We start from the raw sequence: 72089 nt of genomic DNA, 5'->3' as shown, positions 1-72089 counted from the left end.
CGCTTAAGCGGATAGCTGGCTGGTTCGCTTAAGTAGCCCGTGCTCCGCAGATGCAATAGCTTAGACTTATTTTTTTCTGCCAGGGTTTGCTCTTTTTCAGCTCTTATTCCACTTTTGATCAAAATTTTCTTTCCAACATTAGAACTCCTGAAACAACACAATTCAAAGCATAATTAGTCTCTTTCTCTACTTTGAGTGCCACAAAATCACATGAAAAGAGCTTTAAATGAGTCCAAATTCACCACTTGTCAACTCGTCAAAGGATCCCAATTACTCAAGTAATTTGTGTCCCGAAAATGAGCACAAATTGAGCTTGGATATGCCCTAAAAAAGTTCATGAAGCAAAAGTTTGACATGCAGGTATTAAGGATCATCAACACACGTTTCGTTGAGGTCGTGTGATATTTCAATCTATTTTGGTGAACCTTTTTATATTTCAAAGGACTTCACCTTTACCTTACAGCTAGTAGTGTTGAGATGTCGTAGGTCTTGTCCCAATCCTTCTATTATTTGATAAACAAAATAAAATAAATGTTTTTCAAAAAAAAATACTTTACACTCCCCCTCCCCTCTCTCAGTGTCATCTTCTCCACCATACCTGAAAATCTCTTTTGCAGAAATAACCCCATACCCCTCGACCCTCACCACATAGTCCTATTTCTAAACTCTCTCTATCTCTTATAGAAAAATTAATTTGGATTTAACGTAAAAAAATACACAAATTATTAAAATCAAAGAATTGGTGTTTTCATCTAATAATAATAAAAAATAAATTGAGTTTAAAAAAATTATTAACCGTATCTAAGTGTGAATTCACATTTTTTTTCTATTTACATTTTCTTTTAAAATTTGTATTTTATATTTCTTACTGTTGTTTTGTGGGGGAGTGGGGGAGGAAGAGAGAATATTAAATATGGGTGTTGATAGCTATTTCTTCCGGTTAAAAAGATGGAGAGCAGTGATGCAAAGTAGCTATAGAAAAACAACACAACAAAGAAGAAAATCAATTTTTTAAAAAAAATAAAATAAAATTGGCTTGAGAACAATTATGGTCTGAAATTTTAGACCTTCGTCGAAGCAGTTTAAGCTTTTGAAAAAATGATAGCTTTAGTGACTTGAGAAACGAAGAAGAAAAAAAAAATGAGTAAATAAAAGTTTTCACACACCTTTAGTGAATGGATCACACGCACTGTCAACATGACACAAGAGTCCTACTACAAATATTTCAAACGAAACGAAGCCTACTTGAAGTGTCCAAATAAAACTGCTAATTTTAAGAGATCACCATAAATTCTGCTTATTAATAGAATCTTATTTAGATAAAAACTTTTTAATAGAATCTTATTTAGATAAAAACTAAAAAGTTCTTAAACCATAGTTTGTCAACGGTGGTCACCTGCCCCATGTGAAAGATTTGTGTAGAATGTAGAGATAGACGATCTTGCCAACTAAAATGAATATGAAATGTTACCAGAAACTCAATCACTCTCTAACTAAACCCTTTGATTAAACAATCATAGTTTGGCTGCTACTTAAATATTTGTTTTCCCAAATTTCTTAAATTCACCAATACGAAGTGTAGAAAATGATTTCACATCTTTTGCAAAACCCCTCTACCCTTAACTTAGAAGCTAAGGGAAAATCATTGTTGTTTGGAAATTCTATCATCCATCAAATTCCCACGTTACTTTACCTCAAACCATTAGGCTGTAAAGTATAAAAATAGACAATTTAAATATCACTCCAAGTTATACAAATCTCATAAGTTTTGATGGTAACGCGCCATCAATAATTAAATAAGGCATAATACATAAATATTCCTCTAACTTATTAACTTCAGTTCATATTTATATTCTTCAATTTTAGATGTGCATAAATAGACATTTATAACTGAATAAGCAAATACATATTTACGAAAAAATGTTTATTCAAAATTAAAGAACAAACGTCAGTTATTGTGGCTAAGTTAAAAATGTATTTATGTATTAAATTAGTGACCATCACTTTGATGGTCACTTTAGAAATAGCTATGTAAAAGGAAATGTGACACCAAGAAATTACGAAAACAATAATAATGTAGTGATGGTAGGAAATTAAAAAAGACAAAAATCAATGCATGGTTTAATATGAATGTTATTTTATTGAAAAAATATAGTTGCCCTTGTCCGTGTTTGGTTCAATCATATTATTATTACCTAAACTGAATATATAAAATGCACTCAACTACTAACTACGTTGCTTAAATAGTGTATAACCCATATATTATTCCTCATGCCCTTTACTTTTATCAATTTTCCTTCAAACCTAATATAACAATGATGATACCACAATCATCATCATAATAATAATAATAATAAGGATGGTAACAAGCAACCAATTTAATAAATTAAGAGATTTAAAATAGTTATAATATATTTTCGGTGTACCAATTTATATGACTTATTTTTTTTAATTAATATAAATTTCAAAACACTTCTTTTTTTTCCTTATATTATCTGACGAAGAAGAAGAAAAACAGAGTCACTCTGCTGCCAAAGGCTTCAAAGCAATGAAGCCGCCTCCCTCTTCTTCTTCGATTGTTCGAAAGAATCGTCTTTCTCCTTTCCTATTCACTCTATTAGCCTTCATTGTTTTTGTCACCATTCTTTATAGTGAGGATTTTAGCTGCATTTTTAGCCAGCTTGAGTATTCTAGTCTATCTGCTCCTCCCAATTCAATCTCAAGAATCAGTAAGTAACTAACTATTAACGCAATTGTACTTCTTTAAAATTGGATGTTGAAATTGAATGTGTTTCTTGTAGACAAGAACAAGAAGTTACCATTTGCCATTGGAGAGACAGAGGATGGCTGTGACGTGTTCAGTGGTAGGTGGGTTCATGATGATAGCCGGCCACTGTACGAGGAAGAGGAGTGTCCTTACATACAGCCACAATTGACTTGCCAAAAACAAGGCAGGCCAGACAAAGATTATCGACAATGGAGATGGCAACCTCATGGTTGTTCTCTTCCAAGGCACGTTTAGATTTTAACTCTATTTTTCTCATATTCGCTATCTAGTTATCATTAGCCCACCAACATATTATTGGACATTAGTTATAGTTATAATTAAGTGACACTTGCAATATAATTCTTTAACTTGATCAAGTTGATGGATCAGGATCACTGGAAGAGCAAAAATTTTCATAGAGTTCAAAATATGAAGGAATAAACACACCAACTAGTCGATGGGCGTTCAACATATAATGTGTATACACAAGCAATAATTTTAATCATTTATAAATAACGTAATTTTCCGTTGAAGAGAGATTCAGACGAAACCCCTAGCTCTTGGTCAGGATGATGTAAGATCTAAGCATTCTGTAGTTACTATTACAATACATGAGAGTAAAAAATAAGTACTTGCGTATATTGTTAGCATATTTTAGAATCCAAACTCAATAACCTTTAAGCTCTGGATCCATCACATACATGTGACATAAAGAGCGAGGCCATGAAGAAAACCCTGAGTTGATTGCTAGTTACTCGCCGCTACCTATTTTTGGTTTTGAGAAATGATTATTGATAGTTAATCTGGTTAATTTCTACATTATACTCTTCGTCTTTGAAAATGTTGGTTTATTGTGTACTTCAAGTTCTCTGTTTCATATTCGGATTTAGAAGGCAAAGATTATGGTATTTCAATGATATGATCAATGATTTAGCTACACTTCCATAATATTGCAGTTTCAACGCGACACTAATGTTGGAAACACTTCGTGGGAAGAGGATGTTATATGTGGGAGATTCGTTAAACAGAGGACAATATGTTTCGATGGTTTGTCTTCTCCATAGACTCATACCTGAGAATGCCAAGTCCATGGAAACTTTTGGTTCCCTCACTGTTTTCACTGCTAAGGTGCTGTCATTTTAAAGTTACATATAAAATTTTATGTCTAGCTAAGTTGATTTTATCAAATGTTTCGTTGCTTGAACCAAATCAATACTGCAGGACTACAACGCGACTATTGAATTCTACTGGGCACCATTTCTTCTAGAATCAAATTCAGACGATGCAGTTGTACATAGAATATCCGATAGAGTAGTACGAAAAGGCTCCATCAATAAGCACGGAAAGAATTGGAAAGGCGCTGATATAGTCGTTTTTAATACTTACCTTTGGTGGATGACTGGCCTAGAATTCAAGATTTTGTAATCATCTATCGCCTTTCATTTCATTCGATTGTGTTTCTTTCCTCTATTTTTACTAATGATATAAACATGAAATTGACACAGGCAAGGGTCTTTTGACGATGAAGTGAAGGATATAGCAATGGTATCGACAGAGGATGCATATCGAATGGGAATGAAGAGTATGCTGAGATGGGTGAAAAAGAACATGGATCCAAAGAAAACCAGAGTTTTTTTCACTAGCATGTCACCTTCCCATCAAAAGTAACAATTCAATTTTCTTCGAAAAGTAATAAAATTTGAGGGTAAAATATAAAATGTATGAATATCATTATTTTTTTTACAGGAGCATAGATTGGGGTGGAGAACCAAATAAGAACTGTTACAATGAAACAAGAATGATCGAGGATGAGAGTTACTGGGGATCAGATAGTAGAAAAAGCATAATGGAAGTGATTGGACAAGTGTTTCGTAGATCAAAGGTGCCGATTACATTTCTCAACATAACACAACTCTCGAGTTACAGAAAAGATGCACATACATCAATTTACAAGAAGCAATGGAGTCCATTAACAGCGGAACAATTAGCGAATCCAGTTAGCTATGCTGATTGTGTACATTGGTGCTTACCTGGTCTTCAAGATACATGGAATGAGCTTTTGTTTGCTAAACTTTTCTATCCTTGATATCATCCACCACAACACAATTTTTATCTACTACTAGTACAGCTAATTTTTCATTCTTCTCCCACATAAAATTGGTCAAAACAAAAAAGAAGAAAAAACTGTGTATAAATGTAATGATTCTGCAAAGATAAAATCTTGCAAAATGTGAAAAAGAATTATTGCAAAGAGAATTGCTTGGCAATATTATCTTTTCCAAGAATTGGAGCATCATTACTTGTCCTATTTGATTTTTGGTTTCATTTTTCCACAAGGAATATAATTCTATTATATTTTCCACCCCAAATTGTAAATAACTATGATATTTGATTGTACGTTTAAGATGAAGTTGTTTTGATGATTGATAAATTGATGTATTAGAGACAATATATATTAAGGTTGAAGCATACATAAAGACAAATATGTGTTAGAGTGAGCAGTGTTCGAGTTTTTGAAGATGAAAAATGCTTCTACTATGAAATAACGCATTCATACCAAATTTATACATACGGTTCTCGAAGTTTTTAATATTTCGTTTCTTGTGTTGGTTCAAAAGTAATATTTTTTCCGTTCTATTTTATATGTCATTTTTTTGTTTTGCACTTGAATTAAGAAATGATGTGATTTTACCCTTCTACCTTTATTTAATGTTTTTTAAAGTCAACTTTATAATAAATGAATATATTTTCAGGATTAATTATGCTTAGAGCTATCAATATTGGCTATTCCACTCATCCGGGCTAATTTATACAGGTTTTGACATTTTATGGGTCAGGCCGGACTAGCTCATTTTTTGTGTGGACCAAAAAATAGTCGAACCAACCCAAAAGCCCGTAGGCTACAGGCTTGTTAGGCTAGTCCATTTTTTAAAAAAATATATATTTTTAAAAATATTAGATTTAATTATAAATTATATTAAAACATTATCATAAATATCGAAAAATAATATTACATGATTTTAATGTTACTATTTGTTCATCAAATCGACAAATAAAATTATCTTTATGATATTTATTAAGTTTTTTTCAAGTAAAAGAATAAATATCTAAATAGAAATATTAATCTAATTGTTTTGAGTTTGGACTCTCTTTAATTTTAAATATTAATATGATACTATATTTTTTAATTAATTGTTATTGGCTTAGGGGGCGGCCCTACCGATATTTATAAAGTCCCATAAATGAGTAGACTTGTTCAGGCCGAGATTAAAAAGTTCTTTTCTTAAATAGGCTCCAAAAATCTTAGTCATTCTTATCAAATCCCTGGTTGGGTCAGGCCGGCCCAACCCCATATTTACGGCTCTAATTATATTACTCTATCAAGTGTATTATTGGCAAAATATGGTAATATATGTATAAATTTTATAAAATGATAAATGTTTTGGTGCAACTATTTATAAAAAAAATGACAAATAAAATAAAATGGAGGAAGTAATATATTGATTACTTTCTTAACTAATTATAGTAGGTATTGTTATGTACTATATGTAAGGAACTTTATTGAGTCACTGAATAAGAAGAGTAGAAATGATATATAGAGGTATGGAATTTTTGGGAACAATTATTAAGGTGAACCTAGAAGTTTAGCGTATGTTAATTTACCGCAATTAATCTTCTTAATTATATATAGTTGCTCAAAAATCTGATTCATTGAGTGCCTGAATAGCGATAGAAGCAAAAATATAGGCCCACTAATGGCATATTTCTTTGATCAGGATTTGTATTTTCTTTTTTTCCTCCTTTTTTTTTGGATATTTTATTTAGCATCCACTTCTTATATAAGGTTTGTTTGGTTTCCTGGAAAATGATTTCATCGAGAAAGTACATTTTTGACTTATTTTTTCATTTTTAATTGGTGCATGAAAAACAGTTCTTGAAAAACTATTTTCAGTGTTTAATTTATTAATAAAAAATATTTTTACTTTTACTAAAGACTAGAAAATAATTTTGAATTGAAATTTAAAATATTTTATATAAATAAATTTATTTTTTTTTGGGGGGGGGGGGGGGAGGGGGTGAGATGGGGTAAAAAAAAACTTTAAATCAAAAATATTTTTTAAAAATAAATTTAATTTTTTTAGGGGGTGGGATTCGCTGGTAGGAGTGGGTGGGATGGATGTAGTCAAAAAGTAATAAAAAATAAATTTTATTATTATTTTTTGATGGGGAGAGAGGGGGGGGGGGGGGGTCGTTGGAAGGGTGAGATGAAATAGTAAAAAATTGAAATTGGAAATGTTTTCTAAAAAAAATTAAATTTTTTTTGGGGGCGGGGGGGGGGGGGGGGGGTGAGGAGGGGGATGGTAGTTGCCGGGGGATTAGGAGTGGGTTGGGATGGAATGGGGGGGAAAATAAAAGTTTGAAATTAAAATTAATTTTTAAAAAGAAATTTAATTTTTTTTTTTTGGAGGGGGTCAGGGTAGGGGTGGGATGGGGTGAAAAACAAAAAAATGAAATTGAAAGTATTTTTAAAAACAAACTCTAAACTATTTTTTTTGGGACGGGGGTGGTAAGGAGCTGGGATGGGTGAAAACAAAAATTTTAAATTGGAAATACTTTTTAAAAACAAAGTTTAATTTTTTTTTTAAACAAAAAATTGTAATTTGAAGTTGGAAGAAAGTTTTGAAAAATATTTTCCTTAACATTTATCCAATCAAACTTGAGAAAAATTTGAAAAACATTTTCATATTTTCCTTCATACCAAACACACCCATAATATTAAACACAAAATGAATTAATAAAAAGCTCACTTGCGTTGAACTTATAATTTAGCCGTTGTCTAATCAGATTGATTCTCAACCCACGAATTGAGAAAAACTGACTCTTTTTTTATAAATGACATTAAATCAATCAAAGCTTCTTTTATTTGAAAAAGAATTGTTCTTCCTTCTCCTTTTAACTTCTTTTTAAGGCATAATACATGTATTGGACCCTAAATTTGACTTCAAATTTTAACTTTGATCTTAAACTTTTACAGTGCACAAATAGACGCTTTAACTATCCAATCTTTTAATAAATAAACATGCGATTCCTACCTGGCAAAATAGGTGAAATGCGCACGAATTCTGCGCGAGTGAGGGATAATTTTCGAGGCCCATAAAGGTAAAAAAATGTTGAAATGACAATTCTACCCTTAATGAATCTCTTTTATATTAATTAAAATTAAATTAATTTTTTTTTTATTTCAAAATGACAAGTAAGATATTTTTTTTAAAAAAAAGACATGTAAAATTTTTAGTTAGTTGGCAACCACTGATTGACTCACTAATACACGTGGCAGTGTTTGCATTTCACGCACTTTGACTCCAAAAATCGCGTGTTTATTTATTGAAAGATAGGATAGTTAAAGTGTCTATTTGTGCACTTTAATTATCATCATTTTCAAGGATTGGAGCAAATTCAATATGATGAATTTCAAAACTTTTCATTAAAAATATATTATTTTGCCTCAGTCATCATTTTTATCATCAATATGGTGCATTGACACTCAAGCTCAATGTCTTATCCATACAAGGCAAGTTAGGTCATAATCTGTGAGACTCGAACTCAATACTGTATCATTATGGTGCATTAAAACTCAGATTGATGTATTACCCTCTTGGTGCGATAGAACATGAATCTACCGTCTTACCCTTAAACGTTTTTTCATTATGGTGCATCCAGACTTTAACCTGATGTCTTACCCTTTTGGTGCCATGAAACTTGAATCCACCGTCTTACCCTTAACTAATGGTATGATAGACCAAAATACAACATGACTTAGCCTTTGAATTTTTCAAAACAATCAAAATAATATTCAAACTCATGCTATTAAAACTTTATACCTTCTTCCATTTAAGATATTTTGTATAGCATGTCATATTCAACCAATAGTAGTATATGCTTTTGGTTCCTAATCAATGTTAGTGACCGAACACTATTGTATTCTAAATTATAAAAAGATTTTAGAAAATACATACCTGATTTTGTGAATCTAATACCTTGATTCTCATAATGAGATCAACCAAAATATGAGCTAAAGAAAAACAAATACTCAATCTCAACTGGCTAGAGTCTCGTGCTGATAACGTGTTATAAAATCAAGCTCATAATAATATAATCATAAAGAGGAAAAGACAAGAGAAGTAGATGAAGGAGAAGACTTTTCTTCTTTTCAAGTGTGTTTCAAATGGTGAGTGATATTTCTATTTGTAGTGTTGAGATGTCGCTCTCAAAAATCATCTAATTAATAGATACATAATTATCTCTTATCGTAGTAGAAGCAACAATTCATGAATCCAATTTGTTTGGATAAATCCAATGGATAATCCACATGTATAATACAATGGATTTATAAGAAAGATCGAATTGCAAACTGATCTACCCAAAAAAATAAAACGTAATTATGAAAGTTGATTTTTAAGTATTTAAAACTTTAAAATTCAAACCAATCCGTACGTAAGAGAATTCAAGGAGGCTACAAATATTTGTTCCTCTATAGGAATGATATAATCAACCGTTTAATTTAAGTTCAAACGATAAATGAAAGATTTGATTTATATATGTAGGTGATACCTAGGGACGTGTTGGCTTAATTAGAAAATTTGAAATTAGACCTCATAATTTCCTTTACTTTCCGAGTAACTAAAGTTTAGGATATATATATATATATATATATATATATATATATATATATATATATATATATATGTATGTATGTATATATGTCTGATCCAAATTATGAAAAAGCAGAGTTGAACAATGAATTTGAGAAAGAAAAATAGAGACAACTTCAACAATTGAAGTTGAGTTAAATAGTTAAATAAGAATAAGTAAAAGGAAAATAAGAAAGTGAGACATGGAAAAAGAAGTAAAGAAATACGCCAGCATATAATTTCCCCACCTCACACAATAGAAGCCCCGAATCCTTATTATTCTAGTGTGTTTATTACAAAATATTACAAGCTAAATAATAAGAAGCATGCTTGAACAAAGCTTGAAAACTCTTATAAATTAAATAGCCTCCAACCACTCCAAAGTCCCTGGCAATTATTTAAGACGATCCACATCCAAACTAAATTTCTGTTAATGCAATACATATTTCAGATTCATATATTACTATAAACACGAATTTAAACCCATGTATTATAAGGCATATTTAGAGATACAACCAACAACACAAAGGAGACAGATTCAATTGCAACATTAAATACCAGAATTCACTATTCAAAACTCATGAATTACTATCATAAAAGATAAGAAATTCAACAATCCCATTTATAGCAACAAGATTAAAGCAACGTACTGTATAAAAGTAAAATTATAAAAGATGTCACATAATTAAACCAAGTCAAAAAGATGGAAAGGAAACAATCGTTTAAGGAAAAAAAAATTATATATATACAAAGGTGCTTCAGTCAATTAAGTACTATATATTAGCAAGTACTATGACTGCCTCAGTTAATTAAGAAAATGAATCACAAATTAGGCATAAAATCAATTACTTTCTTCCATAAACCACAAAGTGTTGTTACTTAAATGAGGTAAGACTACAACATTTTCCATATTGAAGTTGTCGTGAATCTGACATAAATAATCGATTTTTAATTTATTAGCAAAAAAAGATTTTATTTTATTTATTTGACATTCAATAGTTGAGTTTTTGGTCAAAAACATCCTTCGACTATACCGCAAACTTAAACTATATCTTTTAAGTATCATTTTAGAAAACATCATTTAACTAATCCTCAAACTTAAAAACATTCTTAAAGTATCATTTTTAGCAGAAAACATCCTTCAAGTATTTGTAAGTGAACAACTTTCATCCTTTTGCTAGATATTATCAAAAAACTAAGGGATCTTATAAAAAAAAAGAGCAATTAACATGATTATCAACAAAAGTTATTCTGCATAATTTTATTACTTTCTACAAGAAATTCGTGAAAAATATAAAAAATATTAGACACTGTTTCTTATGGAAACTAAAAATGATTAGAAGGTGTGAGCGTACATTATTTGCCTTTTGATAAATTTGTTGGGTTTTATTTGTCCTAAATTTCTTACCATAAATAGGTTTTCCTTTTAAGAATAGGTTTTGGATTGACTAGTCTTTCACTTGTAGGAAAATGTTTAGGACTCTATAAATAGAGACACGTTCCTTATAACTTAATCAGCATTCACAATGTAGTCTTAATGGCTTTGAGAGTTTTGGTTAGGGGGAGAAATTGTGGGTCACAAGCTTGATACGTTATCACTTGTGTGAACCTCCCATGTATTCTGAGTGAATTTGGTTGAGGTTGTTTCCCTCTGTATTTGTACTCTCATATTTATAGTGGATTGATCATCTCCTTTGTGGACATAGGTCGATTGACCGAACCACGTTAAATTTTTGTGTCTTTTGGTATATTTCTCGTTGTCTTCTTACTCGTGGTCTTTCGAGGTTTGCATTGGTAGCTTCCGTGTTACACCTGCTTATTTGTGGTCCTAACAAAATTCACCGTTGGAGAGTCAATATGAGTTCTTCTAGGTCAATACTAGAGCTAGCACAGAGAGAGTAAATAATTGTTTGTTATATTGACTTAAAAAGGATGTATTCAGAATGATGTTTACATGTTGAGTACTAGCTACTATTTATAGTCTAACTACATTTAACTAATCAGTTAACATTCTAATTAACTAGTAGACATTCTGTTATTAAAGAATATCAACTATACATTTTCAGCTTATACTCTAATTAGCCTTTCTCTATGATCATCTCAACATCTCCCTTCAAGCTAGGTGGCATAAACACATTCAAGACTCCTAGCTTGGACAATAAATGATAGTGTTGATAGCCTCCAATCCCTTTTGTCAACAAATCTGCTTCCTGCTCAGTTCTTGAAACATGCTCTGGGTGTATCAGCCCTTGTTGTATCTTCTCAAATGAAGTGACAATCTACATCTATGTGATTTGTCCTCTCATGAAACACATGATTGTTTGCTATCTGTATGGCTGACTTACTATCTGTAAACAACTGAATAGGTGTGGAAATTTCAATTCCCAGACATTTAAACAACCCAACCAGCCAGATTAGTTCAGATATTGTCAAGGCCATGCTCCTATACTCTGTGTTGTACTTCTAGCTACTGTATTTTGTTTTCTAGACTCCTATGATATCAGGGTTTGTCCAAACTTCACTATGTAGCCAGTTATAGACCTTCTTGAGTTTGGGCAACTTGCCCAATCATCATAAAAAAATATTGCCAATACACCCTTGCCTTCTGCATGCATTAAAATTCCAAGTCCTGCTCATTTTTTATGTATCTGACTACATCGTATATGCTGCCTCTAAATGAGACTTCTTAGGTGCCTTCATGAATTGTCTTAGAGTTTTAAGGCTATAGGCAATGTCAGGCCTAGTTAGTGTCAAATAATGCATCCTTCCTATCAACTTTTGATAACCCCTCACATCTTGTAGTCGTGGATCTTCTTTGAGACCACACTGTTGATCATACCCCAAGCTTGTAAGTTTTATATTTTGTTCAAGAGGTGTAATTTCTGGTTTGCAGCCACCTAAACGAACCTCATCTATAAGTCCTAAGGCATATTTCCATTGGCACAACAAAATTCCTTTCTGGTGTCTGCATATCTCCATTCCTAGGAAATACTTCAATGGTCCAAGATCATTAATCTTGAAGGTTGCATGTAACAAATATTTTGCCTCTTGTATGAATGCTTTGTCGTCTCCAGTAATTAACAAATCATCAACATAGACAAGAATGATCACTTGATTAGAATGTCTCTTCAAAATAAACAAAGAGTAGTCATATTGACTCTGAACAAAACCAGATAATAATAAGGCATTTGTGAGCTTTAGGTTCCATTGTCTAGATGTTTGTTTAAGACCATATAGGGATTTGAGGAGTCTGCATGCCTGATGCCCCTCTTAGCTACCAAATTCCAAAGGAAACTGCATATACACCTCCTTTTTATAATCATCATATAGGAAAACATTATATACATCAATTTGAAATAGAGGCCATAGGTTCATAGCAAGTAAAGCAATAACAACTCCCGTAGTTACCATCTTAACTACAGGAGAAAAATTTTCTTGATAATCCAAGCCATCTTGTTGGTTAAATACCTTAGGCACAAGTCTAGCATTGAATCTCTCAACCTCCCCCATTAGACTAATATTTGATCTTGTTACCCATCTACATCCATTAGGCATGCATCATTGTATGATTGCATGACAGAAATCCATCTAGGATCCTTTAAAGCTTCTTCGTAAGATGTAGGCTCAACTTCAGAAGAAACAGCAGCTAAAAAAGACTGACACTTAGAAGAAAGAGAGGAATAATTCACAAACTTGGATATAGAATAAGCACAAGAAACATTCCCTTTCACTGGATGAATAAAGTGCTGAAGCCAAATTGGAGGCTTCGACCCTGTAGTAGACTTTCTCAACTGAGGTTGAGATGATATTATTGAGTAAACAGGATCAAGTAGTGGAATGGGAGGTAATTCAGTTGGTACAGGCAATTGTAATTCAACTGGTACAGGCAACTCAGTTGGTGCAGAGTCATGAAGAACAATGTCAGGACCTCCCAAGTCAAAGAACATGGGTTAGTATCATTTCTCCTTGAAGAAACCTTACCCTGTTACAAGAACCGGGTTCTTATAATTCCGTCACAACACAATTAAACAAAGATTTATCGTAAAAACCTTCCTAACTCAAGAAAAGGAAAAACCACATCGAAGTTTTATATTAATTAAAGATTTACAACTCAGTTAATCAATGATCAATGAATGTAACTCTAAACTTTTACCCTTTTAGATTAACTATAATCGAAAACTCTCCACTCAACAAAAAGTCAAACACACTTCTTGTGTACAAAAACTCTCAAGTCTTCTTAACTCTAACAACCCAAGAAGTCAAACCCACTTTTTGTTTACAATTCTCACAACCTCTCTCCCAAGAAGTCAAACTCACTTCTTGTTCCAATTCTCTCAAGACTCTACTCCAAGAAGTCAAACTCACTTCTTGTTACACAATCTAGGAATTGTTACAACTCAATAATAAACCTAGAACAAATCAACAAAGACTAATGACCCTAGACTTTACTTGATCAGACTTCAACATTCATTTGTTCAGTGTCGAACAGATTTCGTGGACCTGGTCCTTACGTTGCTGTGAGGAAGACCTGCATTTTTTCTCCTGTAAATACTGCTCTCAAGATGATGTATTTCGTGAATATGCAATGGCTATCGTTCTGGCTTTGCTAGAAAAATTCTCTCGATTTTTGTTATTTGCAAAGAAACTTTTTTCCTTCAATTTCTTGATCCTCTTATAGAGTTTGATTTGTCTTCAACTTCTACAAGGAAAATAATTACAAATCCTTTTCCTTCTTGAATTTGTCTATATTTACCTGTTTCCTTATTTGACTTGAATGTACCTTCTTTATTTATTTTCTTTTTTGACTTAAATTGCTACTTTTTATTTCTTTCCTTCTTTATTTCTTTCCATATTTGTTTCCTTCTTTATTTCTGCACTTTTTGTTCTTTGCCGCAATACTTTTTCTTCTTTGACTCAATCTCTCATAATTGTTTATGTCATCTTCATCTGCAGATAGAGTACACATACGACAACAAGTAGTGAACCATGCTTTCACTTTATCAATCATCAAAACTAATTTATATATTCTCCTATTTTTCAACATTTTATTACAACTCTTTGTCATCCATCAAAACTAAAACTTCATGTTTTCTCATTCCCCAACAATTTCTTCCTTTTTGGTGATGACAAACTATGCATAATATGTTCCTATTCCCCCCTTTTGGCATTATTGAAAATCAATAACCAAAGAACTCGAATAACATTCAATGAGTGCAATATCATTTTTAACTCATAGCCACTTGGGCAACACTTTCAAGTACACTTCTGCTAACAATATAGTAAGTTCATCCGAAGATATTAGTCATCTTATACTCATACACAATTAATATCTTCAATGAGAAACAGAATAAACAAATATGTACCAGTTTAAGCCCTTAATCAAAAGCATATGATATTATGAGTATGAGACAGACATAAGCACATCAAGGAGTCAAAGAGTCAAAAATTTGCGGATGAGGATTGGGACAAAGATTACTAAAGTGAGGAAGAAAAAGATGTTTACCGCCATAAAAAATTTGCAGTATGCCCATTGTGCACCTGCTCCTTCATTCTGATCAATTTTTTTAGAATGTGAAATTTCATCAAGAGAAACATGAGGTACATCATTAATTTATTTGTTTTAAAACTCTACTCTATAGCATTTTCATTCCTCCATGAATTCTTTTATAGGATTTTTATTGAAGACATTTTGAACTAGTACCAGCTACAAGTAAGAGATTCACCACATTTTTGTGCACAAAGAGATTTGTTTGTCAATAATAAAAACAAGCAACAATTTATTTCTATGAGAATTGTTCCCCCTGAGGGATAGACACATTATACATTTGGAATAGATGAAATATCAATTTGGAGTTTGTGAACCTAGTTCAGATGTGGGTGGTAAAGCAAGGTTCCCCTAAATTAAAGCATGAGTGGCTTCAATACTGAGATTTTCATCATTAGAGCAGTTTGAGAGTGAAAGATTCTTATTGTCAAAGAGGGTTCTTGGTGATTTTTAAGAAAGTTGAATTTTTGATGATCGACCAGGTTCATTAGTGCTTATGTTTGACCCAAACTCAGGAAATTCATGCATTAAAAAAGGATGGTACATACCTGAGTATTAAAGAGAAACCAGGTTCCCCATTTTGTATTCCTCCATGATTTACTTAATGGTGTTAGCAAAGAGTAGAGTTAATATCCGCAGACCTTCTAAACATAATTTGAGATGTAACTTGAGTGTGTACATGTTATAGTACGATATTGAGTTAGCAGATATTCATTGTATAATTACTCAAGTATAAGATTATTTGTTTACTAGCCAATTATTAAAGGAAATCATGATATGCAACAGCTTGTTTCGATAGGCCCAGGCTTTGGTTGATTTTTCCCAAGTTCTTCATATCAAGGCTTTCATGAGTATGTCTGCATCATAATATTCCTCATAGAGAACCAAGTTATAAATTTTCAATAACTTCCAATGAATAACAAGGACCAAGTTCACACAACGAAGTTTCCCCCGAAGGTATATCATACTCTAACTGTCACCATTATTCTATTATTCTCCCTATCTCCAAGACCATATGTTAGTACAGTAATTCATCTTTCAGGTGCATCAATGATTGTAAGATGTGAACCAGGTTCATATGCAATGTTTTCTAAATTTGCATCATCAAAGATGTTTGATATAATGTCACTTTCTTCAACCTTTTTTTTCTCATCCTTTTCAAGGACTAAACTGCCGCCTTGAAAATCAAAGAGTGAGAGGAAATTTTCTACTATTTTTAGCATCTGTTTGGAGCATGCACTATTCATGTACGAAGTTGACCTTTTCCCTCTCACCTTCACCTGAAACACTAGTCAAAGATTAGTCTTGGAAACCCAGATTAGCTAGGGCCCCTTTATGTGAGTAAAAGGAAGAATAAAATTTCTTCTAGCCCAAAAAGGGAAATAAGAAAACCATTTATCTAGAATATTTTTATTTGAGACCAGGTTCTTAATTACTCGTATCAGTCTTTTCCTTTTTGGTGAACTTAACATTTTTTTGAAAAGCCTCAAATAGAGCTTCACATTGATTCTTTAAATGACTTGAGTTTTCATAATAAGTGCATAAACTCTTAGACGTGTGAAGAGTGTGTGCTACAAGATTATTTTGTTTTCTAAAGGCGGAACGGTCTGATGGACCCTTATACTTGTACGGATTTGTATTCCAGAACCTTTTTACTTATTCTTTTGTCAACTGAACCCTTACACTCGGTTAAAATAAGAATTTTAAACCCCTCCAACCATGTGTGTAACTCACTCTCCCTACAAAAAATGACATGTCATATCCACATCATATATGTTAATGCCATGTCATAATTTCTTAAACATTTTTTAAATTATTAACTAAAAATGTCACTCAAATAAAAGATTAAAATTATAAATTTCTATTTAAAAATTAAAACAAAATAAATAATTCTCTCACTTTTTTCCTCCACCTCCCTTAATCCACAATCACCAAACATAGAAAAAAAATGAAAATCCAAAATTAATCTCCCAAATGACGAACCACATTCCTTCTTCCTTGAACTTCAACTGAAAAGTATATTTGGGCAAACTCAAAATTTGTCAACGGCTACAGCATATACAACATAAAAGAACAAGAGTTATTTTTGATGGTCTCCTTTATCCTTATTTTTTTCTTTCTTTGAAAATGACTATGAAGCTTAGAAAGCCACAACTCAAACCCAGATCTCAAGACGTATGAACGAACAACCTATTCTTAATGTCTCAATTTAGTTTCTCCTTCACATGGACGATTAAGAAGCACCAACGATGATGTGCTGATAGGAATGAAGATCCATTTGACAAAAAGTCCTACAAATTTCATCACAATGAAATCGATTGCAGTATGAGTGGCAACTTTATTGAATTCTTTGCGATCTGGCTTGTGGCACGGCACCTCTTAACAAGCCTAACGTTGTATTTGGCAAAACCTCTAAGGGGATCGAAAACAGAATCGAATTTTTTTTTAGTTTGCTTTTTGCTATTGTCGTTTTTGTTTAGAGTTAGGCAGTGACCCATATTTTCTTTATTTCTTTATTATTTGTTGAAAGTTTTATTTGTTGTTTTCTCATTATAATTTTACATATCATTTATTTAATGATTTTGTGTGGAAACTTGTTTCAATAAATTTAGATTATTTTATCTTTTGTTCCTATTCATATGATCTTGTCTGTTTATGGTAGCTACTGTGTTAGTATAAGATTTATTGCTATTACTGTTTGTTCGTTTCATCTTTTTCAATATATATATTTTATTTGTTTTGTTATGCTTTAGTCATTAGTGTTAATAATTTTATTTGAGTTGGTTTTGTATAGTAATTTTTCCGTATTTCGTTCATTGTGATTTCTTAATCACTAGTAGTAATATTTTTTTATTTTTTCTGGACTACTTATTTTGTTACAATAGTATAAGACATTTTACAAAAAAATGGCCAATGAAAAATCTCTTTGTAGGGTTTAGAGGCCTTCACATTTTAAAAGACGAAAATTTCATTAAGTTTATATTATTTATTTGTTAAATTGGCCAATGAAAAATTTATCCGTTGGATTTAGAGGCCTCCACATTTTAAAAGATGGAAGTTTATATTATTTATTTGTTAAATTGGCCAATGAAAAAAATCTCTCAGTCGATTTTCGAGGCCTTCCCATTTTAAAAAGACGGAATTTTAATTTAAGTTTATATATTTTATATGTTGAAATTGACCGTGAAGAAATTATAGTCGATTTCTAACGCCTTCCATGTTAATAAAACGGATTTTATTTTTAAGTTATTATTTGATTATTTATTTTTTTTATTTATATCAATTTAGTACTAGCTCTTTACTAAGTGTCTTTACAGGTACATCGAGTTACTTTCCATCGAAGCTATTCGAACAAAATTCGAATTGTAATTTTATTTATCATTGTGTATATTATTGGCGATAAGCAAACTTAGGCCGATTTCTATATTATTATTTTATCATATTATTTCTGTATATTGCGTGTTTATTAAATTTTATATTATTTATTTTCTCCTCGATTTGAAAAAAAATGAATTCAGTCAGGATCCACATTTGTACATTTCAAATGGTGCCTAACACCTTCCCTTCGGAATAACCTGAATCCTTACCTAGAATTTCTCGATTTTATAGATATTTAATTGACTTCCTATTTTTTTTTCCTAAAATTAGGTGGCAACTCCTTTAAAAATATTTTATTTCTTAAAACTCTTTTAAAATTGAATCAATTGATTATTTTTTGAGTCACCACGATGTTTCGCTCTATTAGAATAGAGTAGGGATGTAAAAAGAATGACGACTCCGCTGGGGAGGCAAAAGTTCTAACCAATATGAATTATTTTTTTCAAATTGAGGAAAATTTTCTTTATTGTGTTATACTTTGTATTTTGTATATTTTGTGATTATTTGTATATTATATTTGTTGTACATTCATTATTCATTTTATTGTATGTATATTATTATTGCATTTCATGGCTTTTTTCGGTTTATGTATAGTATATTAAAGAATGATTTTGCGAGATCGCAACTGAACTTTTTTATGCTCAACCCTTTTTCGAAATGATCGATAATTTATTGGTTCGTCATGAGTCCAATAGTTGACGTGAATTTCATCCTAAGTTGTCCACTTGGGTTTTCGATCATTCATAAGTCACTCTTAGTCAAACTAGCGTAGAGCTAAACCAAACCCTGAATTTAACGCATTGACCTAAGATGACTCAAACACCCAAGGCCTGTTGGGTCCATTAGAAAGACCACCTTCAGTCCATAATGGCCTCCGACCTAAACAGACAATCATAATTTTGTGTAATTTGAAGGATATATACGACATTTGAAAACACTTGTCCATCTGATTAGAGGGTTATTTTAATAATCTTTTTTTTTGAAACTCGGTTCTTCACAAGATATCATTCCATCCAAAAGTGTTGGCAATCGAAGATGACAACAAGTTCAAGAAGAAGTATCTTCCACAAAGGCTTAGTTTATGACTATTAACCTGCGTGAGACTGATTATTTGTATCCTTTATTTTCTTTTTTATTTTGTAATAATATTTGAATTATTCATAAAATTGTACTAAGTGTTTTGGGGGTACAATAAGAAGTTGTCAAATGGCGTAATACATTCTTTAGATCGATAGACCCACCCTTGGCATCAAAGGGTTACATATTTGTATAGGACGCGTAATAATTGTTTGTTTGCTATGTGAAATAATTAAGTTTGTCTTTCATTAAAAATAGTGTTTATGTATTAATTAATTCTTGTTGTAATATTTACATTGCCCATTATGAACACAAGCTAACACTTTTACCTTTTTAGTTTTTCTTCCTTTTAAGTTAGAGGCTTATTTACGTCAAAATTTGAAAATCATTGTTCGTCCGAAATTGCAATCGACAAGAAGACTCGTGAAATCTCATCCTTTGTATTTCACAAGACATCAATATCAAGTCAAAAGATAAATTAGGGGAGTTGTTGACTATGATGTTATATTTCTTTATTATTTTTTTATTATTATTATGGCCTTTCTTTCACACATTTTTCTTTTTTTTTCAAGACCATATAGTCGGGAATGGTTATAACAATGTTTGGATCTCATGAAAATTGAGAAAAGACACAGTTCAAAAGACATTCAAAGAAGAAATGTGATTACTATAAAAAAAGTATATAATGATAAACTACATTTTACAGGCAATACAAAGATTGATAGCTAAGTGGATATAAAACATATTAGTGCGAAAAAAAAGGGGTCGAAAAACACTTCATGACTACAAATTTTAGTAGACCTGGAAATTTCTTTGAGTTTGTCTAAAACTTTAAATTATTATACGCCTTATCTAAACGAACTACGTGAACCTGATTCTCATTTCGGTGAGATACGTAGGCAGTCATTCTTGTGTTTGGTATTATTTTTTCCAAAAAAAAAGTAAAAATAAAATAATTTGTTAATATTTTTAAAGTCATTTCTGCATAAACTACGCACACCTGATTCTCATATTAATGAGATACATATGCAGCTCTTCTTGGGTTCGGTAATCATTCTTTCAAAAAATAAAATAACTTGTACATAATGTAAGAGTCATGTCTTCAGCTCGGTTGGAATCTATGCAGTTAAGAGCATGTATATATATTCGATATGATGGAAAAGACCGACTTTGTGATAAACAATAGATTCTTGTGGTACCTCTTATCTGTACTTTTGTGATACTTCAAAATTTTCTTACATGCAATCAAGATAAGAATAAAACTAACCCTATGTTTCATGTGCATTGTGTGGTGAGCTTTTGATCAAAGTTCAATTGTATTACACTGTTGATCTAGAACTTGACCTGAATGTTTTTTGAGGCAAAATCGTAAGTAATATTTGGTTTGAGAAAGAATTGTAGACCTTTCTTGACCGATAATGCCTTTCAAAGCCTACCAAATTACATTAACTCATAGTTTTCCACTTTTGAGTACTTACAAGCACTATTCTCTCTTGGCCCAACCTTCTTGAGTGCACCAAGAATGTGCAAATTATAAGAGGAGATCCATGTTTGAAATTTTTTAAAATAAAGATATCGAGCCTCTCAAAATCAAGGAAGCAAAGACTTTTAGAGCAAAAAAGAAAGAAAGGAAGAAAGAAAAGGTGAAAGAAATAAAGAAAGACAAAAAAAATACCCTTATAGGGTCAATGAAAGGCGGGAAGGAAAATACTCCAACAAAAAGGAGAAAAAATTATAATAAAGAGATGAAATTTATGAAAAGCTCCAAGAAATAAGGGCTCAAAAGAAGTCAAAACAAAGAGAGAAAAAAAGGAGAAAAACTCCAAAAATGAAAAGTCAAAAGAAGTCAAAATAAACGAAAAAAAGGGAAAAGCGTCAAAAAATGAAAATTCAAAAGAAGTTGAAAGGGGGGAGAACAATGAAGAGGATCTAACGCCAAAGGCGTACCAATCATTAAGAGCACAAATTCTGTGTAACGCTCAAGGAGGAATTCAGTCACTTTTATCCCAGATAAATATCCTACCCATCCCTAAGCCTATATTACAAGTCAATGACAAGCCCTACATGATCTCATTTCAAATGTTCTTACATTAGTGGAGATTTACATAAGGGTCAAGTGTATGGTATCACAATTGAGTGCATTGAAAATTCTTGAGAATGTGAGAGTGAGTGCATTTTGAAAAATGTCCTATAATCAAATGTTTCAAATATGTGTGAAATAGGATAATTTTTTATCGCGAATGCACTTGAAACATGAGGATTGGTACAATTCAAAACCTTTGTTTGAAGCAAGATGAACAGATCTTGTTGATCCTTAAGTATATTTGAGGCATCACCTGAATCTGTAGAAATTACCTTGAATTCAATCTTAAAAGAAAAAAAAAGGAATGAGAGATTTACCTTCAATCGTAACTGTTGGTACCAATTGTAGTCAAGATTTGACTCTCATCACATTCTTTATTTTTTTTAAAAAAAAGTGAGCAAACATATTTTTGAACTTTTTTTAGGGTCTTTCCATTTTTTTTTTAAAAAAAAGGAAATTGTTTTTTGAGTTGTTTATTATAAAAGGTGTCATTAGGTTAATTTTTTAGCATTATTATTTCACTAACAGACTTTACACTATATAGATTACATTATATATATATATATATATATATATATATATATATACACACACACACACACACACACACCTGCTATCTTTGACTACAATTATCTTCCTAACAACTTAACAGTATTCTGTTACACTAGGCAGAATAAGATCAATGACAGTTGTCATTGAGTTATTCTTAACTACTTGACTCAACACCCTCCCTTAAGCTGATGGTTGGAAGATATCTTTCAAACTCAGCTTGGACATAAGATACTCATGTTGTTGTCTTCCTAAGCTCTTGGTCAACAAATCTTCTAGTTGTTCTTTTGTGGAAACATGATGAGTATGGATAGTACCCTGTACAATTTATTTCCTGACAAGGTGACAGTCAACATCGATGTGCTTGTTCTCTCCTGAAATATAGGATTTGCTGCAATTTGAATTGCAGTCTTGCTGTCACAATACAAATGTATTGGAGTTTCAACCACAATTCCTAGCTCCTTGTACAGGCCAATTAACCATTTTATCTCTGCAACTACAGATGCCATGTTCCTGAACTCAGCTTGAACCTTGCTTTTTAGATTTCCATGACACCACTGCATTCCCAAACTTGACCAGGTAACCTGTAATTGATCTCTTGGTTAGTAAACATCCACCCTAGTCTGAATCACAATAAGCTTCAAGTTTGTTGGAACTGTCTGCTGGCATTAACAGGACCAAGTCTAGGTGCTCCCTTAATGTACTTGACCACTCTTAGGGCAACCTCGATATGTGACGTTTTGGGCTTGTGCATAAACTGACTCAACACTTGAACCACATAGGCAATGTCAATCCTGGTCATGGTTAAGCAGAGTAATCTTCCTACTAACCTTTGATATTGACTAGGATCAGTCAGTAACTTGTCCTTCTCTTCAATAGATTCCTCATTTATGAATGTGTCATACTCAGTAGATGTAAGTTTTAGGTTTGTTTCCAAGGTTGTAGTGAGTGGTTTGGTTCTACTTAATCACATCTCGGATACCATCTCTAATGCATATTTTCTTTGGCTCATCACAATGCCTCTTTTGGATCTAGCAAACTCAATACCTAAGAAGAACTATAATTTTCCTAAGTCCTTCATCTTGAACTTAAGCTTCAAATCATTTCTGTTCTAATGTATTAGTTGAGCTCTACTACCAGTTATAAAAAGGTCATCCACATACACTAAGACAATCACTAAGTCCCCACCAGACACCTTAGTGAATAAATAGTAGTAATAGTGACTTTGAGAGAAGCCCAACTGGACCAAGGCATCTGTAAGTTTCCTGCTCCACTGTCTTGGAGTCTGCTTGAATCCATTCAGTGATTTATGGAGTTTGAAGACATTGTGTGTCCCTCCCTGACTGGCAAACCCAGGTGGAACCTCCATATACACCTCCTCCGATAAGTCTCCATGAAGAAACACATTTTGAACATGCAAGATAGACCACCCTTTTGCAACAGCTATAGAAACCACAGACCTAACTGTGACAATCATGGCCACAGGAAAAAAGCTCTCAGTATAATCTAACCCCTCTTGTTTACTAAACCCCTTTGCCACCAGTCTGGCTTTATATCTCTCCATAGAACCTGAGGCAGTGTACTTTATCTTGAATATCCATTTGCATCCAATTGGATGTTTACCAGGTGTTAAGGGAACTATGCTCCATGTAGCATTGTCTTATAGAGTTCGAGTCTCGGTTTTCATGGCTGCAATCCACTTAGGATCATGCAAAGACTCATAATAAGTAGCAGGGTCTGTAATAGCTTAATAAGAAGATAATGCAGTATTAAACGAGGATGAGACTTGATTATGCCCCACTACTTGTGATATAGGATAACAACAATTTGCATTACCATGCTTCTGAGTAATATAATCATTCATACATACCGGAGGCTTAGAAGTTCTGGATGATTTCCTAACCACAACTGAAGGAGGTCCAACTGTAGACACAATTGGAGAATCAGGGATCGAAACAACAAGGGGCATGAGTGTGTGGAGGTATCAACAGGTACAACTAAGTTATTCGGAGGAGCAATATTGGATGGAGGTATATCTAGAGCAGGAAATAAAGGAGGTAGGTCGGCAGTGACATGCTTAAAAGGGTAAATATCCTCCTTGAATACAACATCTCTGCTAACACAAAATATCTTTGAACTTAGACCATACATGATGTAGCCCTTTTGTGTTGATGAATAACCTAGGAAAACAGCAGGATAAGATCTTGGAGAGAATTTGTCCACCTTTTGATTTGTGTAACATACCCCAGGCAAAATGTTCTCATATGAGCCAAGAAAGGGGAAAACTTGTGAAGCATTTCAAACGGGAACTGAACCTAAAGTACTGGAGTGGGAAGCCTGTTGATGATGTAGGTGACAATATTAACACATTCTCCCCAAAATTTGGGTGCAACCTTTCTTTGAAGTCTGAGGGCCCTGGCAACCTCCAATATTTTCTATGTCGCCTATCAGCTACTCCATTCTGCTGAGGAGTGAACACACAAGAACTCTGGTGGATAATCCCTAAGGGTTGTAGCAATTGTTTCATGGAGAAGTTAAAGAACTCACATCCATTGTCAGTTCTGAGAAACTTGACAGAGAAAGTATATACATTCTTCACCATGAGCAGGAAGGAAGTAATAGCAGCAATTACATCAGACTTAGTAGGTAAAAGAAAAATCCACATATATTTGGAGTGATCATCGACAAGCGTTAAGAAGTATCTTTTGCCATTATAAGTGGGAATGGATTCAATACATCACCGTGAATGAGATCAAAAAATGAATTAGATCTAGTAGTTTTTAAAAGAAATGGACGTCTAGTTTGTTTAGCTAGAGGATAAAACTGCAAGAGCACACAGACTCACAATGTACTGATCCAAGAACTCCTAGTGTCTTCATAACTCCAGCAGAAACATGACCAAGTCTTCTATGCCAAAGGCCAGCATCTATCTCACTGGTTTGCACTGATTCAACTGCACAAGTTTGTACTGAATTGCTTTTTGAAACTTCCTCAGTAATATGCTTCTTACTGTAGTGATTTGTAAGAATGTATAGGTCACCCTTCTCCCTACCAATCCCCTTCACCTGACCAGTGAAAAGGTCCTGAAAAATACAGAAATCGGGATAGATATGCACTGCCCAATGCAATTCTTTGGTAAGTTTGGAAACAGATAATAGATTGTACTTGAAATCAGGGATATGGAGAACATTGGTGACTGCATCATGGTTTGAGAATACACAAGAGGAACCTATATGACTTACACTGGCTACATTTCCAGTGGGTAGAAGTACTTGAGTCTCCTTAAGGTGTGAAACACTTCTAGTGTTGGTTAACAACTGTAATGACTCAACCATGTGACTGGATGAATCAGAGTCAATTATCCATTAAGTTTCTCTCTAAGTGTACCACAGTGACATACCTGCTGCCATAGATGAGTGAGTGTCTTCAGGTTTAGAGCCAAGCATCAACAGGATCTTGTGATATTGTTCCTTGGTGAATTGTGGTAGCCCAGTGAGGATTTCATTAGCTTTCTCAGGCTGGTTAGATTCATCATGTTGCTGCATCTTTGAAGGTCCTGAAAAATTGACAGAAGCACCAAAATTGCCGCCAGTCATAGTACCAAACCTGTTACCATTTTGTCCACCAGGAGATGGATTGCTCTTGCAAAAGAATTGTTATACTTATTCTTGTGCTTGTAATCAGAAGGATAACCAACGAGTTTATAGCAAGCATTTTTGGAATGACCTCGAATATGGCATTATTCACACACTACATCAGATCTGCGAGGTCTATTAGCATAACTATCAGAGTAATGGTTTGGAGTACCAGATCCACCACGACCTCCACCTGGATAATTGTTCCCTGAGACACCAGCTCGACCACCACCATGTCCTAGACGACTGTTACCTTTAGTGTTACTGAATAACGTAATTCCTTCTGGATTATCAAATAGAATAGGAGAATTTATAGATCTTCTACTCTCCTCAGAAATGATCATAGCATACACCTTGTTTATAGATGGTGTAGGAGTCATCAACATAATTTGGCCACATATTTGGGAGTAGGATTCATTGAGACCCATGAGGAACTGTAGAAGGCATTAATATTCAAAGTGCTCACTGTATTTCCTCAATTTAATGCAGTTGCAGCAAGGACAGGGATTAAGGCATCAAATTCAGCCCGGATCTCCTTCATCTTTGAGAAATAACTTGAAACTGAAGATGTGCCTTGAAATAGATAGGAGAGTAGCTTATGAAGATGAAATATTCTAGAGTCATTAACCTTGTCGAATCTCTCTTATAGATCCAACCATAACTTGTATGCACTGGATGTGTAGATGATCCCGCTGAGTAGTTCCGTGCTTATTAAATTCATGATCCACGAGAGCACAATAGCATTGCATTTTTCCCAAAGTTGATGCAACGATGAATCAAACTTTTCGATTGGATATCGGCCATTGACAAAGCCTAATTTGCTTTTACCAAGCAAACTGATGCACATGGTGCTGCTCCATAACGCACAGTTTTTGGACCAGTTAATTTGATCGAGATCAATGAACTTCCTGGCGTATCACACGATTGAAGAAACAGAGGGTGATGTTGATCGATTACCACAATTTTAGTCGTGTCATTGCCTGTGTTATCACTCTTAATCGACATCTTCGCAATTGAACCTGAATCCACTCCAACTGTTTGCAAAAAAATGATTGATTAATAATATAGTTAGAAAGCGTAGAGCTCTAATACCATGTTAAACTCCATGAACTTCTTCAGATTAAGCAGTTAGAAGATAGAGAGTAATTGGAGAAGATGAATTAGGAACTGAGCATTATTATTTCACTAACTGACTTTACACTATGTAGATTACATTATATATATACACCTGCTATCTTTAACAACATCTGTCTTCCTAACAACTTAACAGTATTCTGTTACACTAAGCAGAATAAGATCAATGACAGTTGTCATTGAGTTATACTTAACTACTTGACTCAACAGAATTAAATAATTATACTTATACCATTTTGTATATAAACTACTTTGACTTAGAGTTTGGTTTTCTATTTTTATTTCTGATTATCTTAAACACTTGGTAATTCTACAACGTAAAACTGTTTATTTTTTAGCAACATCTAACTTGTGAACTCATGTGCACAGTTTATTTGGTTTGTCACTTTATTTCTAATTAATTTTCAATGTTCTTTTTGGTCAAGGTTAAATAGATAATCGAACTGATAACGATAAAAAATCGATAAACCAATAACTGATAAGCCAATATATTAATGGTTATGTAACGATTTAACAGCTTTACAAATCGATAACCAATAAGCCAAACCATTAAACTTCAAAATCGAACTGAATCGATCGATACGCAGCGGATGCCTAGAAGAAGAGAAACATGACCAATCGAGATCCCCCTATAACATTGGAAAAGCTAAGATATAGCAGGTATGGAATGACTAACTAGGTTGTTTCAAGAAGAAGAGTGATATTAGAACTGCAACAACTATAATGGTATCAAGATTACTCTAATTAAATCAAAATATGAAAATTGGGAAGGATGGAGGAGATGAGATTCTTAAAGCTTTTTTTATTTATGAGATAACTATTTAAACATGACATACCATGCAAAAATAACTATATTAATTAGCTATGGTATGTAATTGACTTATACAACAGGAAGTTAAAAAAAAAAAAAGATTGAGATTAATACTAAATCAACTAATGTATATATAACATAATTTAATCCTTAAATAATCTTCCAAATCTAAGGAAGAAGGTCTATGACTTTGCCTTCCAACTCTGGAAATTCATCCTTCATTTCCCTGGATTCCCTTTTATAGATATATCGATTGGATGCCCACAGAAAAACTCCCAAATTTAAGACAGACATGACCAAGAGAAAACCATAATAGTAATCCAAGTGTGAATCATTCATATTGTCTCCAATCCAGCTCTTCCCTCCATTACTCCCTGTAATTTTATCAACCATAGTCACCAAAAAGCTATTCAAGAAATTTCCAAGCCCGATCCCACTAGTGAAAAACGTCGTTCCGAGGCTTTGCATATCTTCTGGTGACTGATCATAGAAAAATTCAAGCAAACCTATGGCATTAAACACATCAGCAACACCCAATAGCACATACTGAGGCAACAAACAAAATATTGTCATAGGGACTATTTCTTTAGGCCCGTTGATGCGATGCATTTTAATGACGTGCATCCTTCTCACTTCCACCGCGTAAGCAAACGTGATGGCTAGAATTTGAATGAAGAACCCTGTTCCTAACCTCTGGAGCAATGTGATTCCTCTTGGATTTCCTGTTTTCTTGCGCATAAAAGGCACAAAATATCGATCGTACATTGGCACAGATAATAGCATAGTTAGAGTCACGAAGCTTCCTAATGATGCTGCTGGAATCTGAAATGTTGAACCCAAATGTCTGTCCAAAGTGGTTCCTTGTTTCACAAACAGAGTGTTTATTTGTGCCCATATGGTGCTAGGGATTAAGGTTACAAGCCATATCATGGCCATTCCTGTGATCAACTTTGCTCCTTCCACTTGAGTCACTGTACATGGTAGCCTTGAACCTGTATCATTGTCATGTTTCATTGCTGCTTTGTCCAAGAACCTGAATAAAACAGAGTTATTTTGGCTTATTTGATATTGTTGAGTATACAATTAAATAATAAAATTATGTTTTCTCTAATATTTAAGCTTTTAGATAAGATAATCATACACATTATCATAATAGAAAGAGATTTTGAGATAGTCACACACTTCATCATTATCAGATAAATGCTCAATTATATATGGTGCTCATTTATTTGACTCTTTGCCATGATTTGGGACTTTGGTTTAATTTGTCATTAAGTATATGCTAGTAATATATTAATCAATCTATGTCATATTAAGGCAGCTAATTATGGGGATTTTGTGCCTTGCCTGTGGTAAAGGCAACTCATAGGATTAGGCTAATGATGATGTGGATCGATCAGTTGGATAGATTCCAAGTCCAATTTGATTGTAACTATAGTAACAGCGAATTTTATGGTTGGTTGTGTCTTAGGTCCCTCATTTATCCTTAAGCTATCAGAGTAATTATATGTGTCATCTATTTTAATTTGTTTGTCTGATTTTGACTTGTTTCTTAACAAAATAAAAAAGGCAAAATATTATGATCTTAATCTAAATATATGCAAAATGAACTAAAATGAGTATCTTTTAATTTTAAATATATTTATGTGAAAAAGTGAAAATTAAAGAGTTACGGAATAAAATGATAACATATTCTTTTTAAAACTGACAAAAAGTGAAAGGTAGACAGATAAATTAAAATTGAAATTGACAATTAACAGGTTGCCACGTTGAAACTAGTGATAGCTGCTGTTCTTATGCAACTTGACAAAAAGGAAAGCAACCATGCTTAAAGAACCAACAGTAGAGCAGTGTAAATAATACTTTGTTCACTTTTATTTGTTATGTTGTGCTTTTTTAATGTTAATTTGATTAATTAAATTTAACTATTCAAAAATTATTCAAAGAATTATAAATTGCAATTCTTTTGCATATCAATATGATAAAAAAATATTAATCAAAATTTTTATGATTTGACTCTAAATAAAGAAAACGATGACAAATAGAAGTGGACAGGAGAGAGTATTACACAGCATAAAAACAAATACTCAAATGCTATAGATCATGTAAAAACATAGTAACCTTATTAAAGGCGATATCTTCCGATAAAAACTTACCTAAATACTGGAGTGTGATGGACTTGTCGTTTCCCCGTAGTGAAATAATATTGCATATCAAGTTCATGAAGTTGTGAAGAGTCATTAGGTAGTTCCATTTTCCTGTTGGCAAATGCAACAATAGGAACACGAAATAGATCCTTAGCAGGATGTTGAGACTTTCTAACTTTATGCCTGTAAGTTGGTGTCCCAATATAGAAAATGATTAGTGAAAATATTAATCCAACAGTTGGAATTCCATAACCTAATCCCCAACTCATGTTTTCTTGAATGTAAACAAGTCCAATTGTGGCAAGTAAAGCACCACCAAATGTACTAAACATCCACCAATTGAAGAAGGAAACTTTAAGTTTTTTTTCATGGGGATTAAAATCGTCGAATTGGTCAGCACCAAATGTTGATATATTAGGCTTAGTTCCACCAGCACCAATGGCTATTATGTACAACGATGCATAGAAGAAACCAATTTGAGATGTTGAAGCTTTGTTGCATACTCCATTTTCACAACTTGGCTTCAAAATTTTTATTGATACGGCCATTGTCAAAAGAACCATTCCCTGGTGGAAAATTATAGTTCCATCAGTCCATTTTATTATAATTAATCAGAAAAATAAGTAAGTGTAGTTAAATATTAATTCTCTCCGTTAGATTATTTTTCATTTTACACGCTACTCAAATTATATAACTAACGATCATTAATTTTACTAATTAATTTACCTTTTATATCCATATTTATATATATCAAGATAATTTGTGAACAAATGCTCAATAGCACAAGCCATGAATATATATATATATTTATCATTGGAGTAGATGCAAAATAATTAGTGAACACTCGAATTTTATTTTATTTTTGCAATTTCAAAGGGTATTACTTTTTGGATTATAAAATGGATTATTTTAAATTAACTTTATTTTGATAAGTGTAAGTAATTTATGATATATATTTTTCTTAAGATGATAGATTAATATGAAACTGAGTAGTACTAACCAAATGAAAAAAAATGGAAAAAAAAAATCAAGTCACTATCGCACTAAAAAGGGACAAAATTTGACTGGTGATGAAACCGAAACTCTGAAAATGAAGTAAAAAGCTATCTCATTTTCATTCCAGCAGAGCGCTCATAAATCTCCTCTAAAATTGATCACTAAATTAACACAAAAATACAGGTGGCAATTAATTTAAACTTCAAACAAGTTATAGCACTTACCCATAATTTGTTCGAGAAACTGATCTTTTATGACTATTTACAAATTGAATAATAAAATAAAATACTTTCAAATCTTTTATGCAAATTTATCTTTAAAAAGACTTATAATTAAAAAATATATTGTAGAGAATTATAAAATTAAATCCTCCTATATGATTCACATACTAGTTATACTTGAATTATCTGAGTATTAATAATGCAAGAATTTTCATCAATTAACAATAATATGTGGACTATAGTATCGAGATAGTCTGCTACAAAGATACTTTATTTTTAAGATAATAACATATTGTTTCTTATTTCACTTCCTGAGAATATTAAAATAAATAAATTATGAAAAATCTCAATAGCTTAGTTAATTGACTACTTGGCAGATGTCCAAACCCCTCTCAATTTCCATTCTTCTACCCCAATTTTTTTAAAAAAATGAATTAAAAAAAATTAATATAGAGGTTATTAGCAGATACCAAATACTGCATTAGTTATATGAAATTCATATTAGAAACCAAAGCTTATACTATTATTTATGTATAGTACTGTTCTCAGTTTACAAATTAAATAGGGTAGTATTAACGTTTCAGTTTATTTGATATATTTTTCTTTTTCGTCGATCCTAAAAGAATAACACATTTCGAAATTCGATTATAATTAAAAAATTCACTCCAAGTTAATTTACAGTCACACGAACATTTATGACTTGTTTCAAATCATAAATTTCAAAAAAATTATTTTTTAATTATGAATTACATCACAATAAACAACAACACCATATTGGTCTAAAAGTCTCTTAAAAGGGAGAGAAAAGGTTGTTAAGAGCAAGGAGAATTAGTGGATCCGTCTCATTGTTTTGTCAGCTGGCTGTATCATTGCAGCATATATCTCATTATCAATTAATTAAAATTTAAGTGAGCATTTAAAATACATTCAACGCTCATATTTAATTATTCTAAAATTATATATACATATATATATACAAAATAGTTAGTGGTGTACGGCTAGGGCAAACCACCAACTATATATGTGGCTTAACTTAGACACGGGTCATTTTCTAGCCAGGGAAAAATGGAATTAATGTTTACAGGCCCTACTTAAAAAAAGTAAAAGAAATCGTCTAAATAATTAATTGGTAATTATAGTGCATTGTAGGCCAATAACGATAGACGTTAGTGGTGCGGAAATGATTATATTTAATTATATGCAATTGGACTAAATCGTTTGAAAGGTTCCTTTTGTAGCTTCTTAACTAAAGATTTACAAATTAAAAAGTGTATTTATCACTCACGTGACTGAAAGGAGATACTCATAAGGGGCGGATCTACAGTAGCCGGTGGAGGTTTTTTCGAAATCCTACCCCATTATGGTAGATTATCTGATTATATTAAGTTTTTGCGTGTGATACTTTTTTCTTTTTAGTCCGTCTCGTTATTTTATTATAATTAGAAATAATTTAGCTTTAAAATTTCTCTTTTATTTTTAATGAAATGATTCTCAACAACACAAATTCAATATTTAAATCATAAATTATTTTTAAAAATTCTTTTACACATTATACGGACGTCACGTTAAATGAAATGAAAGAGGGAGATGTGTTTGCGTACCATGACGTAAATAATTGAAGAGAATGTGAAGGTCCAGAAGCGGCCCAAGTAAGTATCAGCAACATAAGCACCAAGAAGTGGTGTAATCCAAACAGATCCAGACCAATTATTCACATTTCTAACTGATGCAACTGTATCTTCATGTAGTTGGCTTGTTAAATACACCACTAAGTTTGAAGCTATTCCATAAAAAGCCATCCTCTCAAATGCTTCATAACCTGCACTTCATTGTTCATACAATTAAAATCTAATACATGGATCGGACCAATTCTGTCATCATTGCGTAACAACCATGCTAATCTTTTCTATATCGTTCCAATTTTATCAGATAGGAAAAATCTAGTTCATGGATTTGACTTATAATAAATCTTATATTCCAAAACCTTTTACTTAATATCATCATCCTCTTTCTAAGAATCAATATGTCATCCTTCCATATGTGTTTTTCATAAAGAAACATTGGACAAGTTGAGTTGGTCCTTAATTAGCCAATCGAGATTAGTGGTGGAGTAGTAGTGTTTCACCCTTAATCAGAGCTTTCATGTTCGAGCCTTGGGTATGCAGAAAATCCTGTTGGAAGTTCCACCCCGAATGGGCCTTGCAGAGCGCAATTTGAATTTAGTCGGACCTCCAATGTGGACTCCGAACATCGGGTTGAAAAAAAAAACTTTTAGTGTAGTGTTATTTTATGGCTATGGCACCGGTGGAGATGTAAGAACTAACAACATATATATATTTTTATGAGATAGCTAATAATTAATAATGATAGAGAAGGAGGTTTAATTACCTACAAGGAAAGAACAAGCTTTCCATTTGCCAGTTTTGTTGGCTAAGACAGGATGACCACGAAGATCAACGGTGCCATCTTGTGTGTAATCATTGTTAGCTTCCATTACATAAATATACTATTAAGGAATTGTTGAAAAAATGAAGTTAAGGAGGTGGCTATATGTAGGCAATATAATGGTGCTACTGTACAGCTAGATGTCAATGACATGGACCATATATATATGCTTGTCCCTATAATTATACATTAAGATGTCCCACATCGATAGAGAGATGAAAATTTGATCTCCTAATATGAACTTGGAAAAATTTACTCACATGAGCTAACATTATTGGGGTTAAGTTAGGCTCATATGTCATATCTTAGTATTATACTAATATTGTATTATCCCTCTAATGTAAAATTCTTTTAGTTACGTTACATATTTCTTTGAATGGTCCATCAGAATATTCTATCGAAGTCACTTTATTTCATTTTAAAACAATAATGCAATATACTTCTAAAATCACTTTTGTTCACTATATATATAATAATGTAATTTAAAGTATAGTTTACCATCAAGTAAAATATTAAAAAATAAATAAATGTCCCAAGAGCATAGAGACTATTTTGGGGCAAACAACCCAACAAGTGTTGATCTCATCAAACTTTAGTGTCTTACGATCATTATAGGGTAACTCTGGTCTTTATTTTACTTTTGACAAGCTACAAAGTTTTATTCTATAATTAATACTAAGTATTGTTTATCAATTCTTTATAGAATAATGAGCTTATTTAAAATGTTGCAAGTAAAGATTGATGCATGTTTAATTTGTGATAGTCATTTAAAATTGAAACAGTTGGTTGGAAGATATGTCATCCTAGAGATATGAGGTGAAAGATGCAACCACGTTAGGTATACTCTGTCATAATTCATGAGTATTCTACCACACCTTATGTAGGTATGTTTTTAGTTAGCTCAACACAATTTTAAAATTCAGTGTTTAAATTAAATCTATGATCCTAGGTGTTAAATGAATGGTTTGAACAAGCTAAAATATTGACAAACTAGTAAATTGTTACTTTGGACGAGACATGGATTGAACCAATATGGATAAATAAATCCAATCTATGCAAATTAACCCATGAACTATGATCATTAATAGTGAAACATCATCGGCACCACCTACATACGTAGGAACAGGACAATTAAGATTAAATGATCAGAAAGATGTGTAAAAAGATATTTAAATAAACTTATTTATAAATTATTTTTAAAAAGTCAATTTGAATATTTTTGAGTTCGATTCATTTCTTTTTTTCTTAATTTTGGTATTCAAATATATAAATAAAAAGAAAACTGATCACTCAGACATAAATTTCTGAATCCAAATGATGTTACTCTAAAAGAATATCCCCACCATTAATTCACTCAGATTCCATAGATTCAATCATGAGTTATTGACCAAGAAGTGTGATGGGAAAAATGAGGAAATGCAAAAAGAATCAAAATATACATAGGAAGCCCAACAATAATTTCATCAGGTATATAGTTGTAGTTGGCCACACAAATTAAATATAGCAACTTATCTCCATTCTAATTGGTATATCTCTTTTAAATCCCACTACAACAGCGTAAACCACACTTGAATATTATATACGTATATACGACAAATCAATAGATCTCATTTCTCTTTTTGATATCTAATTAAGTAGAATTATAATTAAATAAAGATTTTAAGCAATATACATCAGAGTTATTTTGACCGTCTGCGTTAAATTAGGTAAATATTAGTAATTAATTAATTATAAGTATATATATTACGTGGCTATTAGCCATTTATCTTTTACATCGCATAAGATATAAATAATTTTTAAAAAAAATATTAATTCAATAGGATTGTATATTATAAACTAAACGTATGTGAATACTATACATGAATAACTTATTTCAAATTATATAACTACCCAACGTCGTAAGCTTATACAAAGTTTAATATATGAATTAGTTGTTTTACTAGTTACAAAAACAACAATTTATTTTAATCAATTATAACAAGTTATTTTTCATTTCGACGTTATCACATCAATCAAGTTTACTATTAAGAATAACATAATTCTATGTCAATTTTATTTGATAAATTTAAGAAAATTACATAAAATTACATATCGTAATATAACCGAACGAAGTGAAAAATCTTAAATTATACTTTAGATAGACTAATTAAGCTGCTAAATAAAAAAAAAACGTATTTTATGAGTGAGTGGTCGGTGAAAAAAAATTAAAGCTTAATTGCATGAAACATGAAATGATAGTTTTTTTATACGAGAGAAAACTAAACAAAATAGATAACTACACAAAATTCTAGATTATACTTTAGATAGAATTAATTAAGCTGCTAAATACAATATACACATTTTACGAGTGAATAGTAGGTTAACATAAATTAAAGCATAAATGCATGAAACATGAAATGATGGTTTTTTTCTTCGAGGGAAAACTACACAAAATAGATTTAACTGTGAAATTATACATTCAAATTCGATTTAATCTAAATTAGTTATTTTTAATGGACTCATGACCCAAATTATTTACTTTGAATACCTCATTTTCTTCTTTCTTATTCTGTGCATGATGTCAATATCACTATTATGAATTAATCATCTATGATACTCCATTGGTGCTATACTGATAACATATTAATATCATTTAGTATTGAGCTTAATTCTGTATGATATTCTGTTAGCATGATATATTATCAGTATTATATATGATTTGACTTTTTTTTAAGAAGTGAATAAGAAATAATACATAGAAAAATATTAAAGTCACAATTTTATCAAATTAAACTTTAAATTAATAAAAAATATATTTTTATATTTTTTAAAATTAAAATATCAAAGAATTAAAACATATCTAAATAATATCATAATAATATTTAAATTAATATAAACTGTCGCACAAGTCAGTTGGTTATGTACCTCAATTATTATGATGGTCGTGAGTTTGATTCCTTCTTCTTCTTCTTCCTTTTTTTTTTATTGTTATTCTTTGTTTTTTTTTCTCCTTTTTTTTTAGTATTTTATATAAAAATAAATATTTAGCATTTCTTCGTTTTTCATTTTTCTGTTCTCTTTTCTTTTTTATTTTGGTTGGTATTTTATCGTGTAAAATAAATATGTAGAATTTCTTCGTTTTTCTTCTTTGTGTTCTTCCTTCTTTTTTTGGCTTTTGATATTTTATATAAAAATAAATATGTAGCACTATTATAAAATAAATATGTAATACAATTATATTTAATGATGAGATTATTTTCAAAATAAAAGTTCATCAAAAGCTTAAATTTTTTTATTACTTTTTGGAAAAGATATAATAATATACGTGAATTGTGTTATATATTGATAATTAAAAAGGCAATATTGTTTACATAAAAATTTTACGTGCATCACTTATTTAAGAGTAATTAATATTTTACTCTTTTGTGTTCTTTTCCCTTTTCTTAATAATAATATAGATTATAACTACAAACCACTGTCTGAGAAACTTTAATTTCCGTCTTTGTTTAAGTTGTGCAATGACTTGTACAAAGTGGATTTTTATTTGTTTCTCGTTCGGTATATATTTTATGTATAAAAGCTTTAATTAAATTTGAATGTATTAAATTTAAATCGCGCATTGTAGAGTCTATTTAGTGATAATATTTTCGTCTTTAATTAAGATCGTAACTGTTCAGCAACTGCGCCACCACAAAGTATGTTGACAAAGTGGATCTTTCAAATTTTAATGTCTGTTAAATTATTTAATTCGTGGTTAGAACATAACAACAAATTATACACGACGGTTAACAAGAATTTTTATTTTAGTAGTAGTTGATGAAACTTGTATTATCACAAATTTTAAAATTCGTCAAGATCGCAAAGCTTGATAATGGATCTATAATTTGGCAATTAATCCAAATGAATCGTCACAATTTGGCTCCAAATCCTTGTTGATCATCATAATTGTTGGTTGTACAAATTTTGGCATCATTTTTTTACTTGAAAAAAATGATTCCAATCAATTTTAAATGACTCCAAATTTAATCTTCACCGTTCTGATATCAAAATCAACAATTCTCCATTGTCAAAAACAATTCAAGCCTTAATAATTAATAGGTTGATGACTTTGTCTTTCTTCAATAGGTTTTTCTCAAACTCAAAGAAAAAGAAGTTAATGCTATCTTCAAATATTTTCAATTATGCCATTATTTAAATCATTATAGGAGCATACCATATAAGCTCAATTCAACATTACCCACCCAATTCTAGCCAATAAAACAGTGGGCCTTCAATATTCTACATTAAAAAAATTCAATTAATTTCTTTTGTTTTCAATTCTAGTTGTGTGCTTATAATTTACTGCAAGAAGAAAAAAGAGGAGGAAGAGATCAAGAGGATAACCCTTTGCCTTGTATGATTTCAAAATTTACCGACTCAATTAATTTAGATCTTTCGCCTCGCTTAGGACCTAGTTAAGATGAACATCATCATATTAAGTTGTAGTTTTTCAAATATTCTCAAACTTTAACTCCAGACATCTGATTAAGGGTGAAGAGATCTCATCTATTCCACTATAGGAATAACCTTGTTGTCAATTTAACAAGATTTAATCTCAATCATATCGTCTCAATGAGTAGTTATGCCACAATATACCCCTCTAACAAGGGAATAACTACTAATATTAGTGGTTGTCAATGAATAAATGTGTGTAGTAGATCACAAATTCACAATCAAATAGGCAATACCAAGCAACACAACACACTACTCTCGAGGCCCTTCCTTAGCTCTTGCTATTGTGCACATTTGTAATACAACTTTTCTTTTTGACAAACATTTCACTTGGTAAGTAACCCTAGCAATGTCCATTGCAAATAATTGTAAAATATGACATATATATATATATATATATGCATAACTCAACCTTAAAAACTAACTCATGAGAAGAAAATTATTTAAATCCATATAAGCAGACCATCAACTGAATTTGATGTTTTCTATTTCCACAACCATATAGGAGTAACTAATAAACTTACTTCTAATCCTATGAATTAATGAAAAACGACAGAGAAATATCCAAGTATATAATTAATTAAAAAAAAAGAAGAGAAAAGTAAGCTAGTACATTCAAAATGGAGACTACTATTTTCTCCACTACTAATTGGTGACATGAAAAACCATTGGTCCTAAGTCCTAATAGTATAAATGCACCTTATCTTCCCGTGAAGCTGGAAACAGCGACACATAAAAGTTGCACAACATTATTGATAGTAATGAGTAAATTCTTCTAAGCCAAAGAGGGAAACCGCATATTTAAGCCCCACCATATTACATACATACATATTACATAGTATAGATATAGAAAGAGCTTGTGCAATTCATGTCCTTCTATTTTTATGATATAATATTCATTCTCATTTAAGATATTTATTATTACAATTTTGATCTAATATACTCTCTCTATCTCAATTTATGTGACACATTTCATTTTTCGACAATCAAACAGTTTATGTTTGATTGAGAATTTGCTCATTAAATCAATCTTTAATTTTTTTAGAAAGGAAATTTATATATTTGTAAATTAGGTAAAAAGTATATTATTATAAATCACAATAGTTGACAATTCAAAAATATTTAAAAGATATATGACAATTTTTCGATAAAAAATAAATTTGTTTGGATCTCGAAATCCTAAATGTATCACATAAATAGGACAAATAGAATAAAATTTTAGTAATGTTTTGCACATTTATACTCCCTGCTATGTAAAAAGTCATTGATTCAAATTAAGCTGTAGTCGAAAGGCTATATCCTCCATTCAACTAATTCACTCTCATAAGTAATAAGTTAATGAAATGAGAATTTGTCCAAGACAAATAAGAAGACGATAACGTAACTCATGCCTTCAACTATTAATGTTGGACACTTGATATCTCATGTAGTTTAGAAGTGAATAATCGAAACGTGAACCATATATGATATGGGACCGAATAATATTTGGTAATTCAGAAATTTGGATTTATAACATGTTAAAATAAAGGGAAAATTGTATATAATAGTAAACTAATAACCCAAATTAAATGGAATAGCTAGGGTTTGATTTAATTGTGCTCCATAGCAAACATTAGCTAAAATTTGCCAGCATCTCTCTCCCAAAAATCTCGCTCACCACTCTCCGTTCTCGCTCGCCTCTCTCGCTTTATACACAAAAGTGTATAATTTTGTTTCTGTTTTGTATAAAGTGAGAGAAAATTGTATATACACATGCAAAAATGTATATCTTCGTGTTATACACTTAATTATACAATTTACAAACATTTTACTTCAGATATTGCAGAGAAAAAGGCCAACGAATTATACAATTGCGAATTATACGATTGCAGTGAAATACAATTTTCTCTAGCTTTATACAACAGAAGTGTATATATTGTGTTTATGTTTTTGTATAAAGCGAGAAAAACATATATTTTCTTGCTATACACTTATAATTATGCAATATACATACATTTTAATTCGATTCAACTGTACACAAAACAAATTATACAATTGCAGCGAAATAGGCCAGCGAATTATACAATTTAGGCCAGCGAATTATACAATTGTATATGTATAGCAAATTATACATTTTTATGTTTGCTATGGAGCACAATTATGCAAAGTTTGCTATAGCATACAAATATGAATTTTTTGTTTGCTATATGTGAAAGTTGCCCAAAAATAAATATATACAAATAGATTTTGACGGTATGTTATTCAATATTTATATGTCAGTCAAAAGAAAAAGACTTATATGGGGCCGAATAATATTTGGTAATTCAGGAATTTACATTTATAACATGTTAAAATAAATATATATATATACAATAAATTTTGACGGTATGTTATTCAATATTTATATATCAGTCAAAAGAAAAAGACTTAAGACCTCGCTGTGAAATTTGACTTTAGACCTCACATCTCCCTAACCCAAAATCTAGGTCACCTGCCTATTTTCTCTTTACCTTTCTTTTGTTCACACTCCAACGGACCAAAATAATGCAAAGAATTATAAAAAGGGAAAAGAAATATATCGGAGGAATACAATTGTTATTCATAGTAATAATATTAAATTTATCATTATAATTTTTTATCTAATATTTATGAAAACTTTTGCAAATTTATATACATATTCATACTCTGTGAAAAATTATGTTCAGATAGTCAAAGGACAACATCTGCCCTTTAAATGTCTAGTATCGAACGACTACAAAAGTTAGGTGTCCAAAACTGATTGTATTTGTATATTACATTATTGAGTAAATATCATCTTATAAACTAATTGTTAAGACTATATAATTAGATTAAAAATTCATTTTTTTATCGTTCGTATCAAGTGCGAGCTGAACTAGTTAGAAACTTCCCCAGCATAAAGCTATAATTAACTCGAAAGGACCACCAATATCTCTTCAACCAACTAGCAAGACGTACAAAAATCATCAATAATGGATGGTGATCTTTTTCGCATCTTTGTTTAATTCAAACAAACGCCTAGTTAGCTATTTTCCCCTTCTCACTTATTAGATGGGATAAAATTACTTTATGAAAATCATTCAGTTTGTTTAAGCTTGGATTGATTTATAATCAGTGCATTTAATGGCTCAATTCATCTTGATCTATCTAAATTCAGTTTATTTGAAATTTATGTGTATTTAGGATATGTAAACTAAACTAATTCATGAGAAACTTTGTTAAAAGAATATTTGATTAATGATTTTATTGTTTGATATATTATATATTAACTATTATAAAGAAGAAGAAAAAAAATTTTATTAGTTGTTTTTTGTCTGGTAATACATAAACATGATTTTTAACTTGGCGTCAGTTGATAACTATGACTTTTAACTTTGGATGTGCTCAACTAGGCACTTAAACTTGTATAAAATTGAACAAATAGATACATCCGTCCTACATGGCACCCTACATGGAAAATTTGTTTTCAATGTGGCGTCTGTATACATGTGTTATGTCATGTATGACACATGTGTCTACTTATTCAATTTATACAAGTTTAAGTGTCTACTTGTGCATACTCAAAGTTGGAGGGTATAGATATCCGCTGAAATCAAGTTAAGGGTTATGTTTATGTCGTATGCCTAAAGATATTAGGTAGCCGTTTGATCATGTTTGGAATTTGAACCAAATTGTGTTGGCCATGCATGAATGCTAATTTGGAATTGTTTTTCAATTTTTGTGAGTAATGTTGAAATTCTGACCCCCAAATTTGCCTAAGGAATAAGTATATTTTATATGTTCATCTGTAGATTACAGCAGTTACGTTTTGTGAAGCAAATAAAATAATAACACAATATTTTATCGCGAAAAACCCTAACTCATACGGTTAAAAATCACGACCTACACCTCTGTAGGATTTAACTTCACTATATTAAACTCCAAGTCCCAACACAAGATTACAAACCTATGTAACCTAAGGAATTATAAACTCTAATTCCTAGCTAATAAATTATAAACTCTAATTCCTAGCTACCCAAGACAAAAAAACCCCAGGTTTCAGTCTTCTACCGTCCATCAAGTTTCTCAAACTTGTTAGACGAATCCTACACACAAACTCGATTGTAATCAAAACTCTTAATAACAATCTTACAACGTTTTCCTCAAAAACTGGCAACACTCCCAAGTAACTCTCAAAACTCTCCCAAACCTCTTGATTGTGTTTTGATCTTCTCTCTATGTAAGTGCACAATTTTATTCAAACGAAACTATCGCCCTATTTATAGATTTGGACCTGAATCCAAAAACCTATTTCAACTAGAAATCCTACTTTATGTAGGACTCCTCTTTTGTGTGGAACTCTTAGTTCAACTCAAACTTGTCTTCGCCGCATCTTCAATAACTCCTTATCTGAATCAACTTTTTCTTTGCCTCTACAGAATATTGTTAAGTTCAACTTGGATTCTTTATTATCTTTGCCGCAACCACTTATATGTTCTTCTTCGACTTGCTGCCGCCTCAAGGAAAACTTAAACTTAGTTTTTCTTAAATAAGTTGCCAGGAAAACTTACACTCATTTTTTCTTAATTAAATAAGAAACTTCTACAAAATTTCCTTAATTAAATAAGAAAACCTTCCACAAAAATTTCTTAATTAAATAAGAAAACCTTCCACAAAAATTTCTTAATTGAATAAGAAAACCTTCCACAAAAATTTCCTTAATTAAATAAGAAAACTTTGTTACGTAATAGCTTCTTTGTGGAACTAACGTACGATTCCCATTTAGATTCGAATTTCTTAAAAATATATATCCCTATACAGACTCGAATTCTTCGCTAAAACTTGTTGACACTTTGTCACTATCTATTCTACGCAACCTGTTCTTTGCAACTTTGCCATAGTTCAAAACAATGTCTCACATCAACTGAAAAAGGTGAAAACATTTTTTGGGTATTTTTTAAATTTATGAAAATTTTCAAATTTAACTTGAAATTAAATTTTCAAAATTTTAAGATCAAGCATATTTTTTCAAAGTCGAATTCTAAGGAAAAAAGGTAAAAAATTGTCATTGTCAAACGCCACCGATAAATTGATATTAGTTGAACGAATTAAACTAGTAACTATTGTTTAGTTTATGTCAACTAATTAGTCCATTTCAGAAAAATAACTTTGACAAGATTGACAATGGTCTATTTTCTAGGAGAACTTCAGGAGTGGCACAAAAAAATATAGCGTTCACAACCAATAGCAATTTAACCATTTTTAGGTTGGGGCAGAGCTAAGTAGAGATTTGTGATTTTGGACAATTTCAATAACTTTTCGATAGATTATGTATTTGTATTAGGATATTAAATATATATATATATATATATATATATATATATATATTAATGTATAGAACTTACATCCGATAATAAAATATCGGAATTGAATTAGGATATGATAGTAGTCGGAAAGAGTACCGATAATGTTGCTATTGCCCTCTTCGCGATGCAACAGTATCAATTTCGACAGCAACTTTAATTGGAGGTACCATTATATATATCACTACTGCCTTTGTCCCCTTTTCTTTAAAGATGTTATAATGAATCCAAAAATCAATAGTCCTTTCAAAGAAAACATCATGTCAATGTTTAAAATGTGAATGGTTAAATAAATTTGAATACCTATAAGAATTGCAAAAATAGTACAAAGTAAATGCTTTTAATGGACTAGTTCAAATATTTCGGCACGTGCCAAAAAAATGCAAGTCACTAGTCCAGCTATATTTGGTTAGCAAGTCTCATAGTTTAGTTCTAGAATGATTCAGTTGATTAGGAGTACTCACCCGAAAGGCAGATTTGAGGTGGTAGTCTCATAGTCTCAATATTATGTGTGTTCAACGAATTCAATCAACACACTCATTGGCAATAATCTTAAAATTCCCTTTGATTTTTTTGAATTTTATTCATAATTGGCAATCTTTAGACAACAAAAGCGAAGTCAAAATTAAAAATTTGAGGGTTCTAAATTTTAGAACACCTTTTTAGGGGATTCACAAGTTAATATATATATATATATATAATCCTAATACAAATACATAATCTATCGAAAAGTTATTGAAATTGTCCAAAATCACAAATCTCTACTTAGCTCTGCCCCAACCTAAAAATGGTTAAATTGCTATTGGTTGTGAACGCTATATTTTTTTGTGCCACTCCTGAAGTTCTCCTAGAAAATAGACCATTGTCAATCTTGTCAAAGTTATTTTTCTGAAATGGACTAATTAGTTGACATAAACTAAACAATAGTTACTAGTTTAATTCGTTCAACTAATATCAATTTATCGGTGGCGTTTGACAATGACAATTTTTTACCTTTTTTCCTTAGAATTCGACTTTGAAAAAATATGCTTGATCTTAAAATATATGTTCTAATGTATATTTTAAGTTATATACATTAATTCAATTCCGTTATTTTATTATCGGATGTAAGTTATATACATTAATATATATATATATATATATATAACTTTTGATATCTGATTTAGAGGTGAATTATGCTGGTATGAATTCTTGTATCACGTTTAATAGCTACTTGACCGAATAAGTGTATTTGGGATCAGGGAAAGTTTTTTTTTTTTTTCAAAAGCTAAAGAAATAGTTTTTCCCAAGAGTATTACTGAGAAAAATACACTTTGATAAAGCTTGGTCTAACATTAATCGATGCTCAATGCTTTTCAAATTTATTAGTCACATAAAAATTACTTTCACCAATTTCTTTTTTTAATAAAAACTTTTTCTTAGAGGTGTAACTTTCAGAAAAATAATTATAGTTTGGATTTAATTAGAGATCTATAACTATAGTTTATTTAACTAGGAATTATAATTACATATTAGAAGGAGGAGGGAGAAGAACAAAATTAAGAGAGAGAGGCAGAGAAGAGACACACGAGATTTGAGAGAGAGGGGCGAGAGGATAAATACATGATGTATTCATTTTATCAAGTTTTATCATGAAAGCAATTAATCTGTATCAACGAATACAATTGTATCAAGTGTATTATCAAATACAATTTTATCAATGAATACAATTGTATTATTAATGAATATCACGTGTATCAATTCTTTATTTATTCACTTTGTATCAAATGTATCAATCAATATATGTTTATCTAATAAGTTACTAGATGGGATAAACATTCCAGTAAACAATCTCATATGTGGTATGCGTTCCAGGGGTCAACTGAAGACCCCGACTCATCTGTTTGCTGAATGTTCTTGGATAGTTGAGGTTAGAAATGAATTATCAAATTGTACAGGTTTCAGTACAAGCAACAAGGAGTATCACAGAGCATAAGGTGGGTGAAAAGACAAAGTTGGAGTCAAATGAAGAAAGAACTGCTTACTGCAGTGTGGGGGGCTATGATATATCATATTTGACAAGCCAGGAACTGGACAATTTTCAGAAACAAAAGTGTAAATACTTTCTTTGTTATTAGGAAGATTCAACAAGAGATGAGGAATAAAACAAATGGATTGAGTAGTTTTAAGAGAGTCTTACATAGCCAATATCTAAAACAACAATTGTATAACTAGTTGTAGGTTTTGGTTTCTTTTTCTAGTTGGAGACCTAGGTGATTGCAACACTATACGAAAAGGTGGTTGTAATACTAGGGTGCTCATTTCTGTGTTTTGTTTTAGAGTTGTAAATATTTCGATTGTCAATGGTAATATTCACAGTTATTAACCAAAAAAAAATAACTTTTTTAAAATTATAGTTGTATATAGTAAATACATAGCACATTTTTATTCAATTATCATGTAAAATTATTTCAAAAGCTTGACTAAATGGACTATAAAGAACAAGTAAGAATAACAAATTAAAATGAAAGAAAATGTCACACTTTATGGGTGTCTTGATAGTGAAGTGACTGTAATTTTATTTTTATAGAAATGATCCAATAGCTAATTAAGTAGAGCATTGTTTGGTGGAGTTGAAGAAAAGGATAGATATAGATTTTTTTCTTGAGTAAGAGACATAGCTTTCTCTCCCCATACATACCTTTTTAGGTAAGACATCATAAATTCACTTTTGACATTTAACATTATTCTGCTCACCTCACTCCCCAGCAGTTTCGTATACATATTGCAACTTGACTTCTCTGTTGAGTAATTAGAACGACTTAATTACTCCTTACATCGTTATAATAATACCCAATAAGCTAAGGTAGTGAAAACTTGTAATTAGAACATAACCTCAACTAATTTAACTTTTTTTTATAGTTTGCAGGGTTGTCAAAATGAGCGGGTTAAACTACATTTAAATTAAAAATGATGTGGTTAAAATGAATTGACTAATAAATAAACAAACTGTTGAGCAAGTCCTATTTCATGGGATTATTTTACCATCCCTCATGATATTTACCGTAAAATGGAAGTTGAAGAAAATTCATCCACCCGATTGTAAAAATAATGGTGTTAGCTTATTTGAGTCCATCACAAGTAAAGAGACCTGATCCCTTGACTATATAAATAATCGGAAGAACATTAAATACTTGAAGTAAAGAAACACTGAAATTTACGTGAAAACCTAGCTCATCTCTCAATGGCTACAAGATTGCTCAACAACTTCACTAACATCAAGGAACATGTGAATACAGATTTCAGTAATCACAAATGATTAAACTCTTAACCCTATTGTCCACTATATCAATTACCTGTAGTTAACATAGATTTCAACCAAACACAATACAACTAACTCTAGCCATGGACTCGACTGTGCAAAGATCACCTACAACTGCAATTATAGATATGATCAACAATATTAACGTAGTAACACGCCATTGGATGAGAGCTCTGCCCCTCTATTATCGTGTCCACCTACCACAACAGGGTTGCCACCTTTACAACTGCAAACTTATCTCGGATGCATGGTTACCGCTCGAAAAATCAAATCCCTCTGCCAAAGATCCCATTGCTCCATAATTGGTTAATTTATCAAAACATCAAAATACAAACACTTGGCTTTAGATAAAATAAAATGATCAAATAAATACCGTCACACTATAAAAGTATCATATCCAATAGGCCATACACTACAACAAAAATGACCATTAGCGGTATTTAATTTTTAATCGCCGTTAAATATGTATTTTTAACGGCAATTGTTACTCTTTGTATATGTCCCTAAAACCTTTAGCGACGTTGGCTCTAATGACACTTAACTAATGTCGGTAAAGACTTTAACACTCCTTATTAGTGTCAATATTTAATGCCGGTAAAAGTTGTTTTTGTCCCCTCTATAAACTATAGTTGCAGGGGTTTAGCACATCATGCAACTGTAGTTAGGAACATTATGCTAGAAATTTCCATCGTTATAGAGCGTGTTTAGGCTATCAGCAATTCTATTTAATGTGGATATGGTATTTTGATGACGTGGTATTTGCTTATTGGATTGATCGGTTTCACACACGGTGATTTTATCATAAAAATAGTCATAATTATTGTTTTGTTGCTCTAAATTTAAGTTACCTTTTGCATCAACAAGGTCATCGATCAAACAACGCCTTCGTTTTATTACAATCGTAGAACTATGCTTTAGTTGTCTAGAAAATAGAACTCATCGAAAAGATATTTCCAGCATTGAAATTTGACATTTTGTTGAAAGAGTAGTAGCCTGGGCATATGCATGTAGGAACAGGAAACACACTTGTTGACATTGGTTACAGTCGTGATACTTTGATAAAATATATGGTGTAGTGGATGAGATTGTTTCTTTATTAATCAGAGTTTGAGTCCTACCGTTATGACTAATGACATCAGTAAGATCAGTCATGACGGTAGGACTCAAACTCTAATTAAAAAAAAACAATCTTATTCACTACACCACATATATATATTGTTATTGTTGTTTGATAACATGTTCTTAATGTGGTGGTTTCAAGTGAAGTACTATTATAGAGAACGAATCGAACTCAAAGATTAGAAATTGAACTCGAGATCCTTAAATAAAGAAGGAATAGTCACATCCAGCGCACCACACGTGATTGCTCTTTTATACTCCTAACATACAACCACCTTTGCAAAATTAAAGTTTGTATAGGTTGAAAGAGGAAAAAAGAAGAGTGATACACAATGATTGTGAGTCTTGACGAAATGAACACAGAATCCGGGCCTAAGATTTTGTGGTCACAAAAAAAGATTGGAACTTGAAACTGACAAAGATGTTTCAGTTGAATTGGAAAAGATCACATCAAGATGCAAGCTGATTAGATATTTATATGATATTTGGTACAATAATCAAATCTTTCGATAATAACATTGTTTGTTTCAATATTTTTTTTATTGATATAGTAAATGTTGCTATACTAAACATATACTCTTTCCGTTTAAAAAGAATGTTTCTATTGCTTTTTTAGTTTGTTTAATAAACAATGACTCTTTTTCTTATGGTAACACTTTAACTTTCCACGTGACATGTTTATAACTACAAGATTAAATGACATTTTGGTCATTTGACATAACTTTAATTTAGAAACACAAGATTAAAATGTCTTCTTTCTTTTCTTAAACTTCATTCCAAGTCAAACTAGACCATCCTCTTTGAAACGGATGGAGTAATATAACATACTCCCTGTTTAAAAAAGAATGGTCTAGTTTGAGTTAACACGAAATTTAAGAAAGTAGAGAAGACTCTTAATTTTTGTGGTCCTAATTTAAAGTTATCTAAAATGTACAAAATTGTCCTTTAATCTTATGGCCTAAAACATGTCACATGGAAAATTGAAATTAAAATGTACCAAAAAAAGAAAGAGAACATTCTTTTTAAAACAGACCAAATAGAAAAGATGTCATTCTTTCTAAAACAAAAAGAGTAACAGATTCATTCCTCGAAATTTTTTGAAAAAGAATCAGGCCCACATATGAGGAGGCTAATATTTTAAATTTAACTTTTGCAAATATTATAAGCATATATACCACTAAGGGATCGTTTGGTAGCGCGTATTAGGAGAAATAGTTCAAGTATTATGTGTGGTATTATTTAGTACTATGTTTCGTAGAAATTTTGGGTCTATGTATAACCAATCCATGGATTAGTTATACACCTACATAGTATCAGAGGGCGTATAACTAATACCTTCCATTAGGTGGTATTAGCTCTAATACCACGGGACTAATCTCAGTAAAGACAAAATACCCTCTCATATCCTTTTAATCCTTTTGTTTATTTTTCTTGATTTTACATTTAATATTTATACTAATAAATATTATTTAAATAATTATCTTGCAAATTTTATTATTTAGATATAATTTTTTGTTTCTAAAATATGAGTTACTTAACCTACTTATTATTAATATAAAATATTATAATCCAACTAATATGCTAACACACACGAGCACACGCGTACGCACGCGCACACACGAGCATGCGCGCACGCACGCGTACACACGCGCACACACACACAAAAAAAACATCTCGAATATAAAAATACTTTGATTCATTTGTTATACTTATTTTTAATTTTTATTTTATTTTAATTTATGATAAAGAGTAAGAATAGATCTTTCCTAACAACATGGTTTATGAAAAGTCAAGTTAGTGGACTTGCCAAATTTGGATTAGGAAAGTCATGCCATGAGAGTAACATGCATCATCATATGTATCATATTGCACTCAGCACATAACATATTACATATAGCACATAACATATTTCATATCATTAGATCATATGCCATGAGACCTTGAAATCATGGACTTGACATTAAGACTTCCCAAAATCAGGGCTCAACATATGGGACCTCAACTAGGGAGCCTTCTTTAGCAAATACAGAGTCTGCTTCATTCATTCATACGTACTCCATTTCATTCATTCATATATTAGTGCAACCACTAGTCATACCTAAGATGTAGTTTTAAGACTCTCATTGGGTTTGATGTGCAATGATCAAGAATAACCTAGTGTTATTACTTGAGTCTAGCTCACCTCTTGATTGTCATATCCTAACACCTTTGGTATTTTTGATTTCATTATGTGCATCATTTAAAGCTGGCCTCACTCTTTCTTTGGGAACTTTAACCTTAACCGACATAGATCATGTGAGCATCATGAAATACAGTTTGTCATCCCCACACTGAAAAGAGGTGGAATCATCGGCCAAGGTGAACCAAAATATGCTAGCGTATATAGGGAATTAAACCTTGCTAGATCCCTATATTGATAGTATAGGTTCAAATACTAGGAGATATAATGAAACTCATACCCGGCATGCCGAACAGTCTCATTTTATGAGAGTTACGTGAACCTCCGCCCTTCCCAAAAGAAGGCATCATCGCTCATAACTAGCCTATCAGTGCTCAGTATAAAGTTCCATTATATTCAACTCATACATCATGCAAGCTGGCTTCTAGTATGAGGACATCATAACTCATTAGATAATTTCTCATCTCATCATTAGTATTAAGTATACATTAATCTCAATACTTTCATTAAAGTGTTCATAGAGACTGGTCTCTTCATTAACTTTACACTCTCATTAGGTGAGTACGTTTTGGTAACATTTACTTAGGCTCATTTGAGATTGCTCCATATTTCACATTAGCCTCTTATCATGTTGTCACCACATTCATTAACTTTAGCCCATTTGCTTTTCATAATTACTCACCTCTTTTTTCGTGAATGTTCATTTCATCATATGTCAAAGCACTTGGCCATTTAGTGTGTTTCACACTCTTACTTAACCCTTCTAACGTTACATCATTTCATTACATACATCTTAGGTTCACTTACTTTTAAACGTATGCTAGACTTATGGGTCTATACATACAAGTCATGAGGCTTCATTCATATTTCGTTTAAGTGATTCGTATCTTCTTAAGATTTTGTTATACAAGACTTATGCAACTTGTATGTATGCCAAGATCATTGATTTCAATTTATGTAGGCAGTATTATTTTGAACATGTATTCACGTATGACTTATGTATAAATACGGAAATTAGGCAAGGGAACCCGATGTCGAATTACTTGGACAACACTTACATTTTTATTAGTTTTAGTTTGATCCACTCGACTTGGGAACCCAAGATCCATCCCCAACGCCTTCTCTTCATTTTCCCTTAATTTATTTATTTATCGTTCATTTGGGACCAAGAGAATGTGGGATTGAAACCCCACAACCTCATTTTCTTTTTTATTTTCTTTTTCCTTAAACCATTTTAGTTTGACCGAGAGGGTGTGGGATCGAACCCCCACAGCCCCACTTTATTTTTCTGCTTAATTTCCTTTATTCAGTCGAGATGTCGTGGGTTCGATTATCACATGCCTCACTTTTATTTTTCTTTTAGTTCTTCCTTAAGTCTGACCGAGAGGTTATCGGTTCGAACCCCGCACCTCTCATTTTTATTTTTTCATCATCTTTTTCATGTTTTGATCAAGGCACACGGGTTTAAATCCCACATGCCACATTCGTTTTCTATCACTTTATTTCTAAGATTTTTAACATGGTGAGGTCACGGGTTCGATTCTCAGTGACCTCACTTATTTTTAATTCATTTTACATAGCATGATACACCACTTAGCTTGGGCGAAATTCATCAACAAGATGCTGAAAATTATGTACGTTTTTCAGCTCATTTTCATCAATGTTTACATGTTAGTTTTTAGGGTAATTCATGGATCATTTAGTACATCTTTAGGTGCATTTACATGGATTCACTTAGCTAATAATTTCCATTTAAATTAGCCAAGTTATACTTCATATGAACATCACGATTTATACAAGTTTGTGCACGTAAGAATACAACCATAACATGTAATTTTCAAACTTCAAACCAAGAGTATATGTCACGGCTACACATTGCACACACATAAACACATAGTTTCGGACAACATGCTTAATATTCACATAACTCCGAACATACATACATGAACATAATCATCACGAAAACACACTACATCCCTAATTTCTACCAGCAAACTTGCCCAATCTACAAATCAATGGGAGCTAGTGACATGGACATGCAACGGGGAACAACCCTAGTTTTCGGAATAGATTCATATGAGTCCTAAGGGTCTCTTGGAAAAGGGACCAAGAGTAAGAAAACCCATACCTTATTTTGACGTTCAAACCTTGAACTTGCTGCCCAAAGACCCTCTCCAAAATCACGTCCAAATCTGAAAGCTTCAACTCCAACTCGACGGAAAAACCAATCCCTCTATCCTAACGTTTTTTATTATGTTTTGTATATGTTTTTAACGTGAAATTTCTTCAAGTGTGAAGAACTTTTGGTTGCTAATCAGTTCTTGTGTTTAGGCAGAAAGAACGTGAAAATAAAAGAGAGATATTGACGTGAGAGAGAGAGAGAGAGAGTTAAAACGTGAAAGGTAGTTTAGGATTAGGTGGAGTAGTTTAGACTTCGTCAATTAGGACTCTTTGAAACCTTTATAAATCTGATTTTAATTTTTCTTAAATAAGCTAATAAATATTAATTAATTAAATTAATTTACCAATTTAAATAAAATAATTTAAATCATTGCTCCCACCTAGGTTCGAACCTGGGTGGAGCTAGATTTTGCTAAAAGGCAATTTCGGTCCTCTCTCGCAAAAATAACCATCCACCTTATTATTTAAATAATTAATTATATATTTAGGGTAATTACGATACTACCCTTATCTTGAAAAAATACCATTTTACCCCTAGACCCTCTAAACTTAAGATTTCCCCTTTTTAAGTCTGGTAAAGGCTCATCCAAGTGAATATTTATATTCAAGAGCCCTACCTGGCTGGACTCAATCTTTCCTAGATCAACTAACTGCCAAGTTAGTTGGCTTGGATGTCGCAAGGGTTCAAAGGTCTGGTTCTAAGCGCGTCAATTTCGTGTGAACCCGGTCTAATCGTAGGCATTCTAGACACAGTAAGCATTATTTAGCATATCCATTTTTAGGGTTGTTACAAGTTCCGTGTTTTTAAGTCGGATTGGTGTTAATAAAAGTAAAGTGCAAATATGATAAAGTGTTAAGAGTTTCATCTGTATTTAATAAAAATAAAAAGGGCATAGATGATTTTTTAGCAAAGATGCCAAAGAAGTGTTTTTGTAGGGCATAGATGATTTTTTAGCAAAGATGCCAAAGGAGTTGTTTCTGTTTCTTAGCATAGATGGCTGCCATTTTGTTAAAGCCTAAAGGCTTTCTCTCATACCGGAATGCTGAATAAATAAAGAAGAGAGTAAGCAGCCTAGCAAGCACGATTCCATGATGAACTTTTGAACAACCAAAATATAAGGACTCACAATATAGAATTATTCATAAACAACAATAGTTCAACAATTTATTGACATTAAATTCGTTGTCATTTAAAAATTAAAAATATAAATGGGTCATGTAAATATTTTGAGTCAAATTCAAAAGTGTAAAACTATTATCAATTAAGCAATATAATTTAAATATTTCAAAATTTTGTAAATAAAAATTCAGTTCTTTGGTGCACCGTAGTTTCGCAACCCTTGCATCAAACTCTGAACTGAAGTTTTTTTTTAAAAAATCGACACCGAAACGAAACACCGAAGAACCGAAATCAAAGAATCAAAATTTTTTCAGTTTGGTTCGATTTTTCGATATTTATGCCCACCCCTTCCACATTCTATCCTCTAATTCCTCTCCTAATTTAAATTTGTACAATGTGTTTATTTCTATGGTGATCAGGTACGAAATACGAAATATAAGAACTTAAGAAAGATTCACATGAAAATCAATATTAATCCAATGAAAACTCAATAAATTACAATCATCTGGTAACCACAATCCTAGAACTAGGGTATTTAGATACTCATAACAATACTTTTAATCAAACAATGTTTAATTATCATAAAGAGATTAAAAGTAAAAGAGTTTACGAAAGAATCCTAAAAATGATGAAATATCTATCCGAGTCACCGTTCTTCAAATCCAGAAAAACAATATTTAATAAAATAAATTGGATCCTATTTATAATAAAGTTGAAATGGCCCAATTTGGCCACCAAGGGCATGAATTGGAGGCGTGCTTTAGATTTCTTTGTGGAAAACATCGTTCTCTGCGACACAACAAGTCTGTCACGCCCGAACCTACACCCTGGACAGGACTGACACTCAAGAACCATTGTTGGCCCCAAGAGAACCCTTAATTTGATTTACTTTCTCAACTGGAAGACTTAGCTCAACAAAGATAAATCTATATAATAAACTAGAAAGTCGTAAAGGAACATTCAACTGACCATTAAGGCAAATTCAATTTTCAACATAAGATAATAACGATGAAAAGACTAAAGAACTAATAGTAACTGTCTATGAAACCTCTAAAACAACTGAGATAATGTCGGGATAAGACCTGAATCATCCTAAAAATGAAATACTAAAAGTCAAATTATAACAAAGGAGCCCTCCGGAAAGCAAGAAGGCTCACCAACTGACTCTGAATGCTCAACTAGATCAACGAGACCCTGGATGATGATCCTATTTACCTATGTCTGCATAATAATAAAATGCAGGACAAATGGCATCAGTACATTGAATGTACGAGTATGTGAAGGGAATTCTAAAACAAGAAAATAGCTTGATCAAAGAAACTGAAGAACTTACCCAGCTCAACTTAACTAAACTAATTTCATTAGAATGAAATATTAAAGAAGTTTTCAAAATATGGATGTAACCTCTGTATGTATGCAAAGATACAATATAACTCTAAATTATATGTAAAAATATAAATAAACAGTGTATATAAGAATACAATTATATCTGTGGGAGAATTTATAATCGACAACCATTACGTAGAGCTATATGATGATACAACATTTTTCCTTACGCTGCCAGATCCGTCCTAAACCTTGACAAGGATATAAAACCTGAATTACTAAGTTGATCCGCTAGTATATGCTAAAAAGCACAAAGGAATCATCTAAAAAAGTATGATCCTTTTCTACCCATGGTGGCTACATGGTATATAAGGGCTATGAGTTATCTTAACTCTCCCCATATCGGTGCTCAATACTACTCCAAAAAATATTATACTAGCTCTTATGTTTTAAAACATACTTCTTTCTGTGATTTCAGATAATTTCTCAAATACTTAGCTTAAAGGCTATTTTGTAAATCAAAGTTTGCCCTCTTACTTATTCATGAAAATGTATACTCTTGACTGAAAACTATCACAAAGAATCTTCAGAAATCAAGGTTTCCTTTTCTTTTTTTATATGAAAACATTTTAAACCCTTTGGGAATGCACAATCCCCATATACTTCTTTAAAGAAATGAAATTCAAACTTTACTCTTTACTCTTTACTAAACTTGAAGTTTAAGTCTTAAAACAAATATAAAAGAATTTTCAAAACACCTTTTGAAAAGACTCTAAAAACTTTCTAGACTTGGCTCTTAACTTACCTTGAATTTGAAGTTATGGATTCAAAGTTATGATTTATTTTTCTAGATGATTTTATCTGTTTAGAAGTCATTTAGAGTAGTTAGAATCAACAGGAACTGTTAAAACACTTAAGAAAATCTTAAATGGGTTGAATGAGAAAAAGGTGGTGAAAAACGACGATTTTAGCGCATCCCAAGCGGGCTGCGCTAGGTCCAACTTACTGGGGCTCTTTTCAGGGGCAATGCAGGTGCACCGCCTCAGCCTCTCTGGCACTATAAGGACATGACACACGAGGCCCTCCCCAAGTGCGTCTAACGAATTTTTCAACTCGATTTCTAATTCTAAATCATTTTAAATTGATTCCTTTTCTATATACTTTCTTAGACTCAGATACCCAAATCATGTACAATAGAATCTAACTCGAAACAACTCTTAACATTGATAAAACGTCTCAAGCAAATCCATCAATCACATGTAAGTTCAAGAATGAAAATAATTCAAGAACATCAAATTCTAACTCTTTTAGGATGAAATACACTAAACTAGACATGTATGACGCGTGGGTTAATGGAACTAATGCTATGTGATTTCACATACCTCGTAGGGATTACCCCTTGACTAAATTCACAAGCGATTCCTTACAAAGACGTCGAATCTTGAACTTTCTTTTCCTTTCTCCTCTATTCTCTTTTCTCCAAGCCCTAGCTTGAACTTCAACTTTTTCAGAACTGACTAAAATCTGATTTGACCCTAATTAATTACCCAAAAATGAAATAAAATAATTGGTCAAGAAAAAGAGTATAATGCTATAATGCCCTTCTAAAATCCGGATTGGACATTTCCTTATTTGAACAAGCCAACTTCTAATGGGCATATCTCACTCATACGAACCGGGAACCGCGTAAACTCGGAGGCGTTGGAAAGATCATTCCAGTATCTTCCTAAGATGTCTGGAAACACACTTAAATCATCCCGAGCTAGGATATATAGTCGTTTTAAGTTAATCAGACTCAACTTTAACACACTTAACAAATTTCCAGATTTTTATATTTTTTTCAAAAATGAGTATTTCCAATTTTTAACTTTTTTCTAGTTCTTTACAGTTACGGATGTTACAATATCTTGTCCTTTGGGAACATTCATCCTCGAATGAGTTTATTCTTAGTAGGCTAAGGTATAAAATCTAACATTCAGCTCAAACACCCAACAAGCAATGTAAAGTACAACATTTTATCTCATAAATTAAAGAATACTGAGAAGAGAATTAGTACCTTGATTTGAAATCTCTTAAGTTTCAAAGAAATGGGGATACATCTTCTTCATATCTTCTTTATATTCTCTACTAGATTCCTCAGAAAACTGGTTCCTCAAAAGAACTTTAGTTGATGCTACTTTCTTAGTTTTCAACTGCGAACTTGGCGATCTACAATCTGAACCGGAATATCTTTATAAGATGAGCTATCCTTTATCCCAATACCTTTAGTTGGTATGATAAATGAAGGATCGCCCATCCACTTCTTCAATATGGAGATGTGAAATACTGGATGAACGTTGCCAACTCTTGTGGTAGCTCCAACTCGTAAGCTACATTATCAACCCTTTTTGATACTCTGTAAGGGCCAATATACTGGGACTAAGTTTCTTTTTCTTACCAAATTTGAAAACACCTTTTATGGGTGAAAATTTAATATATATATACTCAATCATCTACTTCAAACTCTTACTCCCTTATCATAACATTAGTGTAGGATTTCTGATGACTCACCACTGTTTTATACCTTTCTTGAATCACTTTCACATTCTCCATAGATTGATGAACTAAATCAACCCAACTTCACCAACTTTAAATCATCCAATAGGAGATCTGCATCTCTTCCCATAAAGATCTTCATAAGGAGTCATTTGGATGCTAGAGTGGTAACTATTGTTGTAAGCAAATTCGATGAGAGGTAGGTGATCATCCTAATTACTTTTGAAATTGATCATGCACGCAGTGAACATACCCTCTAAGGTATGAATAGTGTGCTATGCTTGCACATATGTCTGAGTTTGAAAGGCAGTACTTAAATTCACCTTTGAACCTAAATCCTTTTGGAATGACTTCCAAAATTGTGCAATAAATTGCGCATCTATGTATCGAATAATGGAACCAGAACCTCGTGAAGTATTACTACCTCTTGAATATATAACCTGGCATAATCCTGTGCTTAATGGGTAGTCTTTACCGGCAAAAAGTAGGTTGATTTGTCATTCTGTCGACAATCAACCAAATAGAGTCATGCTATATGCGAGACTTTGGTAAACCTGTGACGAAGTCCATAATAATCATCTCCCACTTCCATTATGAAAGTTCTATATTTTGATTCATACCACCGAGCCTTTGGTGCTCTTTTTTAACTTGTTGACAATTCGGATACTTAAGAACAAATTCTGCAATGCTTTTCTTCATACTACTCCACCAATAAATTTTTCTCAAATCATGATACATCCTTGTGGAAACTAGATGAATGAAATATCTGTAGCTAAGAGCTTCCTCCATGATCCTCTTTTGGAATTCATCCATCCGTGGTACATATAATCTACCTTGATACCTTTATAGACAATCTCCCCTTTGTTAAAAAGCCAATACTTTTTACTTATGAATATTTGCCTTAAATTCATGCAAAATAGAATCTTGGTCTTGCTTCTCTTTTAATTTTGACATAAATGATGATTCAATCCCATTCATCACCACCACTCCTCTTGTGCAATCCATTAGTTTGACTCCCAAATGTGTAATTCTATGCACATCTTTTGCTAACTTTCTCTTTTCTTCCTCAACTAGGGTGGTGTTGACACCCAATTTTGGCCTAATATTTTTAAAAATTCGTAATTTTAAGCTGCAACGCTAAGCCCGTCATTTGAGCCTATTTTGAGCTTTTATTTAACTTGCTAACTAGGTCAAAAAGAGGGGGGGGGGGGGGGGGAATTTTTCAAAAAAAAAAGGGAGCCGCAGCCCCCTCTCCTCTTTTTCTCCTCCCAGCCGCGGCCCCTTCTCCTCCCAGCACTCCCTCTCATTTTCCTCCCATTTGCCTTCCCTCCCTCTCTCCACAACCCTTCCCCTCCCTCTCTTCCCAGCCGCCCCTCTTTCTCTCCTTCACTGTTGCCGTCTCAGGCAAGACGCCGCCGGAGAACCCTAAAACCTACCCATCATTCTTCAATCTCTCTTCCTCTCCAGCCAGCATGAGGAGGACGAAGCCAGCTGCAGAGAAGAAACCAGCAGCGACAAGGCAACCCCCGGCCTGCGTACTGCAGCGAAGCCAGCAACCAAACGACTCCAACAAAACCCCAAACCCCATTTCTTTCTTCTCCGACCACACCACCCCCAAAACTCTTTTGTTTCTTTCTCGTTTTTGCAGCTAGCAGCAACCCCGGCGGGGAGCTTTAAGCTCCGATGAACCGGAGCCAAATAAGAAAAAAATATAAATATAAAAATGAAACAGTCCCTTTCCCTCTCTCCCCTTCACGATTTTGATTTATTTTGTAGGTATTCCGGCCAGCTCGAGCAACCTCGGTGAGCTTCGAAGCTGTGGCAAACAAATCAAAACCCTCTATCAAAATGGAGCTAAGGAAGCCATGGAACGACAAGCCAAAAAGCTCCAAAGATCTATTTGTTCTATTTCTCTATTAGAGGTGATTTCTTTATTGTTGTTTCTTTCCAACAAGCATAATGGAGATATTCTTTCATGATTTTTTATTATTATTTTTAAATTTTTTAGTTATTATTTATTTTAAAGTTTGTGCTTTAACTTTACGAAACTCCATTTATAATCTACTTATCTTGACTGAGTTGCTGCTGTTTTACCTATTAGTATTTATTTAATTATTCATTTTTATTATTATTGTAAATTATTCTAATAGAGTTCGTATGATGAGTTGATTATTGTTAGTTTTCTTTTATCTATTAATTTATTTTATATATATATAATTTTTTTTTGTATGTTTTCTCACTAAAGAAGATTCTTAATTTAATTAAAAGAGTTTGTTGTTGCTTTGAATTTATTTATTGTTGATAGTTATTCTTTTACTATTTTGTTACATTAAATGTTGCTATTATTTCATAAGAATTTATTTTGTATTGTTTTGTTTAATATTTGACCACTGTTCGAGTATTTATGTTGATAATTGCTTAAGGAATTTGTTTCAATTAATTTTATATTGTTTTATATTTGTTATTGTTCATATGATTTTGTTCTAAGCTTAAGTTATTCTATGGTAGAATTTGTTGTTATTATCGTTTATTGTGTTATTTTTAGTTGTGAAGTGGCCAATGAAAAAACTCTCCGTCGGTTTTGGAGGTCTCCATAATTTAAAAAGACGGAATTTTAATTCAAGTTTATATATTTTACATGTTGAAAGGGGCCAATGAAAAAACTCTTCGTCGGTTTTGGAGGCCTTCCCATTTTAAAAAGACGGAATTTTAATTTAAGTTTATATATTTTATATGTTGAAATGGCCGATGAAGAAATTACTGTCGATTTCCAAGGCCTCCCGTGTTAATAAGACGGATTTTTATTTTTATGTTATTAGTTGAGTTATTCATTTTTATTTTTTATTTATTTGGTACTAACTCTTTTACTAAGTGTCTTTACAGGTACCCGGAGATGTTTCTCCTTGAATTATTCGAATGAAGTTCGAATCGTACTTTGTTTCATTATTATGTGAATATTGACGTTAGACAAACCTTAGACCGATAATTATTATTTTATTTTATTGTGTATATCGTGTGTTTTTTTATGTGTTTATTTTACATTCTTCCTCAATTTGAAAGAAAAAATGAATTCAGTCAGAAACCACATTTGTGGATTCCGAAGGGTGCCTAACCCCTTTCCTTCGGAATAACTTGAACCCCTTACCTAGAGTCGAATTGGTTTCGTAAATTATTTAATAGGTTTCCCAGTTTTCCTAAAATTAGGTGGCGACTCTTTTCAAAATTCGTTTATTTTTAAAACTTTGTTAAAATTGAATCAAATTAATAATTTTTGAGTTGCTGCGACGTTTCGCCCTATTTTGACAGAGTAGGGATGTAAACAGAATACTCATGGGTGGTACTACCCAAAGACAACCTTCCTAAAGCATAAAAGCAACATTAGCCTTACATGAGTGATAAAGAATACTCATGTCATAATCCTTAAGTAATTCTAACCACCTTCTTTGTCTGAGATTAAGCTCTTTCTGAGTAAACACATATTTATGACTATTGTGATTAGTGAATACATTAACATGAATGTCATACAAATAATGACACCATATTTTCAATGCAAATACTACAACAACCAAGTCTAAGTCATAAGTTGGGTAATTTTTGTCATGATTTTTCAATTCTCTGTAGGCATAATCTATAACTTTGGCATTATACATCACTAAAAAAACCCATGCCAACTCTATACACATCAAAATAAACAATAAAACCTTGCATACCTTCTGGTAATGTCAAAACTAGGGCAATAGTAAACCTCTTCTTCACTCTTAAAAGCTTTTTTCACAAGTTTCAGACCATTGAAACTTCATTGTCTTCTGATTTAACTTGTCAAAAGGGACAAAATAAATGAGAACCCCTCTATGAACCTTCTATAATAGTTGGTCAAACCAAGGAACTCCTAATATCTGTTGAAGATGTGGGTCTAGGCTAATTTTGTACTGCTTCTATTTTCTAAGTATTAACTTTATTCCTTCTATATACATAATGTGGCCTAAGAATACCACAAACTCAAGCCAAAACTCATACTTAGAGAACTTGGCATATAACTCTCTATTCTTAGATTCTAGAGAATTATTTTGAATGACTAGCATGATCTTCATTTCTCAAATAGATTAGTAAGTCATAAATGAAGACAATGTTTAACATATCTAAATTAGGTTTTAATACTCCATTCATAAGGTTCATCAATGCTGCAGGTGCATTAGTTAAACCGAACGACATGACCAAAAACTCATAATCACCATAAAGGGTTTTGAAAGATGTCTTTAGAATATCATATTTCCTTACCCTCAACTAATGATAACCTTCTCCGAGGTCTATCTTAGAGAAACAAGTAGCACCCTGAAGCTAATAAAAAATATCATCAATTTTTGGAAGACTTTTTGTTCTTGATGGTAACCTTGCTCAATTGACGGTAATCTATACACATCCTAAGGGAACCATCTTTATTTCACACAAATAAGACCGGAGAGCCCTAAGGTGAGACATTTGGTCGAATAAGTGGGATCTATATATATTTAAAATTGAATTATACCATACATACTAAGTACTAAACAATTGCATAAAGTACCACTAAAAATGTTTGTTAAAGAAGAGAGAAAATATAATAAATGTGAAAAATATAATTTATTTTATAAAAAAATGACACTTATTTCAAGAAACCCTTCATCTTTGGGAGTTCTTTTTTAAGAAAAAATTAAAAGACTCTGTATTTCTTTGAGAAAGATAAGAAAGACTTTATTTCTTCAAAAAAGATAAAAAAAACAAGCGTGATTTCCTTGTACTTTTTCACGAAAACTTTCTTTCTTCTTTGTATTTGTAACACCCCGTAGCCAAAATAAACCAAAAATCAGTTTTTTTTTAAGAAATCTGCAGGTGAAACCAACTATGGCATCGACGGTTCGTAAGACAGACGACGGTTCGTCTTGCACAACCGTCGATGGGATCAGAAACTCCCAAAAATTCATCCGGGAAAAAATTTGGAAAAGTCTTGATCGACGGACGGACCCACGGTCCGTAGGTCAGACGACGTTCCGTAGGTGGAAAATTTACAGACAGTTAAGGGGAAATGCAGTTGGGTCAACTTCAAATAGTTATAACTCTTATAATAAAATGAATTAGGTGTCTCATGACCTATCCATAGATAGTATCTTTCCATATCCACCAATCTTGCGAAAATCAGACCTCCGAGTAAAAAGTTATACCTATTTTAGTAAAAGCCTGTCGAACAGGCCCAATCGACGGACCCCACGACGGGGCTTCGGTCAGACGATGGACCGTCAGTCCTGGCCATCGTTTGTTCCGACAACAACTTTCCCAGGGGTCTTTTTGACCTTTCCCACTCTTTTTAAACCCTAATTTACGTCGTTTTGATCATAAATCATCATATTTTAGTCATTTAAGCCTGGAAATATAATTAAAACATATCCAAGTCAAATCATTAAATCAAAACTTAGAAAACTAGAAGCAAAAAAAGAGAAAAAGCTCAAGAACCTTAGTTCAAGAACACCACAAGTTCCAGCAGTTCCAGCCCCGAAACTTAAGTATTTTTCCGTGGATTTCATCACCATGCATGTGGGATTTAACTAGTGGGTTCCTTTCACCCATTGGGTCCCTAGTTTTCAGTTAGATTTTTTATTCCGATATCATGATTAGATCTAGGGTTTCTAGAACTTTGATAGAACTTTATGAATTTATTAGTGTTATGTTCCAAATCAGATTATCATGTTATTATTAAGTTTATTGCATGAATTTCAGAACCTTAACTTTGTATTTCTTTAATTCTTGAATTACACATGCTAGGTCAGATATTTCAGACACTTTAGATATACATGCCTCAGTTATAAATGCATAATTACCAGATTAATTGTTGCATTCTCAGTTTGCATGTTCAGCTTGGAGCTATCTAGTATTGATAGAAATTCAAACATAAGCAGTAAATTTACAGAATTCATTGAGAGTAACATAATACCGAGTTGGACTATGGTTTAGCGTAGTCAATAGTCCCAGAACTACTAGCCAAGTAGATTGTAAGTCCTCTCTATGGGCAATCAGTTTAGTGATCACGCTAGCATGTCTTTATACCTCTAGCAAGGTATATTGGATCCTCTCGATGGGGCATATACATCAGACCCACATTTAGCTCATGTGGTTTTATTATCGGTTATTAGTAACTCCCACAGATTAGTCAGACTCTCTACATTAACCATTTATTAGTATATTCAGTATTCAGTTTTAGCATTTTATAAATTGGTCATTGCATACAGTTAGCTCAGAATTCAGTTTATCATGTCAGATTATTATACTTGCTATTTTATTTGTTCAGTTATGTTTTATTTCAGCTTTACTCTATCCTACATGCTCAGTACCTTTCAAGTACTGACGTATACATGCGCTACATCTTCTTGTGATGTAGGTTCAGGTTCTCAGCATCCAGATCACACATAGATCGATTTCCCGATCTCCAGTTCAGTAGATTCAGTGGTGAGTCCTCATTCTCCGAGGACAATAGTCATGAATGTCATTTCAGTCTTTAGTCATTTAGTTTCAGTTTTTGCTAGATTTAGCTGGGGGCTTGTCCGAGTATTTCTAGTCCAGTTTAGAGCTATTTTCAGACATAGTTAGATTCAGCTTAGTATTGCGTTAATATCTCCTTTGTATTAAACTCATTGTTTTCAAATATCTCAGTTATAGAATATGGGTATTTCCCATCTTTTCAGATTTAATCATGATTTAGCTTCAGCATCAGTTTATTATCTTTAGTATGCTCATGATTATGCCAACAGGGTTAGCTGGGGATCACTTGTGGTCCTAGGTTCCGTGTTCGCGTCTTGGGGGTAGCTTGGGGCGTGATAGTATTTTTATAATGAAACTTGAGAAAGTAGAAAATTTTGTATTTCGAGAAACCCTTCATCTGTAAGAGTTCTTTTTTTTAAAAAAAAAACTAAGAAGACTCTGCACTTCTTCAAGAAAGATGAACATGACTGTATTTCCTCTTAACTTTCTCAAGCTTCATCATAAGCTCTTCCTACTCTCTAAAGACGCTGCCAGAAACTGATCTTTTTTTCTCAAATCTTTTCTCGACTTTGGTCAAAGTGTCCATACCGAATTGACCGAATTCACCACGCACCCTGCACCGCGCCCACACCAGTGTCGCGTCAAGACGGATTCGCCGGCAAATATGAAGAGTCTGTGCAACATATGTTGTAAGTTCACCATCGTTGTCTGGCTCTTCAAAGCCATTTACAGTAATAGTCTACAAACCTTCGGCTTTTAGATGTATTCTCATTCCTATCTTCCAGTATTAAAAATCGGTTCCATCAAAAAATGGAGTAACAACAACTGAAGAATCAACACCTTCATTTGTTTGGATCTCTTTTTTTTTCACCTAACCCTAGATTAAGAATGAAACCTGCTCTAATACCAATTTGTAGGAAATATGGAAGGAGAGTATTATCTTTAGAGAATACTCAAGTTTTATATATGCTACTTAAGGTCACTTGAGTTAATTACAATCATCAACTATATCACTACTTATACTATTCAAAATAGAAAACAAAAAGTCTTGCACAATTAACTAGATACATGTATTACAAAATTTTAAAAGACTTCTTGAGAAACTAAGAGACAATATTGAAATACTAAACATCAAGGTGTGAAGTGAATGCATAAATTTCAACAATACTTCATTGGTATTGATATTCTAAGATGGATATACCAGAGGTGTATCATTAAATCAAAGGGATTATGTGTTGGAATTCATCACTAAAATGGGACTAATTAGTGGATCAAAACCAGCAATCACACCCTTAGACGTCAATCAAAAGCTCACAACTAGAGAGTATGATGAAGCCACCAATATTATGTGATGCCAGTGCACATAACAAGTTGATTGAGAAGTTAGTTTATATGAGTCCGGAGCCTAAAGGGTGAGAAATGCTAACAAAAATTTTAAAAAAATATATGAAAATCTTTTTAATCAAAACAGAAAAATCGCTCACGAAGTAGCGATTTTGTCCGCTGAAAAAAAATAAAATTTAAATTTGATCTTTTTTATTTTTAAAACAAAATTGCTCCCAAAGGAGCGATATCCAAAATAATTTTTTTTAATATGTCTCTGCTGAGGCAGCGACTTAAGTTTAATTATTAATTTTTTTTATAATTTTTAGCTTCTTTTTAAAAAAAAAATAAATCAATTTTTTTAATTAAAATTTTATTTTTTTAAAAATCAAATCGCTAAAAGATTTTGATTTAAAATCGCTGCCATTTAATTTTTTAAAAAATGATTTGAACTTTAAAAAAAAGGCAACAATAATTTTAAATATTTTTTTGAACTTATGTCGCTGCCTCAGCAGCGACATATTAAAAATATTATAAAAAATTATTTATTTTTTAAAAAAAATTAACAAATCGCTGCTATAGCAGCGATTTTACTTTTTTCGGCGGACAAAATCGCTACTTAGTCAGCGATTTTTCCGTTTTGATTTTAAAAAAATTCATATACCATTTTAGAATTTTTGTTAACATTTTTCACCCTTTAGGCTCCGAACTCTAGTGTATCTGACCATAACTGGAACTGATATTAGCTTCTCTGTACAAACCTTAAGCCAATTTATGCAGATGCCAAAGAAGTATCATTGGAAGGTTGCATTAAGGACTGTCAGGTACCTAAAAAATTCACTAGGATACAATATATTAATTATGAGAGTCTACATATACTCAGCAGCTTACTTGTTGATGTGACTTTGATCGTGTTGCTTGTCCAAACACCAGGTAGAAGGTCAGTTACTGGTTTTGTCGTCAAGTTTGGGGACTCTTATTTCTTGGAAGACAAAGAAACAACAAATTATATTTAGAAGTTCAACAGAAGTTAAATATAGACACCTTATTGTTGCAACTTTAAGGCAAAGTACTTTACTTGGTTGAAGGGGACTGTTTTCAAATTACTTATGAGAGGATCAAGCATATTAAAATTAATTTTCATTTCGTTAGAGACAAAATCAAGGTTGTCTATGTGAATACGAAGGAACAACGTGCTGATTTGCTAACCAAGGGCCAAGACACAATACTTGGCAAGCTTGGAGTGTTTAACATCCTTGACCCTCCAACTTCAGTGGAGTATTAACATGTTAGTTACATCAGTTAGTAAAACAGTTAACCATCCATGTTGTTAGTTAGTAAGTTGAATTATATTGATTAGTACTGTTAATTTAACTGATCCACCTCTGTAGATGTTGCTTATATAAACTTGTGTATGAATAAGGCTATGTTATATGCTCCCACGATAAGCTAGCTGGCGCTAAGGTATACGCTCTTACAACAGTGACCTTATTTGGAAATTCTTGTTGGGTGAAAACATCCCAAACATAATGTGATGCATTCACTACGTGCACTACCTCCATTACCCTTGGCTATGTAGCTCCAAATTCTGCATGCATCTAATAATTATAATTTGCAAGGTGATGGATGAAGAAGAAGATGAGAACAATAATGACGTATGTAGATTTCATAAGTTTTAGAAGATTATGAATCGTATTCAAGTTGGAAACTTCAATTCACTTTCTTCAACAGAGGCTCCATGAGGGAATTTTCTGGCTATCATAATTCGTGGACATCACGAATTTCTACCATAGGCTACTGTGTCTACCACTAGTCCCACAAGAATAACCAAAAAGAGATTGACAAGCAAGGAATGCCTCAATTAGTGTGTTGTTGTCAAAAAGTTCAAAGATGAAGTTTTAAGTTGTGAGTGTACCTGTAGGGTAGGCATTTGGTAATTCGGTTTGATTTTGATTTTTTTTATTTTTGATTCTTGTACAACGTGTACCGAACACTGAATCAAAATAATTTGATTCGATTCGATTTTTATTATGTGGGTTCGATTTATATTATTTCAATTTGATTTTGTTATTTCGATTTTTTTTAATGGACCTGCTTAGTGGGCTTTTTAAAATTTCTGAATTTATAAATTTTTTTGTTTGATTTTTCAACTTAATGGACAAAAATAGTTACAGAAAAGAAGTGTCTTTTACTTTTTAATTTTTTATTTTAAATTATAGTATTTATTATTTAACATTAATAATTAATACAATATAAATATACATTATAATATAATATATTTCGATAAACCGAAATACCGAATAACACAAATTACATACCAAAAACTGAATTGAGATACCAAAATATATAAAAATGTATATCGAATACCAAATCGAAAATTAAAAAGCCAAAATCAAAATACCAAAAAAATTCAATTCGATTCGATGTTTTGATTTTTCGGTGTTTATGTCCAACCCTATTTACTTGAAGGATTCATTTGGCACACTTGGAACAAATTGTGTGTGTAGCTACTGAATGTATATTAATGATTTTTTCCAAAATTCTCCTTTTGACAAATGAATTCCCTTGCTCGAGCAATAAAAAGGTACTTCCTCTCTGTTTCACAAAGAATAAATCTAATTTGATTTGACACGAAATTAAAGAATATAAAATACTCTTGAATCTTGTGGTCCTAAATTAAAGTTAGGTCAACTGCACAAAATTGTTCTTTGATCTTGTGACCTTAAACATGTCATATGAAAAGTTGAAATTAAAATGTTACCAAAAAAGAAAAGAGGTCATCTTCTTAAAACAGATTAAAAATGAAGGAGATCATTCTTTTTTAAACGGAGAGAGTATGATCCTCATCACAAAAAGAAAAGGGCATAAAACTATGACCTCCTACAACATCTAGTTTGATCAAAGAAATGCACCATTTTTATGGCTTTCCAAATGTGAGTTTGTGTGTCGTGAAATTGATAATTATTCAGCGGAAAACAGTTACAACAACTACAAAAGGTTATCATTGATAACTATGTCAGTCAGCAAGTTTATGAAGTATATGGACATTACTATACACAGGGATCAGTTGGTCAGACTAGATTTGCTTCCTGACAAGCACTATTCCTCTCCTTTCTATTCCAAATCACTATATGATGCTTCCTCTTCTGGCAATTCAAACTCATCAATCTCTTTAAAATGCTCTCGCCAGTAGTTGACAAAATCTTGTGGCAACGACTCTTCAACCACAGGTTTCTTCTTCTGAAAGTCATTTTAGTTACAAGCCACCAAAATGTTAGGTTAGGATAAAAGAATGATTACACAGCATCCATTCTACAAGCAGATATCAGAAAAAATTACTAGATTCAAACATTAGCCACACACTTTTAGGTATCTCACTGAGTCATATTTTAGTGTACATATTCCCCTAATATTAGGTTTACATGGTTGGTGAAGGAAAATCAGGAAGGGGTCAGCCATGTAAGCTTAGGCTTGCTACTGCGACCTCTTAGAAAGAAATGTTTCAGAATGTCAACTGGATCCTTGACGAGTCTCTCACATGTAACCTACATATATGAGCTAATTGTACAAATATATGATCATATGAATGAAACAAAATTTAGCATATCATCTCCGGTAGCTCTAAAGAAGGTCAATACCCATTATCAGTGGATGTCCTTGAGATCTTAAACAGCAATGAAGAAGATTTCTAAGGAGGCCAGTGAAAGACACTTGGCATTAGAGATCAGTAGAAAAAGAGATGATTGTTGACAAACCTTCTTTCGCTTTCCAGTAGGATCCGTCCATGATCCAGACGGTTTAATATCACCAACTCCACCGAATTCCCTCCTACATAGAAGAAACAAGAATCAAGAGAGCATCAGCATTGACTATTTAGTCTGTCATGTTCACATTTATAATGTCTTTTTCAATGCTAAACACAAACGCCCCAACTAAAGATATGCTGCAGGAAAGAAAGCAGGGCTAGAGGAGGTTGTTGCCAATGTGCATGCTGCAGGACTATCTTACATATCAAGCAGCTGTGGAGCCTTTGAAATGCCCAATTTATTAAAGATTATGCTACTTCAGGTAGATAAGGAAATTAATATTACGTAGAATGCATTGCCAACACAAAAATTTTCAGCCAGGCCCAAGCTGGAAAAAGGATAGACATTAATCGAGACGTGCCAGAGACAATTTTTCAGGGTGAAAACTAGAGGTACAACTAATTGACCAAACTTGCCTGCTACAAGTTAGGAGCATGAGAAGTTCACTCACCTAACAAACTATATGTGGTACAGGATATCAGCAAACTACACCATCGCAACAAGCTTCATATCGCATGTGACTAGCCTCAGAAAAAAGGAAAAATACTGATATTATTGAAAAGGGGAAAAAACTGCTCCCTCAAGATTACATGGATGTAGAAGACATGAATAGAAAAGCAATGAAAGAGAGAGAGAGACCTATTCGTTCTCTTCTTTGGCAAGGTGGGGCAGCTAAAAACTGAAGCATCTACCATCCCTTTTCCCCTTGTTTTCTTTAAAGATGAGCAACTTCCAGTCGATGCACCAAATGTTTCTTCAGCTGCTTTTTCATCTGAAGGGAAGTGCTCAAGAGAAATTGCCTGAGCTTTGGATTTTACCTTCTGAGGAGAAGAAGTCATGAAAGGCTCATGAATACCTTTCGTCTTCTTATTTCCTGAAACAGGGGTAGACAGAACAACTGCTCGTTTCCCCTTCTCTTGCCTAGTCTCAGGAGATAAGCTACTGAAAGGCTCAGCAATTGCTTTCCCTTTATCCTTCATAGCTGTAGGAGGAGTCAGGGAAAGGAATGGCTCATCAATCTCCTTCCTTTTGTCCTTTTTGTTTTCATGATTTGAAGTGAATGGCAGAGCAGTAGTTTCTAAATTAGACCTCTTTGCAGTCTGCCTTCGATTGTTATCTACAGCTTTATTTCCTGAAACTGGGGTAGACAGAACGACTGCTCTTTTCCCCTTATCTTGCCTAGTCTCAGGGGATAAGCTACTGAAAGGCTCAGCAATTGCTTTCCCTTTATCCTTCATAACTGTAGGAGGAGGCAGGGAAAGGCAAGGCACATCAATCTCCTTCCTTTTGTCTTTTTTGTTTTCATGACTGGAAGTGAAGGGGAGAGCAGTAGCTTCTAAATTGGACTTCTTTGTAGTGTGCCTTCGATTATACAGTACAGCTTCATTACCCCTGCCAGCTTGAGTAACAAAAAAGAGACAAATTAGACAGGTTTTCTGTAGGCATGCCAACACATAGACATTGAGAGGTCAGCAAAACAACAGCATAGTGGCACGATCCCCTGAATTTGGCATTTCAATACTGGAGTGAGATAATTTTCACATCACCAGATGAGAAGCCAAGCTTATACAGAAAATGAGGAACCAAACAAATAAATGTTAATTATTACATAGATTGCTTCTGTTCAAATGGCAGGAACACATTTGCAATTAGCTTTCCAACATAGAACTCAATTTTCTAGGGGTCGGCATCTTCATATCATACTTGCGAATATATAAAGATTCCTTTATACATCACACTATGACCATTATTACACTTGCGTTTAATCTAACACAACCTCCTACTTTAACTAGACTTCGGACAGACTATATGAATCTTCATACGCACACAGTTATAAGTTATTATGATTACTGTATCAATAGTAACATTACTTTAAACTAAAGACTTGAAAAATAGTAATTTTTTTACGAAAAGATTGCTGAAATTCGTGTTTCACAAGTTGTGATGGATTCAAGACAACAAATGCAACTAAAGTTACTAATTTGGTTCATAACGTTTGAAAGTTTGGTTCATAACGTTTGACTTTCAGAACCTCACAGTAGATATCGCAAATGGCGGAACAAGTTGTCCATTATGGTATTATCATTGAGCTGTGATAACTCTAAAAAGGAAAAGAAGATAATAGCCTTCAAAACAAATCAATTTTCATCATTCCAGATAATAATTTAACACTATACATTGTAATCCTAATAATGTTGGGAAGGAACCCCACAAATACAACATAAACCCATGAGTCAAGAAGATCAGATAACAAGGAACAATGTTCAGAAGGTGTTTGTAAGCAAGCAATATACTTACTCCGTAGTGTCAAAGAGGGTAAAATACACCTAAATGACAGAACCCAGAAAATAAAGTGAAATAAGCAACTATATGCATACAGATTTATATTAAAAAAAAAAGGGAAGAAAATCATACCATTAGGGTTTTGAACAGAATTGAAATCGGAAGAAGCGACGCTTGTTTCAGCGTTTGCCTCCTTGTAATTTGGTTTTGAAGAATTGGAATCAGAAATTGGGGGTTTTGGAATAGAAGGAGAGGAGAAGGAACAAAGTTTACGGAGGGTGGAAGTGGGTATAAGATTGAAATTGGATATGTCGGCAAATGGTTGCCTCTTCTTGTTCATAGATTTAGAGTTGTTTGGGTTTTGGTTGTTCCTTTGATCAGCCATGGATTTAGAACAGTTTGGGTTATTCCTTTGAGTAGCCATGGATTCAAACCATCAATCTTCAGTTGATTGCTGAACAATCAGTTGGCTGGCGGGAAGATTTTTGAAAACTATCAGTGGATTTATGGGGTTCAGTTCAGGACAAGTTATCGGTTGGAATCCTCTGGTGTGTTCATGAGAGGTCGGTTGGTTCAAAAAGCGTTAATAATTGAGGAATTAATAATGCTAATCTGTGTTTTATCAAAGGCGATGTTGGGACCCTGGGCAAGCTCCAGCAAACATTTTGACACTATTTATCAGAGACAAGTGTTTTAAGCATACCTAATGTTTAATGTGTGGGATTCACTTTATGAATTTTATATAATTATGTGTTAGAATTCTTTAGTAATATTGTCAACTTTTATAATTCTTTAATAAATAAATAATTTTTCCGTCTCAAAAAGAATGATTTAGTTTGATTTGGAACAGAGTGTAAAAAAAGAAAAAATACTTTTTGATATTCTAATTCTAAACTAAAGTTATGTCAAATGTATCAAAATACTCCTTAATCTTGTGGCCTTAAACAATTCTCGTGAAAAGTTAAAATTAAAAGTTTACCAAAAAAGAAAAAAGATCATTCTTTTTAGAACATACTAATGAAATCATTCTTTTTGAAACGGAATGAATAATACTTAATAATATTTTTCATCTATAGAAATAAGAAGATTTAGTGTAACTCAAAGAACAAGTTATAGTATC

At 32.3% G+C, this 72089-nt stretch overlaps 4 protein-coding genes, 1 long non-coding RNA gene, 1 other non-coding gene and 1 pseudogene across 8 annotated transcripts; 2 read left to right on the top strand and 5 right to left on the bottom strand.

Moving 5' to 3' along the window:
- The first annotated feature begins 2441 nt into the window (after nucleotides 1-2441).
- LOC101244192 (protein trichome birefringence-like 33) lies at nucleotides 2442-5328 on the top strand. The gene is made up of 6 exons (XM_004240859.5): nucleotides 2442-2729; nucleotides 2802-3012; nucleotides 3724-3895; nucleotides 3989-4188; nucleotides 4273-4431; nucleotides 4514-5328. The coding sequence occupies exons 1-6, from the start codon at nucleotides 2549-2551 to the stop codon at nucleotides 4851-4853; spliced, it is 1263 nt and encodes a 420-aa protein (XP_004240907.1). The 5' UTR covers nucleotides 2442-2548; the 3' UTR covers nucleotides 4854-5328.
- A 6783-nt stretch (nucleotides 5329-12111) lies between these two features.
- On the bottom strand, nucleotides 12112-12969 carry LOC138349370 (uncharacterized mitochondrial protein AtMg00810-like). The gene is made up of 2 exons (XM_069299696.1): nucleotides 12868-12969; nucleotides 12112-12585 (listed from the first exon to the last, which is right to left on the bottom strand). Exons 1-2 carry the CDS (start codon nucleotides 12967-12969, stop codon nucleotides 12112-12114), a joined length of 576 nt encoding a protein of 191 aa, XP_069155797.1.
- A 3965-nt stretch (nucleotides 12970-16934) lies between these two features.
- Nucleotides 16935-17502, bottom strand: LOC138349369 (protein transport protein Sec61 subunit gamma-1-like; annotated as a pseudogene).
- A 10145-nt stretch (nucleotides 17503-27647) lies between these two features.
- On the bottom strand, nucleotides 27648-33661 carry LOC101268872 (protein NRT1/ PTR FAMILY 5.1). Of its 2 annotated transcripts, none has more exons than XM_004240858.5 (4): nucleotides 33424-33661; nucleotides 32637-32854; nucleotides 29828-30384; nucleotides 27648-28704 (listed from the first exon to the last, which is right to left on the bottom strand). In XM_004240858.5, exons 1-4 carry the CDS (start codon nucleotides 33527-33529, stop codon nucleotides 27840-27842), a joined length of 1746 nt encoding a protein of 581 aa, XP_004240906.1. In that variant the 5' UTR covers nucleotides 33530-33661; the 3' UTR covers nucleotides 27648-27839. The 2 variants fall into 2 exon arrangements, with proteins under 2 accessions (XP_004240906.1, XP_010322161.1); XM_010323859.4 differs by having other exon boundaries at nucleotides 33161-33565.
- LOC112939981 (U6 spliceosomal RNA) lies at nucleotides 32878-32984 on the bottom strand. Its single transcript, XR_003247344.1, has one exon. It is a non-coding gene; the product is annotated as a U6 spliceosomal RNA (small nuclear RNA).
- Nucleotides 33662-58124: 24463 nt separating the features above from the next.
- LOC138349143 (uncharacterized) lies at nucleotides 58125-63766 on the top strand. The gene is made up of 2 exons (XR_011221740.1): nucleotides 58125-58972; nucleotides 63457-63766. It is a non-coding gene; the product is annotated as an uncharacterized lncRNA (long non-coding RNA).
- Nucleotides 63767-67859: 4093 nt separating this feature from the next.
- On the bottom strand, nucleotides 67860-71686 carry LOC101261034 (uncharacterized). 2 transcript variants are annotated; one of them, XR_003247194.2, is made up of 5 exons: nucleotides 71102-71667; nucleotides 69326-70085; nucleotides 69138-69207; nucleotides 68636-68708; nucleotides 67860-68120 (listed from the first exon to the last, which is right to left on the bottom strand). XR_003247194.2 is itself a non-coding variant. In XM_004241061.5 (4 exons), the coding sequence occupies exons 1-4, from the start codon at nucleotides 71391-71393 to the stop codon at nucleotides 67995-67997; spliced, it is 1251 nt and encodes a 416-aa protein (XP_004241109.2). In that variant the 5' UTR covers nucleotides 71394-71686; the 3' UTR covers nucleotides 67860-67994. The 2 variants fall into 2 exon arrangements, 1 of the variants encoding a protein (XP_004241109.2); XM_004241061.5 differs by lacking the exon at nucleotides 69138-69207 and having other exon boundaries at nucleotides 71102-71686.
- Between the last annotated feature and the right edge of the window lie 403 nt (nucleotides 71687-72089).

The sequence above is a fragment of the Solanum lycopersicum genome, chromosome 6, assembly GCF_036512215.1.
Source record: "Solanum lycopersicum chromosome 6, SLM_r2.1".
NCBI classification, from domain to species: Eukaryota; Viridiplantae; Streptophyta; class Magnoliopsida; order Solanales; family Solanaceae; genus Solanum; species Solanum lycopersicum.
This window is presented reverse-complemented; position numbering and strand designations above follow the sequence as displayed.

Coding starts and splice junctions, on each gene's coding strand:
- LOC101261034 (XM_004241061.5), bottom strand. CDS start 71,393: ATGGCTACTCAAAGGAATAACCCAAACTGTTCTAAATCCATGGCTGAT. Junction 68,709..69,325: donor CCAAAGAAGAGAACGAATAG/GTCTCTCTCTCT, acceptor TCTTCTATGTAG/GAGGGAATTCGGTGGAGTTG. Junction 68,121..68,635: donor CTACTGGAAAGCGAAAGAAG/GTTTGTCAACAA, acceptor AATGACTTTCAG/AAGAAGAAACCTGTGGTTGA.
- LOC138349370 (XM_069299696.1), bottom strand. CDS start 12,969: ATGGGGGAGGTTGAGAGATTCAATGCTAGACTTGTGCCTAAGGTATTT. Junction 12,586..12,867: donor TTTCTCCTGTAGTTAAGATG/GTAACTACGGGA, acceptor TTTATTTTGAAG/AGACATTCTAATCAAGTGAT.
- LOC101244192 (XM_004240859.5), top strand. CDS start 2,549: ATGAAGCCGCCTCCCTCTTCTTCTTCGATTGTTCGAAAGAATCGTCTT. Junction 3,896..3,988: donor TCACTGTTTTCACTGCTAAG/GTGCTGTCATTT, acceptor TCAATACTGCAG/GACTACAACGCGACTATTGA. Junction 4,189..4,272: donor GGCCTAGAATTCAAGATTTT/GTAATCATCTAT, acceptor AAATTGACACAG/GCAAGGGTCTTTTGACGATG.
- LOC101268872 (XM_004240858.5), bottom strand. CDS start 33,529: ATGGAAGCTAACAATGATTACACACAAGATGGCACCGTTGATCTTCGT. Junction 32,855..33,423: donor AGCTTGTTCTTTCCTTGTAG/GTAATTAAACCT, acceptor AATGAAGTGCAG/GTTATGAAGCATTTGAGAGG. Junction 30,385..32,636: donor CTTCAATTATTTACGTCATG/GTACGCAAACAC, acceptor ATTTTCCACCAG/GGAATGGTTCTTTTGACAAT.